Source organism: Staurois parvus, unplaced genomic scaffold, assembly GCF_062004578.1.
Source record: "Staurois parvus isolate SC_StPar_1 unplaced genomic scaffold, SC_StPar_1.0 ptg000168l, whole genome shotgun sequence".
NCBI classification, from domain to species: Eukaryota; Metazoa; Chordata; class Amphibia; order Anura; family Ranidae; genus Staurois; species Staurois parvus.
In genome coordinates, this window is record NW_028317964.1 from 1 (window position 1) to 72,089 (window position 72,089).

The 72,089-nt window shown below is 43.0% G+C and overlaps 3 protein-coding genes across 3 annotated transcripts; 2 read left to right on the forward strand and 1 right to left on the reverse strand.

Annotated features, from left to right (window-relative positions):
* Positions 1-4,373: 4,373 nt before the first annotated feature.
* LOC149462764 (protein kinase C delta type-like) lies at positions 4,374-25,289 on the forward strand (the record flags this gene model as incomplete). Its single annotated transcript, XM_089676420.1, has 3 exons — positions 4,374-4,589; positions 23,756-23,926; positions 25,099-25,289. Coding segments are annotated over 3 exons (549 nt in total), but the record flags the coding sequence as incomplete, so codon positions are not given.
* A 508-nt stretch (positions 25,290-25,797) lies between these two features.
* On the forward strand, positions 25,798-31,389 carry LOC149462765 (protein kinase C delta type-like). Its single transcript, XM_089676360.1, has 4 exons — positions 25,798-25,887; positions 27,173-27,364; positions 27,758-27,892; positions 28,486-31,389. The coding sequence occupies exons 1-4, from the start codon at positions 25,828-25,830 to the stop codon at positions 28,615-28,617; spliced, it is 519 nt and encodes a 172-aa protein (XP_089532486.1). The 5' UTR covers positions 25,798-25,827; the 3' UTR covers positions 28,618-31,389.
* A 31,004-nt stretch (positions 31,390-62,393) lies between these two features.
* LOC149462766 (uncharacterized) lies at positions 62,394-64,275 on the reverse strand. Its single transcript, XM_089676423.1, has 2 exons — positions 63,492-64,275; positions 62,394-62,521 (listed from the first exon to the last, which is right to left on the reverse strand). Exons 1-2 carry the CDS (start codon positions 64,273-64,275, stop codon positions 62,394-62,396), a joined length of 912 nt encoding a protein of 303 aa, XP_089532549.1.
* Positions 64,276-72,089: the final 7,814 nt, after the last annotated feature.

Here is a 72,089-nt window from a genome sequence, read left to right on the forward strand (position 1 = left end):
CATTTTTCCTGCTTTTTGTGCATAATAAATCATCTCTGTTCATCTTTTTGACTTGTTCTTTTGTATCAATTAAGTTCTCCATCTTGTAACCTTTTTCTTCAAACCTCTGTAGCAACATATCAGACTGTATTTCAAAATCCCTATTATCATCACAATTACGTTTAATTCTAATTAGTTGGCTTTTTGGAATTGCACTCAACCACCTCCTATGATAACAGCTGTGATTGGGGATGTACCCATTTCTATCTACCTCTTTAAAGCGAGTACGGGTACAGAATCTATCCTCATATTTAAAGATGATTAAATCCAAAAAATGTATAGCCGTAGAACTAATATTATCGGTGAAAGAGATATTAAATGAATTCCTCCCCACATCCTGAATATATTCCTCCAATGCTCCCTGAGTTCCATCCCATATTATTACAAGATCAACTATAAATCTCTTATACAATAAAAATTCTGCTCTTATGTTCTTAAAAATATAGTCCTGCTCCTATAGGAGAAGTCCAGCTTCGGGGTTATCAGGTGTTAACATGGAAAGCAAAATAAAAAGTCCTGCTGCTCTTAAAGAAGTCCAGCTCCAGGGATTTAAAGGGTTAACATGGAAAGCTCCAATGATCCTTGTAGAAAGCAATATTCAACTATTCCGCTGCACCTTAAAGCGGAGCTCCACCCAAAAGGGGAATGTCCGCTTGTCTGCATCCCCCCTCCACTGCCATATTTGACACTTTTTAATGGGTGAGGGTTAACTGGTTTTGACAGGTACTTGCTCCCACTGAGGCCTGATGCTACATCCACTTAGGCAAGTAGGATTTAAAAAAAAAAAATATACAAAAATTCCATACTTCTCTTTTAAGTGGATCCAGGTAAATCCAGATTGCACACATCACTCTCTCTGCGCCCTTCTGCTTTCTGTTTCTGGTTTTAGATTGTGTGTCCTGGGACTGTAACCAAAAACCAGGTAAAAAAAATTAAGTTATTGACTTCCCATTGACTTCAATGCAAAACCGGCTCCCACTTCAATGCAAAAACTCCTGTCAATAGCAATCCTAAGTGAACACTTGTTTCTACTCTTATGAGTCTGGAACGTACCGCTACAAACTCGCACAAGACCCTTTTTTTCGTAATAGTACTCAAAATCAAATGCGTGTGGATCTCATCTGTGTGAACCACCTCAACAAAAACACATATCTGGCCTGTCATGCGAATGTGAGTTTGAAAACGCATCCAGAATCACATATGTGTGAAACAGAGTGGTTCCATCCACCTGGGCGTTTTGGGATCACAGCAGAATGGCTGCAATTTTGCTCGCAATCGCAAAATGCAGGTTCAGGTGCCATTATTTTCAATGGCACCTAAAACGTGGTACGGTTTTGTCGTGATTTTCACGCAGCAAATCACACCCCTTCCTAACGAGCACTGAACTGTTGCTCGTCACACTGCAAGGTCTCTCTCCTTCCTGCTAGTTCCCTGGTGCGGTGCTGGTGACAGGCAGGGAGGAGTAGGAGGTAAACAGCGCAATGTGAAAAATAAACGTTTAAAGAGTAACTCCACTTTTGTTGGGAAAAAACTACCCCTCGGAGTGATCTATGTACATTGCAAGGATAACAAACTTTGTTGCAGATTCCTATTTATTTCAGGTACTTGTATAGCGCTGTCAATTTACGTTTTATTACTATCAATCAGCTGCTGCACCTGCAGGGCTCTAATGAGGAAATTGCAGGGTCTGCATCCCTTAAGACATCATTTCCTATTGGGAGTATCTCACCAAAAGACATTTTTGTTGCAAGAGATGGCTGAATTCTGACTCGTATCTTAGTGCAGACTTCTGGGAAAGTCAGTGAGCCAATCACACAAGCAGGAAATGAGGTTGCTGGTGGTTGTTCTGTGTACAGAACACCATCAGATATCCATATTGCATTTTACAGAAAATTACAGCGGTGTAGAAGGAAAGGTAATTTTTAATAACATTCAGTCACAAAATGACTGCTGTCGCAATATATACACTATACAGTTAGGTCCATATGTCTTTGGACACAGGCAATTTTAATTATTTCAGGTATTTACCAAAACATATTCAAGCTATATTTATATAATGGATATGGGCTGACTGTGCACACTCTCAGGTTTAATTTGAGGGTATGTACATCCACATCGGAGGAAAGGTTTAGGAATTACAGCTCTTAAGAGTAGCCACCCCCCTTTTTCAAGTGACCAAAAGTAATTGGACAATTGAATCAAAAGCTGTTTTATGGCCAGGTGTGGGCTACTCCATTATTTCGTCATCAATTAAGCAGGTAAAAGGTCTGGAGGTGATTCTAAGTGTGGTATTTGCATTTGGAATCTATTGCTGTGAACCTGCATCATGCGTTCAAAGGGGCTGTCCATGCAAGTGAAACAGGCCATTGTAAGGCTTCAAAAATGAAACAAATCCATCAGAGAGATGGCAGCAACATTAAGAGTGGACAAATCAACAGTTTGGTACATTTTGAGGAAAGAAAAATGCACTGGTGAGCGCAGCAACATAAAAGGGCATGGACGTCCACGGAAGACAACAGTGGTGGATGATCGCAGGATCCTCTTTATGGTAAACAACAACCCATTCACAACATCCAGACAAGTGAAGGACACTCTCCAGGAGGTCGGCGTATCATTGTCAAAGTCTACAATCAAGAGAAGACTTCACGAGAGCAAATACAGAGGGTTCACCACAAGGTACAAACTGTTCATAAGCCTGAACAATAGAAAAGCCAGATTAGACCTTGCCAAAAAACATCAAAAAAAGCCAGACAAGTTCTGGAAAAGCATTCTTTGGACGGATGAAACGAACACTAAACTGTACCAGAATGACAGGAAGAAAAATGTGTGGGGAAGGCTTGCAACAGCTCATGATCTAAAGCACACAATGTCATCTGTAAAAAATGGTGGAGGCAGTGTGATGGCATGGGCATGCGTGGCTTCCAGTGGCACTGGGCCATTGGTGTTTATTGATGACGTGACAGAAGACAGAAGCAGCCGGATGAATTCTGCAGTGTTTACAGATATACTGTCAGCCCAGATTCAGCAAAGCTGGACGGCGCTTCACAGTACAGATGGATAATGATCTAAAACACATTGCCAATGCAGCCCAAGAGCTTTTTAAGGAAAAAAAGTGGAATATTCTGCAATGGCCGAGTCAATCACCTGATTTCGGCCAAATTGAGCATGCATTTTACTTGATGAATGCAAAACTAAAAGGCAGAAAGACCCACAAGGAACAACTGAAGGCCGCTGCAGTTAGAGCCTGGCAAAACATCAGAAAGGAGGAAACCCAGTCTTTGGTAATGTCCATAGCTTCAAGACTTCAGTGTAGCCAATAAAAAAGGACAGTTATCTACTGTCTTTAAACAGCAGAAAAGTGCCCATTAAAACGACACTTGTCCCCGGGCCTCCTCTACCACCACGCCCCCCCCTGTGCACTTGATTAACGGACCAATCGCCTGCCCAAGCTGAGCTCAACCACTACTAATCGGCCGGCTGCGGAAAGGAAGTTTCAGAGCCCGCTGATTAGTAATGGATTGAGCTCTGTTCGGACTCGGCTTGAGTGGGGGGAAGAGGGGCGGGTCGCTGGTCACGTGTGCAGTGATGTGGTGACATATTTGAAAGTGATTGCAAGGAAGGGGCGCGGGGGAGGAGGACCAAAGGCTGCAGGAGGTCAGTGTGTGACAGCTCTGTGTGGCAGTCAGTCACCCCCCCCCCCCCCAGACACCGGGCAGCGCGCAGCTCCCCCCCAGACACCGGGCCGCGCGCAGCTCCCCCCCAGACACCGGGCCGCGCGCAGCTCCCCCCCAGACACCGGGCCGCGCGCAGCTCCCCCCCAGACACCGGGCCGCGCGCAGCACCCCCCCAGACACCGGGCCGCGCACAGCTCCCCTGTAATAAAGGCCCCGCATAGTGTTGATACCTCATCCTTTTAAACCCAAAAGCATATTATTTACACTGGTTCTGTGGCGGATTAAGGAGGTAATTAAACTCACCTAGTCCTTATCTGTATTAAATTATCCTCAGATCCTGGGTATATTAATATGTGTTCGATTGATGAGGTGACAACTCTAGCACCGCAACTGGAGTAGAGGGCCCTGGGCTCGGGTCTGAGAGGTTCTTCGTGGATTTTTGTACTGGGGCCTGAAGGTTCGTTTCTTCTCTTCCTCATATCACAGACCCCCTCATATTACCGCCCGCCATACCACACAGTGCCCGTGCGGAGAATGCCCGGAGACGTCCTTCACCAGCGTTTCGATCCCATAAAGTTGACGCTTCAAAGGGGCGGCAACGGTGGTCTGCGGGAGTTGTAGTCCGCCTGTGATTGGCTGACGGTCCTTGACCACCGGAAGGGGCGTTTCCGGCTGTGGTGCGATCCTGGAGCGGAGAGATTGAGCAGCGCGGAGCGGAGTGAGTGTTGCGGTACACACCTACACTCCGCGATACTCACTCTGATCCGCGCCAGGATCGCACCACATCCGGAAACACCCCTTCCGGTGGTCAAAGATCGACAGCCAATCGCAGGCGGACTACAACTCCGCACGGGCACTGTGTGGTATGGCGTGAAGGTGGGCGGTAATATGAGGGTCTCTGTGATATGGGGGGGAGTCTGTGATGAGGGAGATATGAGACGTTCTGTGATAGGAGGCAGAGGAGAAACTGGAACCTTCAGGGCCCCAGTACAAAAACCATGAAGGACCTCCCTGACCCGATCTAGGGCCCTTTACTCCTGTTGTGTGGCCCTTTATTACAGGGGAGCTCTGCCTTCCCTGATGTAAGGGGGGCTCTGGTGACCAAAGAACCTCCTACACCAGAGTTCCCCTTTACCCAGAATCTGCAGAGTGAATACACTAAGGTAAAGGGGTTCACTGATGTAAGAGGGGAGTGAGGACACTGATATAAGGAGGGAACTTTGATATCAGTGCCCCCCCCCCCTCCTTAGGATCTCCACTCACCCCTTACATCAGTGATCCCCCCATAGACAGACTGACTGACTGCTAGACAGACTGACTGACTGCTAGACAGACTGACTGACTGCTCCACAGACTGTGGCCTGGAGCTGTCACACACTGATCTGTAATTTCCTGCAGCTTGTGGTCCTCCTCTCCCCAGTGCCCCCTCATTGCAGTCGCTTTCAAATTTGCTGGAAAGGCACCAAGTGTCATAACGTCATCACGCTCATGACCAGTGCCCCCCCCCCCTTCCATCCCGCTGAAGGCAAGCTAGAGCCAAGCTCAGCCAAGTAGTAATTGGTCGGCTCCGAAACTTTGCATTTCTACAGCCGGCCAATTAGTAACTGGGTGAGCTTGGCTCGGACGGGTGAACGGTCCGCTGGTCAGGGCCCCCTCTACAGTGGCAGAACACCAGGGTCCGGTCACAAGTGGATCCTTTGGTAATGATATGTGATATGCAGGGATTCTGTGATATGGAGGGGATGATATGAGGGGATTCTGTGATATGGAGGGGATGATATGAGGGGATTCTGTGATATGGAGGGGATGATATGAGGGGATTCTGTGATATGGAGGGGATGATATGAGGGGATTCTGTGATATGGAGGGGATGATATGCGGGGATTCTGTGATATGGAGGGGATGATATGCGGGGATTCTGTGATATGGAGGGGATGATATGCAGGGATTCTGTGATATGGAGGGGATGATATGAGGGGATTCTGTGATATGGAGGGGATGATATGAGGGGATTCTGTGATATGGAGGGGATGATATGAGGGGATTCTGTGATATGGATATGGACATCAGAGTCTGCAGGATTCCCGTTACATTGCGGAGGGGGGGGACTGAGTGGACCCTGATGTAAAGGGCAATGCTGCAGACCCTGATGTAAGTGGGAACTCTGATGTAAAGGGGAATGCTGTGGACTGTAATGTAAGGGGGTTTGATGACCAGAGACCACCTCATTTCAGAGTTGCCCTTTACATCAAAGTCTGCAGTATTCCCCCTTACAACATGATCCGCAGCATTCCACTTTACATCAGAGTTCTTCTTTAAAGTACATCAAACTCCGCAAGATTTGCTTTACAGTGCAGGGGGGATCTCCGTGGACCCTGATATGAAGAGGAACTCTGTTCCCTTATGTGAAGGGAAACTCTGCAGACTCTGATGTAAGCGGGAATGTTGTGGACTCTGGTGTAAAGGGGATCTCTGGTGTAAGAACTGTTACATTAGAGTTTGCTGAGTTTCTCCTTACCTCAGAGTCTGCAAAGTTTCCCTTTGCACTGTAAGGGTGAACACTTCTGACTCTGATGTAAGGGGTAATGCTGGGAACTCTGATGTAAGGGGGGTTCTAATGATCAGAGAACCTCTTACATCAGAGTTCCCCTTTACCCCGGAGTCTGCAGAGTGAATACACTAAGGTAAAGGGGTTCACTGACATAAGAGGGGAGTGAGGACACAGATATAAGGGAGACCGTTATATCAGTGTCCCCCCTTACTTTACGGTCTGCACTCGCCCCTTACATCAGTGATCCCCCCATAGAGTGACTTACTGCCACACAGAGCTGTCACACACTGACCTCCTGTAATTGCCTGCAGCCTTTGGTCCTCCTCCCCCGCGCCCCTTCCTTGCAATCACTTTCAAATATGTCACCACATCACTGCACACGTGACCAGCGACCCGCCCCTCTTCCCCCCACTCAAGCCGAGTCCGAACAGAGCTCAATCCATTACTAATCAGCGGGCTCTGAAACTTCCTTTCCGCAGCCGGCCGATTAGTAGTGGTTGAGCTCGGCTGGGGTGGGCGATTGGTCCGTTAATCAAGTGCACGGGGGGGGGAGTGGTGGTAGAGGAGGCCCGGGGACAGGTGTAGTTTTAATGGGCACTTTTCTGCTGTTTAAAGACAGCAGATAACTTTCCTTGTTTTATTGGCTGCACTGCTTGCCCCCCCCCCCCCCCCCCCCCCATAGTGGCGGAACACCAGGGTTGGGTCGCAAGTACGATCTTTGCATCCCTGGTGGTTCAGCCACAGATATGAGGGGACTCTGTGATATGGAGAGGATGAGAGACTTTGTTAGGATTGTGGAAAGTTTATAAAAAACTACTTGTCCAAGGGACTAAATCGAGGTCCCAATCTTTTTGTCCCTCATGACAATCTACTTGTCTTGATTAAAAAAAAAAAACATTTGAATCTGAGCTGCTTTTGGAATGTCTGGGGCTTTTAAAAATGAAAGGGGCTTTATGGTGACTTAGAAGGCAACTCTACTTTCATGGGAGGAAAAAAGCAAATAATAAAAGAATATACAGTATATAAACAGTTAGGTCCGTATATATTTAGACACAGGCACAATTTTCATATTTTTGGCTCTGTATGCCACCAGAATAAATTAAAGAGAAACAATCCAAATGAATCTGAAGTGCAGACTTTCAGCTTTAATTCAAGGGGTTGAACATAAATATCAAGTAAACATTTTAGGAACTGCAGCCATTTGTATACACAGTCCTTCCATCTTCAAGGGCTCAAATGTAATTGAACAAATGAATATAATCATAAATAAAATATTCATTTTTAATATTTTGTTGGGAATCCTTTACTGGCAATGACTGCCTGAAGTCTGGAACCCATGGACATTACCAAAGACTGGGTTTCCTCCTTTCTTATGCTTTGCCAGGCTCTAACTGCAGCAGCCTTCAGTTATTCTTTGTGGGTCTTCTGCCTTTAGTTTTGCCTTCAGTAAGTGAAATGCATGCTCAATTGGGTTGAGATCAGGTGATTGACTCGGCCATTGCAGAATATTCCACTTCTTTTCCTTAGAAAGCTCTTGGGTTGCTTTTGCAGTGTGTTTTGGATCATTGTCCATCTGTACTGTGCACCACCGTCCAAACAACTTTGCTGCATTTGGCTGGATGTTATGAATGGGTTTTTCTTTACCATAGAGAGGATCCTGCAATCATCCACCACTGTTTTCTACCGTGGACGTCTTTTTATGTTGCTGAGGTCACCAGTGCATTTTTCTTTCCTCAGAATGTACCGAACTGTTGATTTGGCCACTCCTAATGTTGCTGCTATCTCTCGTATGTTTAATTTTTGAAGCCTTACAATAGCCTGTTTCACTTGCATGGACAGCCCCTTTGAACGCATGATGTAGGTTCACAGCAATAGATTCCAAATGCAAATACCACACTTAGAATCAACTCCAGACCTTTCACCTGCCTAATTGATGAAGAAATAATGAACAAGTAGCCCACACCTGGCCATAAAACAGCTTTTGATTGAATTGTCCAATTACTTTTGGTCCTTTGAAAAAGGGTGTGTGGTTACTCTTAAGAGCTGTAATTCCTAAACCTTTCCTCCAATGTGGATGTACATACCCTCAAATTAAACCAGAGAGTGTGCACAGTCAGCCCATATCCATTATATATCTATAGCTTGAATATGTTTTGGTAAAAACCTGAAATAATTAAAATTGCCTGTGTCCAAAGACATATGGACCTAACTGTATAGTGTATATATTGCGACAGTCATTTTGTGACTGAATGTTATTAAAAATTACCTTTCCTTTTCAATCTACACCGCAGTAATTTTCTGTAAAATGCAATATGGATATCTGATGGTGTTCTGTACACAGAACAACCACCAGCAACTTCATTTCCTGCTTGTGTGATTGGCTCACTGACTTTCCCAGAAGTCTGCACTAAGATACGAGTCAGAATTCAGCCATCTCTTGCAACAAAAATGTCTTTTGGTGAGATACTCCCAATAGGAAATGATGTCTTAAGGGATGCAGACCCTGCAATTTTCCTCATTAGAGCCCTGCAGGTGCAGCAGCTGATTGATAGTACTAAAAAAACTCCCATACAGATCCTCTCTGCAAATGGACACAGACAGACAGCTCTTTCTTCAGAATAACAAAAGATACCTTAGATTGTACGCCCCTTGAGGGTTAGGGATTGATGTGAATGTACAATATTTATATGTAAAAGCGCTGCGTAAATTGACAGCGCTATAAAAGTACCTGAAATAAATAGGAATCTGCAACAAAGTTTGTTATAATCCTTGCAAATGTACATAGATCACTCAGAGGGGTAGTTTTTTCCCAACAAAATTGGAGTTACTCTTTATACGTTTATTTTTCACATTGCGCTGTTTACCTCCTACTCCTCCCTGCCTGTCACCAGCACCGCACCAGGGAACTAGCAGGAAGGAGAGAGACCTTGCAGTGTGACGAACAACGGTTCAGTGCTCGTTAGGAAAGGGGAGTGTGGGGTTCTTTTAATGGTCAGCAGAATCGCATCTGCTGAGTGAGTAAATAAGGCACCGACCCCAATGAATAAAACTGTCCACACTTGGGTGTTTTGGTATTGTGGCACAATCTGCAGTTCTGCCCGCAATCTCAAAATGCACTACAATTGCAAAACACAGGTTCAGGTGTCATGATTTTCAATGGCACCTAAAACGCGATGTGGTTTTACCACGGCGTTCCTGCGATTTACTGTGTGGCAGTCTCGGCAAATCTTGTAAAACTTGTCGCCCAAAAAGAAGCAGGAGCTTCTTTTGGGAGAAAAGCTTCATGCGATGCGATTTGCCACGTGAAATTCACGGCAAAACCGTACCACGTTTTAGGTGCCATAGAAAATAATGGCACCTGAACCTGCATTTTGCGATTGTAGTGCATTTTGCGATTGTAGTGCATTTTGAGATTGTAGTGCATTTTGAGATTGCGGGCAGAATTGCATAGCAAAAAAAAAATTATAATCCCATACCCACAGTTGATCCAGACAGAAAGGCAAATCCAGCCAGGAAGGCAAAAAAAAGTTATGGATTTTGGGGGTTAACCCCACACCATTTTTTTTTTTTCATTTTGGTTTGGGGCTTCCCCTCATAATCCATACCAGACCCAAAGTTGGATGGGAGGGGGGACCCCACGCCGTTTTTTAAAATTGTTTTTTAATTGCTGGCAATTTTTTCTTTTACATTCAGCTGTCAGTGGGAACCCCACTGACAGCTGAAACATGATGCATGCTTTTCACTACTAAAATACAGCATGACTTGATCAAATAACTCATGCAGTATTTTAGTAGCCTTTTTTTAAGTGAATTTACTATTTTTTAGTGCATTCTGGGTATTTCGGAGGGTCTCCTGAGGTTATCTTTTAAAAACGCTTCTAAACGCAAATGTGCATAAATGCGGCTAAACACGGTATGCAAACGCGGCTAAACTGATGTTTTTTTAACCTACGTTTTTCAGCAGTCAGTTTCCATCGTTCAGAAGAGTTTTCCAAACGCCCCGTGTACACGAACCCTTATTCTTCAATAACAAACTGTGCCAGATCTTGTATAATGTGTGTGTGAGATCAGGAGCAGACATCACAGGCACAACTGGGGGTAGAACAGACCATAGAGATGCACGTAGTAGTAGTTTTTACAACGTCTAGTTATTTTTAGGGCTGCAACTAACGATTATTTTTATAATCGAATAGTTGGCTGATCATGGTTTCGATTAAACAGACAAAAACCTCAAAGTTTGGTGTAATAATTAGTTAATATGCAAAGTTGAAAAAAAGACAATTTATTTGTGAATATCTGTATGCAGTGTTAAATATAAATAGCCAGCTATATGGTTAGGGAACACAATATCTAATCCACTCTGAGAATAAGACAGAAGAGACATATACACTATTAGAGGTTGAATCTGGTACATATCATTTTGACTCCGAGATCAAAAAGTTTATTTAAAGAAACAAAAAAATGTAAAAAAAACCCTAAAACGCTATTTTGCAGATTTTCAGACAAGACGGTAATATATTATTATAAATGACAGACTCCCTTGTCCTAGGCAGGCACCTTGATACAAGCTCCCTGCACCTGCTATCACTTAGGCTGGCCGTACATGAACACATTTTTACTTTATTAAAATAAAGATTAGAAAATATCTCAATTGAACACAGTTTTGGACAGTGTATGTGGTTTTTATTCAGAAATGACATTCATTTAAAAATAAGTTGATTGCTAAAAGCAAGTAAAATTTTTGAATGGCATTTGTCCACACATCGAATGTACAAAGAATGTTTGTACGAATATTCTCGTCCAAAAATAGATATACGTGTATGGCCAGCATAAGGCGTCTAGTAGCAGCAGCATGCGTTTTTTATCACCTGTCATAATGGAGTTAAAAAACCCAAATTAGCTCTTTATAGTACAAAAACAGCAGATAATCACTAATCATATATAAAAATATATCTCTATACCCAAAAGTAGGATATACTGAGAATTTTAACTGGGAGTCAGACATGAAGCTATATTAAGGGTGGAGGGAGGGAAAAAAATATTTTATATTAGCCCCTTGGAGCTAAGCGTACACAAATTAGCGACCCCACTGGACTGAGCTTTTTTCTGTGGGGCCCCTAATTTGCATACCCGTCTTGTCTCAAAGACTGTGATGTCAGTGAGAGCCCCGGGCCACGTTCTAACGATCAGGACCTGGAACTCCCAAATCCGGGTCACATGATCGATGTCAAAGCCTGTAATTGGAAAATAAAATAATTAATAAAAATACCTAGATTGAGGTTTAGTCTACGTCAGTGCCAGGGTTAGTGTTTGGGTCAAGGTCAGGGTCAAATGTCAAGGGTCAGTAATTTTTTTATTTTGTCAGGATTTTTTTAAAATAATTTTCTGGACCGTACTATGGGTACAAACAAAAACTAACACACACATATGTAGTATCATTTTAAATATAATGCATAATACTGGTAAACTTTTACTTGAAATTTAATTGTAAGGCCTTATATTACCTCCAGTCTATCAGCCTCCAGCTTCTCTGGGTTCAGATGCTGATCTTCCCCGCACAGAGTCCTTAAAGTGATTGGATTTTTTGTTAAACAACAAACATGTCATACCTACTCTGTGTAATGGATTTGCACAGAGCAGCCCTGATTCTGCTCTTCTGGGGTCCCCCACTGGCCCTTCTGACTCCTCCTGCCTTCAGAGTGCCCTTATAGCAAGCTGAAGAGTATAGGATAGAGCAGTGGTCTCCAAACTGCAGCCTGCGGGCCGGATGTGGTCCTTTGCCTGCTTTTATCTGGCCCCCGGGGAACCATTCCATCCAATGACACCAATAATGTGGGACCATTGCTCCCACAGACACCTATGACGGGGCACCATTGCTCTCACAAACACAGATGATGGGCACCATTGCTCCCACAGACACCAATGATGGGGCACCATCCCCCAAGAGACACCAGTGATGGGGCACTATTCCTTCCTTGAATACCAACAATGGGGCATTATTTCTCACACTAAAACCAAGGATGGGGGAATTCTGTACTCCCACTGACACTGGGGCATTTTTTACTCCCAGTGGGCACAGTCCGGCTTCCCTAAAGCCTGAAGGAAAGAAAACTGGTGTTTTGTTTAGAAAGTTTAAAGACCCCTGGTATAGAGTGTCCTTATAGCAAGATGAAAAAAAACTTCTACCTTTAGATTCATTCACTTCCTTCTTCTGCCCCGGACTACATGTCCCATGGCATAGCTCCTCACACATTCACAAGTTCTCAGGCACTTACTGACATGTATGGATGGTGTACTGAGCTGTATGTGTGCTGCACTGTATTTCCCACCACGTAAACAAATAATGCATAACGTATTCAGGCCAACTAATCGGCCTGTCAACTATTTTCATAATTGATTATGTCAATGATTGCTCACCTTTGCAAGCACGACGATGCCACTACACCGGCTGGTATGAGTAGGCAGGATAATCATGGAAGGAGCGAAGATTCAGCAGCGTTTGCCAGGTGGGGAGGATGTTGTGAGTTATTTCATGTTTTCATTTTTCTGTGAAAAGTTGAGCTAAAACTGGCAATACACTAGTAGAATTTTGTTCATCATTTTAAGTTTTATTAACATTCGTTCAATTCTTTTAATCATTATTGGAAAGAAATCGACATTCGTTTTCAATAGCAGTGAAAAGAAAATTTAAAGGAGAAGGATGAATTTCTAACAGTGAATGTGGTTTTCAATCAGAAAGTTGATTTTGTTCCAAAATTGAATTTTAAAATCAAGTGAAATTTTGATCTACTTTTCGGGTGGTCAGTCTGGGGAAGATGGGGGTAGGGTGGGTCAGTCTAGAGTGGATGGGGGTGGGGGGGTCATTCTGGAGCAGATGTTGTGGGGAGGGTCAGTCTGGGGTACACGGCAGTGGGTGGTCAGTCTGGGGTACACGGCAGTGGAGTAGTCAGTCTAAGGGTAGATTGGGTGGACAATCTAGGGTACATCGGGGTGGGGGGGATCTGTCTGGGGTAGATGAGAGTGGAGGGGTCAGTCTAGGGTGGGTGGCGGTAAGTCCGGGGTAGATTGGAGTTGGGTGGGGCTGCCTTGAGTAGATGGGGTGGGGGGAGGTGGGTTCCCCACTCCTTAGTGTTCCTAATATATTTCAATAAAAGTATTTTACAATCTCTGTGTTTATTTATCTCAGAGTTAGGCTACGTTCACACTAGCGTTGTGTGCAGGCGGCAGAGAGGCGTTTGGGAAGCGTTTTTACCGGTTCCCAAACGCCTCTGGCAATTCTGCACATTGCAGCACATGGTGCTGTTCTAACGGGAGCGGTAGCGGCGCGGCAAAACGGACGCCTCTGGACGAGTCAGGAGGCATTGAAGCCTCCTATTCTTGTCTATGGTGCCGCTCCGCAAATGCCCAGCCGGCGTTTGCGGAGCGGTAACACCATTCAAACTTCATTCTAGGCATTTGTGGGGCATTTTTAACGCTCAGCAACCGCCGCTAAACCGCACATGCGGTGTTTGCAGAGAGTCAAAAAACGCTCCGCAAACGCCGGACCAACGCTTGCCAAACGCTATAGGGGCGTTTGGCAAGCGTTGGTAAAACAGTCAAGTGTGAACGAGCCCTTAGTGGTGATTTGTGTTGATTATCAGGTGGATCCTCCTGAAAGGGCCCATTCACTCTATATTGATGCATTAACATTCATCTTACAGCGATGTTTACACAATGCACTATAAGGCCCCGTTCACACTTGGGCGCATTGCCGGATCTAGCCAGTATGATATGGGGGTGCAGTAATAAATGTCAGGGGGGCACAGGGTATAAGATCTGCAGGGCAGTGTATAAAAACAGGAATCAGTAGCGGAGTGTACTGGGGGTCAACAGATCAGAGGATGGGGTTTAGCAGAGCAGAGGGCAGGAATCAGCAGTTTGTAGGGCAGTGTACCGATTGACTTCTGTACAACCAGCCTCTAGGAAAATGTCCATACGACCAGCACAGCCAGTTATAGCTGGCAGCACTTATCAGTGATAAGTGATACGTCTCTCCGCTGTCAGAACACAATACCTCAGGGGAGTGATTTCCGCATCCACGTGGGAACCCCCATGTTGAACAAAAATGACTAATGTATAGACTGCCTTACTGAGCCTACCATAAGGAAGAATTTCATTAAAACCAGCAAACTGTTGACACAATGAACACCTTGGGCAGGTTTATTTACTGTATATCAATGCATAATGTACAGAGTACAGGGGTTAGGTGTAAGTAATATACAAAACAACATATGGAGTGCAACAGTCAGGATGAGTGCCACATTCACATCAGTGTCCCCAAAGTGCCACCACCTTACTCCAGAGTCGGTCAGAGTCTGGCAGAGTGTCCCCTTACATCAGATTCTGGTAGAGTCCCCTTCTTACATCAGTCTGGCAGAGTCCCTTTTTTACATCAGAGTCTGGCAGAGTGTTCCCTTACATCAGATTCTGGTAGAGTCCCTTTCTTACATCAGATTCTGGTAGCGTCCCCTTCTTACATCAGATTCTGGAAGAGTGTCCCCTTACATCAGATTCTGGTAGAGTCCCTTTCTTACATCACATTCTGGTAGAGTCCCTTTCTTACATCACATTCTGGTAGAGTCTCCTTCTTACATCAGAGTCTGGCAGAGTGTCCCCTTACATCAGATTCTGGTAGAGTCCCCTTCTTACATCTGAGTCTGGTAGTGTCCCCTTCTTACATCAGAGTCTGGTAGAGTCTCCTTCTTACATCAGAGTCTGGCAGAGTGTCCCCTTACATCAGAGTCTGGTAGAGTCCCCTTCTTACATCAGAGTTTGGCAGATTGACCCCATTAAACATACTTTAACTACTGGTAGGCAGCTGGCAAGAAAAGGCTTACAAAAAAATGTTGTCGGCTCTGTACTGTGCATGCAGAGTGCCAAAGCGAGCCAATCAATGAACTGCTGGGTTCAGCCTCAACTTGTGTGGTGGGGTGTGTGAATATAAGCCATGCCTAAAAAGTGCCATGATGTCACTGCACAGGTGCACACCCAGTTCTCTAATTGGCTGGCTGCGGTACCGAGCATGCACAGTTCAGAGCCCATGGCAAGGGGGGTTTTATGGGCACTTTTCTCCTGTCTGTGAACATTTATGGACAAGAGAAAAGCGCCTGTTTTATACAAAGTGTCTGTAAATGTATGGATGGTTGGCAACACAGGGCTGGGGGTGTACACATGCTGCCACTATGATGTTTTGCTTGGTGGCTGTGGCAGGAATGATATACTCTGTTGCATTTTGTGGGCTCAGTGCCTGCTGAACATGACCCATTCGAGTGAATGGAGCACCTCTGCAAGCACCCCACAACTGTGTGCAATGTATGTGGTTCCAGTGCACTAGTGTGGGGTTCTAGGGGTTAACCACTTGCCCTCCAGAGGATTTACCCCCCTTTCCTGGCCAGGCCATTTTTCACGTTACGGCGCTGCGTTACTTTGACTGACAATTGCGCGGTCATGAATTGCGCACCCAAATTAAGTTTATGTCCTTTTTTTCCACAAATTGAGCTTTCTTTCAGTTGTATTTGATCGCCTCTGCAGTTTTAATTTTTTGCACTATAAAAAAAAAGTCCGACAATTTGGAGAAAAAAAACAATATTTTTTTACTTTTTGCTATAAAACATGTCCAATAAAAAAATTTAAATTGCGTCATACATTTACGCCAAAATGTATTCTGCTACATGCCTTTGCTGAAAAAAAATCCCAATACGTGTAAATTAATTGATTTATGTGAAAGTTATAGCGTCTACAAATGGTGGTATATGTACTGGGATTTTTTTTTTCCATTTTAACTAGTAATGGCGGCGATCAGCGACTTATAGCAGGACTGCGACGGACATTCTGACACTGGGGGGACCTGGCTTGGTGTCACTGACATGTCAGCGACACCAATACAGTGATCAGTGCTAAATTAAAAAAAAAAAAAATATTGACACTGTACTAATGGCACTGGGCAGGAAGGAGTTAACATGAGGTGCGATCAAAGGGTTAACTGTGTGCTGGGAGTGTTTTAGTAGTTGGCGGTGTCTGTGTGCTTCACTGTAATCGCACTGCTCTGGTGATCCTCGGAAATCACCGGTGCAGGCGAGTAATTATCGGCTGGAGCTCGGTGATCAACAGCCACGGCCGTGAATGGCGGCACGGGTACGGCGCGCGCCTCCTACCCAGAAATGCAAAATCACGTATATTTACGTGATTTTGCAGAGCAGTGCCGCCCTGTAGCAGTATTTCTGCTACAGGGCGGATGAGAAGAGGCTAAAGCAGATGGTGAGGAGGTGAAACAACACCTACTCACTGCCTGCCAAATGCTCTCTGAATGCAGATCACTCTTCAGAGACCAATGCTCATGTAAACAGGCCCCTAAAGCCATGCTGGGGATGGACAGAAAGGTATTAAAACAGAAGCATCATAAAGGTGTGAGTGAAAACCCCAGAAGTTTAGCCAACTAGCAGATTGCCAGCTATATCCAATAGTACAAAGGTGTCCCGAAGTGTTAACTGGACATGAAGGGGGGAGGGGCAGAGAAGGGAAGGAGATGGGGAAGTTAGAGGGGAAGGAGATGGGGAGAGAAGGGAAGGAGATGGGGGGGGGGAAGGGAAGGAGATGAGGGGGAGAGAAGGAACGAGATGGGGGAGGTTAGAGGGGAAGGAGATGGGGGAGAGAAGGGAAGGAGATGGGGGGGGGGGGGGGGAAGGAGATGGGGGAGGGGGGAGAAGGGAAGGAGATGGAGAGAGTTCAACATTGGGCAGAGCTCAGCTCACTCAGCCCACGCTGGTCATGTGGCTCAGGCAGTCTTCAATCTTGCAGCCACCATGTAGTTGCCAGCTGTAGAGCTTCAAGTTTGAGCTTCTTTTTGTGCATCTTTAGAGCGAAGGGAGGCCCATTCGGATAAATGGTGCAGCTCCAAGAACATGCAAAAAACATGGCGTAGTAGTGTACTCAGGTGTGAATGGGGCCTAACCTGGTCGAAGTGACGTGGTGGCATTCTTATTGGCCCCCAATGTACCTTCCAGCAGACATACATTGAAGTGTAATGTGTGACAATGCAGTAAAGTGTACTGGGGTGCGCTGCCAAGCAATAGAACATGGACCGTTCTTCCACACACAGCAACGCACCTCACTGTATTGTTGCGCTGTGCTGGAATTGTGCGTTGGGGTGCCGTGTACATAAATGGGGGGAGACTGTACTGAACAATTCATATGAAGGAGGAAAGAACACATTTAACAGCCCTGTACTACTGAGCAGATAGGAGATTTCAGAGGCCATTTTGTTACAGAGATTTAATATGTCCTGTGATCTCCGGTATCTGGTGAAATCTCGTATCCCCTCACTCACGCGCCCTTTGATCTCTGGTATCCTGTGTATCCAGTGAACGGGGTGGTGTGTGATCTGGGGCAGTGATATCAGATTTATCTATAATAAAGAGTCGGTTCACCTTTACTTAGTTCTCCCAAACACCTCCCTATCCACAAAGGGCATTCAGATCCTCTCTTCTCCCCCTTCCCTCTTAAGGTGACCATACACTACGCAATCTGATTGTACAATCTTCCGTAGATCTACCATCAACTAGGTACCATCAACAAGGGCCTGCCTGATGTGGCCATCTTTACACATTTAAAAAAATTACAAATTTAAAAAAATATTTGATTACTTTCTAAATCTTGGCCTAGGCAAGGGTGACACCCAGGCCTCGCTCATGCACACACATGCCAAAGGTCTCTAGCAGACACCCCTGCAGCCTTCATGCACGAGATCTTGCCAACTGCCTTCTGGGATGTGTGATGTAGACACCCCAGGATGCAGTTGATCTCACACAGGAGCACACAGGCTGCGTGAGTCAGAGACATAGACCCGTGGGGTGTGTGCATGTGCCACAGATCTGATGTATACACAGACAAGCCATGGAGATCTCTGTCCCCTAGACCTGGCAGAGAATTGCAGTGTGTCTGAGCATGTAACGGGTCTCCAGTGAGGATGGCGGATCTGGAGAAGAGCAGCTAATGGGGAAGTTCTGCTTCAACCAAGACAAAGCTGAACTGCTGAAAGTGCAGCCGATAACCGGCAATTGCATTTCCCAGTGATCAGTGTGTCATTGGACACGGCTGATCAGCTGATAAAAGGCAGCTATGATTGGCCTTTTACCACATCAAGTTATCAGCTGTGTCTGTAGGACACAGTGACCATGGAGATCGCCGGATGCACGCCCCTGGGGGCACGCAGGAGAGCGCGTTCTGGGAGAACGTCATATGACGCCCTCCCAGAACTGACCGGCCACAGTGAAGCTGTCATTCTGCTATCTGCGGTCGGCAAGTGGTTTTTAAAGAGTAACTTCATTCTGCCTAACCCCTTCCCCCAAAAAATCCCTAAAAATCATCTCAGAATACACATCCTACAACCATGGAGTCCAGCCTTGTCTTGGTTGAAAAAGAAATTCTCTCTTAGCCACTCTTCTCCAGAGCCGCCATCTTCACTGGAGATTTGACATGTGCCGACACGCCGGTGATCTCTGCCAGTACTCTGCCAAAGACCCCCTCGGTGTGATGCTACATCACACATCCCAGAAGGCAGTTTGTGAGATGTCATGCATGCTCAGACATGCCACGGGGGTCTTTGTCCGAGTACTGATAGAGACATGTAGCATGTCTGTACTGTACATGTGGGGGGAACATGACATCATCCTGGCCTAGGCCAAGATTTAGGAAGTAAAAAAAAAATAAGGAAAAATGTATTTACTTATTTTTGCTAATGTGTTAGAAGGAGGGAGGAGACCTAAAGAAAAAAATCAGCAAGGTTCCGCTTTAACATGAACTCCCTTCCCCTAAGGTGAACAGACTTCTCAACCCACTTAAGAAATGTGATTGCCTGTTGCAGTGGTCACATGATTGCAAGTCCATCCTGCCAACTCCCAATCATAGCAAGAGACGAGGAACTGTCTGTGACACACAGCACGGAAATGTATGCCGCCATGGATGTATTTGTGCGGTGTGTGGTCGTTAAGGCCCGCCCTTATTACTGCCGTACATATGAGTTATGTGGTCAGTAAGAGGTTAATATGGCTGTGCTCTGGTTTGCAAAAATGGCGCTCGCGTATGCCAGGTACAACGTTGAGCTTAGGCTATGCATTTCCTTGCCGCGGACCAATGAAAAATGGCGCCCGCGGTTTCGTGCATGCGCACTTGCCCCGGTCTCCGGCAAGATGGCGCCCGGTAATCTAGGCACGATTTTTTAGATCTTGAAACCTATAAATAGCAATGTACAGACATCAGGCTGCAAATGGCATACCCCTTTTGACAATGTACTTGTAATACGAAACGCATCAAGGAGGAGCCCTGCACGCCGTGACGTCAAGCCGCCGGATCACGGAGGTCCAGCGGCCACCTTATTTTACCAGCTGGTCAGTGTTATATTCATGAAATTGTCATTTTATTGCTTCACCTCTAGTACAAGTGTACGTGTTTGGATTATATACTATTTAATACCATTAAAGCATCATTTAAATACACTATGGGAATACCCTTTTTTTTTGCTCCGCACTGAGCATTTTAACTTCCCAGCAATCCCCGGTAAACATCCCAGAGCCTGGGCGAGGTTGATCCATTTACCCTGGCGTGCCAATATCCTGTAACCTAAGGAAGGCCATCCACTCTCAGGCTGCATTCCGGACCACCCTAAGAAGGGATCCCTGACTGTTCCAACAGTATACGATACAACGCGCTATATTTATGTGCTTTTGGTGAGTGCGCATTTCATATATCTATTCACACACCCAACTGAGGATCCATATACTGCGATCTAACTTAATCACCTGGCGATTATCCTGACAGTTATCTGGAAGATTATACTAAGATCGTTATGACATTTTATGTTTGAAAAACACATCAGAGGTGCCTGTGCATTTTTATGTAGGGGACTATATTTCCAAGTGGTTTTAGGCATTTTATGATTATAAGGCATCTAGTATTTATGTTCATCTGCCTGATAAGATTTATTTTATTATTTTTAGCGCTGCACTTTTATGTGAGACTGTTTTGTAAATAAATGATCACTTTTCAGATGCTCATATGATTGTCCTCCCCTCTCTGTGCTGCTAATGACAGGAGGTACCCAGCATTGGATGTGCTACTCCAGAAACTTCCAAACACATACTTAGCTACATCCCCTACCCATGCATGCGCAGTCTGCTCTATTTTACTCTCACAGAATGCTGAACTGCAAGAGCAAGCGGAATGTGCATGCGTGGGTAGAGTGTATTCCTGAGTTTCTGGGGCCATGCATCCAACACTGGATACATCCTGCCATCTAAAGGATAGAGCGGAGAGGACAGTGATATGTCCACCTCCAGCCCAGGGGCCCCTGTCACCTACCAGGCCCAGCTCTAAGTTACTGTACCCCCATCTGGCCACACACTGCCACTGCAGAGCACAGAGTTCTCTTCATGCTGCCAGACATAGGAAGTTAGGCCTCTTCAACTGAGTACCTATCTGAGGCTTAGCCTTTTCACAATGAACAGGTAGGTACGTGATGGAGGTGACCTACTACACTTCACTGTGAATAAACATTTCTAGAATTATTATTAGCACTAAAATATTACACTTGTACCACAAACGGATGTCCCGGTTGGGGCCCCGGATCCCATTATCTATGTCCCACATAATATTGTGTGATTGTACAATGCTATGGCATATGTTAGAGCTTTATTCATGTATAGAAATAATGTGTGATGGAACAACACACATTACACAAGACACATTTTGTCACAGAGCTGTAATAATGCAGAATAGTGTTTGAATGTACAACCCCACAGTATATGTCAGAGAAGGTTGGCAGGAATGGCACTTGGAAGGGCTTCGTTATGAAGTCAGGATCTGATTACAAAGTAAAGCTAATATTCATGATGAGTCATATATATTACAAATATTTATTACAAGGTCACATCTTGACCTATAAATGAAGGTAATCTGATTCTGGCCACTTTGTAATTCTGTGTCTGCTTAGAGTGGAAATCTGATTTTCTGTTAAAAAAAAAAAAAAAAAAAAATCTGAATTTGAGTTTTCCTAATTTGCATAATAATTGTCACCAGGAAGAATTCTATATGCTGCAAATCCTACTTGAGGAAAGGCAGCTGTTTGGGGCAAACAAGGTTGCCATGCAACATAGGTGGAATGGGCGGGGCCAAAGTCACGGTGGAGTGGGCGGGGCCCAGAGTACCAGTGGAGTGGGCGGGGCCAGAGTAACAGTGGGGTGGGCGGGGCTAGCTTTTACATTCCAGAGCGCAACTGGAAGGTAGTCATTTCTCACTAGCAGCAGCAGGGTGAGGACACGTTTTTCATTGTTCTCATTCCAGTGCTAGAGATTACTTGAACGTATTATATAGAAATCATATAATATATTCTATAAAAAGGAGACAACGTAGGAGGTTTACATCTCTCTGAATTTCTAATTTTTTCTGCAATTTAGCAAAAAAAATGACAATGTCAGAGTGCAGAGGAAGAGAGGCAGGGACTCTCTGTGTAGAGAGCTTCACATTTCATACTAAACTTGGACAAGGAAACTATGGGAAGGTAAGTAATCAAAGGCTAGTCCTGAGGACCTATAGACACAGCTAGGGCACAACATGACATTCTCAAGGATGACGGTTTGACAAATACAGATAAACATGTATGCTGAGCTCAGACTATGGGAGTGGGGGGGGCACTGAAATACTGAGCAAGGGGGCTGTATACTCTGTATACAATTTACAGTTTAAAGCTGAACTCCAGGGAAGAAGAAACCCTTCTCCTTGTTGTGGGTCTCCCTCTACACTGCAAAGGTTAAATACTTGTTTTGCCTAGGGGGTGATGTAATTATGGCCGAAATTCAAATGGACATACATGATACAGCCTGTCAGTAGTGTTAACACAGCAGTGTTTGTTTTTCTGAGTCCCCCTGTAACATAGTGTATTACCTGCTGGTCCTGGCAGTAAGTCTGTGGTTTTTCAGCTTCTTTTAACAGACCAAGCTGTCCAGCAAAAGTGACAGTTGGGAGGTTGGAACAAACTATTTAATACTGACAGGGGTGCTGACAATGGTCAGTTTTTATTTATTTGTGTAAAACCTCTATCCCAAACAGATAAAAACTGTGTCTGCAGTTGCTTAATAAGTGTTGGCCGAGTTTGGCTTTAATTTGTTAGTCACTTATGTAAAGTCCATCTTAATCTACTACTCTATCTAGCACAACCCTCTCCACCAATTAGGAATGCTACTATCCAAGGGTGACTATGTTGCTCCTTGGTATGCTACAATATAATAAATCATGTTTGTGGGTTTAGTTAAGCTTTAACCCTTGCAGTGCAGATGGGTAAAGCTTTTCCCCAGAGTTCAGCTTTAATCGCTTGGCCTCCGCCCTATAGCAGATTTACTGCTACAGGGCGGATGTTCTATGCAAAAATCACGTATATAAATGATTTTGCACTACCACCGTAGGGGGCATGCACACAGCCAGATCACCGCTTCTGCTGTGATTGGACACAGCAGAAGCCGATCAACAAGTGCCACCAATGGATAAGCGCTGTCACCCGTTGATTGCCGAGGAGATTGACAGAACACAGCTTTGCCTATGTAACAAGGCAGAGCTTTGTTCTTCCTGAGGCACTCTGCTAGATTTTCTTTACCCGCTAAGCAGGGAATTAAATATAGCAGATTGCCTAGTAAAAACACCCAACACTGTACACAAAAACACAGGTTAGGCACACAGTTAACACTCTGATCACCCTATATGTTTAACCCCTTCCCAGCCAGTGTCAGTAATACAGTAATAGTGTATATGTTTAGCATTGATCACTGTATTAGTGCCAGTTCACATATATGTGGATTGGATGCGGTCTGAACCACATCCAATCTGCATGACATGTGAAATAACATTTCTTCCTATGGGGCACTGGTGGTACGGCTTCAGTGCGGTTTGAAAAAGAGTCATGTAGGATTTCTGAGCAGTGTGGTCTGGTTCAGGTGCGGATTACAGGCTAATGACTTCTATGGGAACAGTTTCTAAACCACATATGTGTGAACAGGATAATCTTGAGAGCTAATTCTGTCCTTACCAGTGGTTAGTCAGAATAAGTAGGAGGAGGGGAGAGGGAGCATTTGTGGAATAGTTGGGGTTTACCTAGTTTTGGACTAGGTAGGGTGTGCAGCAAGCAGTCAGAATCAACCATGTACAAGTCTGATTTCTGCAGAGTGAATTATGATTGGTCGTTTTGGGGTATGACACCTACGAATCAGCCTGCTGTAATGAAAAAGACCGATGGAGGCTCTTTGTTATGTCTACAGGACACTAATGCAGGTTGATAATATGTCAACAAATGACAGAAAAAGAGGAGGAAAAGAAATGTAATTAGAGACACAAATTGAGGAATGTTTAGTAATGATGTTACAGCTAGAGTATGTGGAAAAGATGATATACTAACTGTCCCTTTCTTACAGGTCGTGGCAGCCACCCATCGTGACAGTAAGCTCCTGGTGGCCGTGAAGTTGGTCAGCAAGAAGCTTCTAATTGATGAAGACCCAGATTCCGTCCTTATTGAGCGCCAAGTACTGGAAATGGTTGAGAGCAGCCCTTTCTGTACTCACCTCTATGGCGCATTTCAAACAAAAGTAAGTATTTTAGAAAAATATATACAGTAACAAAAAAATTCCTTTATGACATCTGTCTGTCCGCTTTTGAAGCTGAACTCCAGACAGGCAGGAAATATGCAGATGTGACACATGTATGTATTCACACAATCGTGGTTGGTGGTCTCCCCTGCCCCCTACACTGACAACCGTCATACTGCATTGTGCAATACTATGTAATGCAATCTGGCCTGACTGGCTCACACTGGTACCTGTTCCTCTTCTATTTTGAATCCTGCTGTGAGGAAGGGAAGCCAATATAAAAATGACTTTGGCTAATTTTACTGATTTACTTAATACAAGGGATGCACCGATACTGGTTTTTTTATCAGCAAGTACGAGTACCGATACTTTCGGTCAAGTACTCGCCGATACTGAGTGCCGATTCTTTGCGCTGCAATTTGCGCTAATGGATGCAAATTGCACCGCACAGAACAGCATGCAGTTTTAGAAGGAATACAATTCCCGTCCAAACCGCATACGGTTTCCCCACTGCTCTTGTGTGAACCCAGGCTTGTCATAGCCCGAGTTCACATAAGAGTGGTGCAGGTATACCTCCCTGCAGGCATCCCGTGCTGAGTATCAGTGGTAGAAGAGGAGAGAAAGTGGCAGGGATTTCCTCTCATTGCCGCAATGCTTGGGCTAGACGGCATCTGACTGGTCAGCTGCTCTCTCCTCTCCTACCACTGACACTCAGCATGGAATGCCTGTAGGAAGGTTTCCTGCACTGCTCCTGTGTGTTTGCACAGGAGCAGTGGGGAAACCGCATGCCATTTGGACAGGAATCGCATTCCTGTTCAAATCGCATGCTAAACTTTGCGGTGCAATTTGCATCCATTAAACGCAAATCGTGCCGCAAAGTATCAGTTAAGGTAACGGGAGTAGTTTCACGAGTACTCATGAAAATACTCGGTATCCCTACTTAACACATCACTGGAATCAAGGGATGGTTTATATCTGACTGAAGTTCAAATATAATTGGATGAGAGAAGTCAGATGTAGGGAAAGACACCAGAAACATGTTACCAAAGGTTGTGCAGCGATAGACAGACATAGATGTCATGCAGTGTATTTTGGTAGAAAATATTCTGCTGCTTTTATTTTGACCTTTTTATTGAATTCATTCACTGACCTGTCTGTATTTGCTTCTCCAGAATTACTTATTTTTTGCTATGGAATTCCTGGGTGGAGGAGACCTGCGGAAGAAGATGATCACCACCAAGCAACCATTTGACGTCACCACCATCAGATGTCTGGCAGTGGAGCTGCTTTGCGGTTTGCAATTCATACATTTGAAAGGTGTAGTGCACAGGTAAGTACCTTGAATAAACTAATCATTTTTACAATCTGCCCCTCCTGCTGCCTCAGCACCTATACTGTTACTAAATCCTATTTGTGAAAAGATCGATGGCGAGCTCACACTTACCCATTCATCCTTCTCCATCCAATGTCTGTGGCTGCCCTTCTGCTGGCAGTTCACATAAGAGAATGGTTGAGCGCAAGTTGGATCACTTTTAATGTTTCACTTACAAAGTAAAGAAGAGGGCCCATTAGGTCAGGTTTGATTGAATTTTCCACCAGGACTGATTGATTAATTCAGATGAAAATGGTTGTTTAATGGTCATACAGTAGCAGTGTAATCAGTCCCGGGAAGACACCATTGTTTCCTGGATCAAATCATTCTGTCTACGGGCAGCTAGGAAAGGCAGATTTGTGAATGTTGATCCCTCTATTGATCAGTAACACTGGGACATATGGGAGATAATTGTCTGAACTGCAGAGCTAACGCTCTTTTTCTCCATAGGGACCTGAAGCCTGAAAACATCCTTCTAGATGATGTTGGTTATGTGAAAATTGCAGATTTTGGTCTAGCCGTGACCAATATGTTCAGAAACAAGAAAGTGAAGGAAAGAGCCGGAACAGACACTTATATGGCACCAGAAGTAAGTAAAAGACCAGTCATCTGCTGGTTCAATGTGCCCATACACAGGGCAATTATCAACTAGATTAGGCCTTCAGTAGAACCTGTATATAAGGAGCAATTATCAACCAGATTAGAGGTGAATTAAAGAGAACCTGTACACATAGGTCAATTATTGACTAGATTAAAGGGAAATTTTCAGTCTGGCATTTTCCAGTCTCAGCTGAGGGTCCCATCTGACACTGGAGGCAGCCAATGACTTCCCGAAGCAGTGCTTGTTCCACGGCTGGCAAATCTCTTTGTGACCCTAAGGAGGTCTGGTGTGCCCTGGAGGTGTTGAACACTGGCAGCCTTCAGAACAGAAAGAAGGTTGGAACTGAGACAAGTTTAATAATCTATGCTGACAGGTTCTCTTTAAGGTTCCCCTAACTGGGTGACATGTAAGGAAATCAGTTATCTGCCCTGATCAGACTTCGGAAATCTCACATTCAGTTATTTTGTGAGATTGGAAGTTTAGCTCAGGAGCCACCCACTTCTGGGGGGTCCCATTGATCAGGAATGTTTGGAACTCAAGTAATCTTTATCTAGGACATCAGTCATCTTAAAGCAAAGTTCCACCTGGAAAAAAAAATAAAAGTCAGCAGCTACAAAAACTGTCCCTTGGTCCAGCGGTGTACTCAACCGCTGGTTTCACCAGCCGTCTTCTCTCCCTGGTGCCGGCATCTTCAGTGTGGGCACCCGGCTATCACAGTTTGCAGCTTCACATCCGGGTGCCCACTGCGCATGCGCGAAAAGCGCTGTGCTTTGTGAGCGGCCCCGTAGATTTCTGGGACCTATCACGTGTCCCAGAAGACTACTGGGAAGGAGGGTAGGACGACAACTTCTGCTTCCCATCGCCTAGGCGATCGCAGCAGAAGTGGGGGCGGGTACCTGTCAAATCCCCCCCCCCCCCTGCTCCACAAAGGTGCCAATCCTTAATGGGGAGCGGGGAACAAAGGCTTAAAGCGGAACTTCCCCTTTTTGGTGGAGCTCCTCTTTAAGGTGAATGTGTTAGGATAAAATTGCTTTGCCAATTTGTTTTTCTTCTTTGTTGTTGTGTCTAACAGGGGTAGAGGGTTGCACTTACATTTCTGAGTGCACAGGCAGTAAAACTGGACAGCGTGTAATATCTAGCTTGTGTCCGCTGCTTCTACATTAATTCAATATTACAAATTGAACATTTCTGGGCGAAGCTTTCTTCTAAGAGATGCTTCTGCTTTCCAGTCTGATTTGTCACTCTGATCCTAATCTCTCTGATTTTCTTACAGGTGCATGATGGAAAGGCATATAACCAAATCGCAGATTATTTCTCACTGGGAATAATTCTGTTTGAGACAGCCTTTAAATATCACCCATTCTACGACGGCGACGACTCGAAGAAGGTGAAACATTCCATATGCCATGAGGAGCCAAGTTATCCAGAAGAGGCTGACCCCGAACTCCTGGACTTACTGAAAAAGGTAAGTAGTGACATAGTCCCAGTGGGATAAGAAAAGTTTAGGCTCATCTAATGAGTCAGTGTGCTCTGCAAATGCAGTTTACTCTTTGCTTGCTATAGGGATCTGAACAAACTGGAGCCCCATTCATCCTAATGATTGTAAAAAAAAAGTGAGCTAGGAGGTGGAGGAAATTTGTCACATGACATTTCAAGGTATTCTTTGCAGCATGATGCAGAGAACACACCGCAGACTCCACATTGCGCTGTGCATTTCATTGATAGGATATAAATTGCCAACGCCATGTGGACTGCGACCTGTGGGGAGAAGAAGCTACAGGTCTTTATAAATAAATCTCTTAGCATTTTATGCCATTGCGACCATCTTATGTTTTTCTATTTTCTTTTTCCTCTACAGCTCCTGTGCAAAGACCAGAGTCGTCGCAAAGTGGACGTTGACAACATCAACCAGCACCCATTTTTCAATGGCGTAAATTGGGAAGAGCTGGATGTGAACGGGACAAGTCCCCCATTTTCTACACAAAAAAAGAAGGTAAGTAGAAATTTCAGCAGTAAGTGTGCAGTCCACCCAGCCTGGCACTGTACACACACAATAAAGGGTGTTAGTAAGACAGCGAATCATTGTGCTTAAAGGGAAACAATCAAGCCCAGATTAATGAAAAAATCTGAAAATTTCATCTTTATTATAATTGTGCAGCATTTTTACTTCATATCTTAGCTTTACTTGGAGTCTGACTCATCAGATTGAGAGTCTGGGGGAAGGAGTTGCAGATCGCTTTGCTACTGTTATGCACTCAGGAGCTGGGAGACAGTGTGTGAAAATGTGACCTTGAGAGGATAGCAACTGGTACACCTCAGGTGAGCTCTCAGTCTGACTCTCAAACTGAAGACTCAGGAAAAGTGAGTAAAGTGAAATAAGGGGACAAATATAAACCCTTTCAGAATTGAGTCTGCACAAATCTAATAGTGAAAATCCATATCCATGCTTATACACAGTGGTGGCTGATATCTGATATCTCGCAATAATGGATTTGGATGACCCATACAGGTGGAAATGGCCCTCATAGGTCATAGAGGCATTTCTTTTATTAGTGGATCTAATTACTCTCTCTTTTGCTTTTTCAGACCACTACAAAATTGAAGAAAAAGGAAATAGAGCTGGAAGAAATCACAGACGACGATGAGGCTATTACAGCTAAGGATCAGCAGAGATTCAAGGGCTTTTCTTTTGTCAGCAAACAATGGAGAGCCTTGTAGACGAGACTATTTCACCTAAGGAGTATAGGCTGTTCATTGGATTTTTGGTTTCAATGGTATTTTTGGATCAATGGTAAAAGCCAATAGACGCCAGATGAAGAATAACAAGTAGCTCTTGGAAAGGACTTCTGGATATTACAACATTTTAGGGCATTTTAACACATAGCAGCTCTGCTGTGTTCAGTAGAGGATCCATGAACAGATCCCCTGATGAATCAGAGCTAACCGGGACGGACATCAGTTTTCTATAGCAATGGCCATTCAGTTTGTGTCTGCATTTACACAGCGGATACGGGTTGACCTGTGATAGTTCTATGGGTGGTCGGATGTAAATGGACTATAGCCTATAGAGCAGCCTTCGTTAAATGGTGGACTGTGGGCCGTATGCGGACCGAGTCACTGTCCCATCCAGACCACCATATTTCCGCCATTTAGGAGCCAGTTCTTCACCTCAGCCGCCGCCACCGCTGTCATTATCACAGAGGGCAGAGGTAGGACATTGGTTACTAGGATACACAGCAGTCTTAGCAACCAATCACCTGCTGGGACACCTGAAAAGTTAATTCCGGCAGCTCCCACTCCCGCCCTCTATCCGAAGCTGCTGTGTCCCCAGCTCTCTGTCTAGAGCTGTCCTGTCTCCTGCTCTCTGCTCCAAATACCCTGTAGTGTTGTGGGACACGTGACAGGTCCCAGAAGACTACAGGGCCATTCACAAAGCGCAGCACTTCTCACGCATGCGCAGTGGGCACCCGCTGGACCGAAGGACAGGTAGGTGTCTGTATTTTAAAAGTCAGCAGCTACAAGTTTTGTAGCTGCTGACTTTTATTTCATTTTTTTCCAGGTGGAGCAGGTTCCTAGAGAGGATACTGATGGGATTGTTAGGCCAACTTTGCTTAATGGGTGGAAGCAAGTGTCTGGTAATGTTAAGTTCAGTCCGGTCATATCAAATGGTTAACAGGTCAGTGTTTCCAGGACAGCATAGTGAGAAACACAGATTTATTATTTCCACTGGAGATATAAATATTTGCCTGAGAGTATTACAAGACAGTAGTGGGCACCCTACAATGATTTTGCAGCCAGAATGGGCAGATTGATAACTGTGAGCAGTGCGCTGTGTATATTGCCATAGTTGAAAGGAACATATAATCTGCTGTGTTTTATACTCTTTTAAGGTGATGAACATCAAGAGGTGAAGAAAGCAGACCAGAGGTCAACGTGAAAGAAGATGAGGCAGACCAGAGGACAATGCGGGAACACAAAGAAGGCACTTGCAATTATCCCTTAGATACAAACCTGTAGAAAGAAGCGGAAACCTGACAGGGAGCTCACACAAAGAGGAAGAGGTCCCTGCTAAGATCAGGCTTACCTGACCCCAGGTAGCTGATAAAGCACTGCTGTGTCACATGGCGAAATGGTGAGTGCCATAAGTGCAGTACAAGCTGGTGAGGTGGGTAGCACTTGTAGTGTCCCACAGCCACCAAGATTTCAGGAACAAGCCTGTAAAGCCCATAGAAGCCTTCCAGAAGTGCTTGCAAATCCTGGTTGGCAGCCCCCAGATTCAGCAGTACCTGGTATCCCCCATTCACAGCCAAAGTCAGAGTTCAGGTGGAAAAGGCCAACTTGACAATGCCCCTTGATTTATTTTTTGCCCATTTTCACCGAAGATTGCTACAATTTGATTGTGGACCAAACTAATTTAATGTAAATTGCCCCCACCCAAATTAACACCTTGCCAGGCTATTTGAATGAAAACTAGTCATAGTTTCCGAATTTAGAACTTTTTTGGGGCTGACCCTTAAAAATGGCATTACAAAAAAAACATTCAAAACACCAAGATTGGAGGAAGGAGCCTGACCATGTCTTGGAGTGGGAGCTCGATGTGAAAGCTCCCGGCTCCCAAGCACCTCCAGTGTCCTGCCGAGAAGGGGAGAGATGTGCGGGAAGCCCTGGAGAAACTAGCCGGGGAGAGGGGGGCTTTCCTGGTGGGGTGCGTGGACCGAGGACCTCCGGGAGTGGCAGCCATCGCGGTGGGTCTTCCTGTGCTCTCGGCCCAGCACTGTGTGTTCCCCACAGCTCAGTGGACACCGGGCGATCAGGTGATCTGCCGCAAGGGAGTTCTGGGAGGCAGAGGAGCCAGCCAGCGTTTCTTGGAGCAAGGGAGACGCCGGCTCTCTTCCTCCTGTACACAGGACTGTGGCAGCTGGAGACACGTGAAAACGGGCTGAGTGAACCCCCCCCTTCAATCCACTCATTGTGTGAGGGAAATGTCGAGTGCAATGTTCCCCAGAAGAGTACCTGGAGCCGCCTCGTCCCTCACTTGGACCCCTGACAGCATGAAAAACAAAGTATCAAAGGGAGGAGAGCCTAAGGCTTCCCAAACAGGGTCAATTAAAAAATATATACCCTCACAGGAGAAACAGACTCTAGAGAGACAACAGGGAATAAGTGTAAGAGGTGAGAGGGAAAACGTCGGGAAATGTTCCAGACTATCCCTAGAAATAGCTAACAGTAGTCAACATATGGAAGAAGAAGTGGATATGGATAAAGTAGAAGAACAAGAGGAGAGCTCACAGATGCCTACTAAAGCAGAAATGTTTAAAGGACTTGAAAGATCCCTAAAACAGAAACTGGCGAAATTACATAAAGACCTGGGGCAAATATTATCAAGGGTGGAGGAGACGGAAAAAAAAACTAGATAAACATGCCCAAATTATACAGATATTAGAAAAACGGGCGATGGAAATTAGAAAGAAATTAAAGAAATTCAACATAGATTTTCTTCAGTGGTTTTGTTTACAGGAGACACATTTGGTGCAAGAATCAAATGTGAAATTAAATTCCAGATATTATCCAATGTGGTTTTATGCAGATTCCCCAATTAAAAGTGCCAAGGGAGTGGCAATAGGTTTTGCAAAAAATATAAGGTTTAAGCTGGAAGACAGATTGGTAGTTCCAGAAGGGAGTTTTCTGTTTCTTAAGGGAAAATTACAGGAAATTGACTGTACATTAGCAAATATTTATTGCCCGAATAAGAAACCGGAGGTATTCCTAAAAATTACTCTGAGGAAGTTAATGGATTTCAAAAAAGGCAATTTAATTGTGGCAGGTGGTTTCAATCTCTGCATGGATCCCAAGATGGATATGACGTCCCCTGTGCAGAGAGATGGTAGTAGGTCTCTGAAATCCTTGAAAAAAATGATATACCAATGTCAACTTGTAGATATATGGAAAATTAAGCACATGAATGGCAGAGACTATACGTTTTATTCTCTTGCACTTGAGATGTATTCAAGATTGGATTATATATTGCTGGTCCATCGACTTATCGAGTCTCTGGTCACAATGCAATTATTATGGGGAAATGAGCAGATCGGAGGGAACTTATGGAGGTTAAATGAGACACTTCTCCAGGATTCAGAGGTGGATCAAAGAATTAAAAAAATAAATTTTTTGAGGAAAATGATTATGGGGAAGTGTCCGTAGCAACAGTGTGGGAGGCTCATAAGGCTTATATTAGAGGAATCCTGATAGCAATTGGAGCAAAAAAGAAGAGGGAAAGAAGAGAAAAAATAAACACGCTTCTTAGTGAACTCTGTGAGTTAGAGCAGATACATAAACATAAAGTAACAAAAGAGATTATGCAGAGGGTAATAAATAAAAGAGAAGAAAAGAATTAAATACATTTCTGGAAGAAGATAAGAGAAGAGTGTTCAATAAAATGATATGTGAGAGATACAGATGGGGAGATAGGCCAGGAAAGTATTTAATGAGGGCTCAAGAGAAAAAAAATCTAGGAACTATATAAAGAAAATAAGAGACCACAAAGAAGAATTAATGTATTCAACTAAAGATATAGCTAAGGTGATTAAAGAATATTATAATACGCTATATAATATTATCCCCCACAGCTCCATAAGTAAAGATGAAGTAGGAAAAATAGAAAAAAGACAGACATACTTAAAAAAGCCAGGATTACCAAAATTAAGTGAGGAGCAATTAAAATCCTTACCATTAGCAATAACGCAGGAGGAAATACACTTAGCATTAAAGAGTACTATAGCTGGGAAAGGTCCAGGACCTGATGGATACACAGTGAGATATTATAAAAAATATAAAGAATTATTAGTACCTAAACTGAGGATATATATGAATGCATTGGGGGATGGAAATGAGGAGGGAATCCCTACAAGCCCATGTAGTTCTCATACATAAGGAAGGTAAAGATGATATTCACTGTTCAAGTTACAGACCGATTTCCTTATTAAACACAGATACCAAACTATATGCAAAAGTTCTGGCAAACAGATTGAAAGACCTAATGTTGGAATGGATACACATAGACCAAGTAGGCTTTGTCCCAGGGAGAGAGGGTAGATATAACGGACTCCGATCTCAGTTTCTCATACAAAAAAGTAGGAAAGAGAAAATCCCTGCGGTGGCACTCTCTTATCGATGTTGAAAAGGCATTTGATAGAGTAGATTGGGGATATATGTTGAATTCATTGGAAGTATTGGGGATGGGACCTAGAATTATAGAGTGGATAAGGAACTTATATAGTCAACCCTCTGCAGCAATCATGGTTAATGGGGAATTGTCAGAGTATTTTGGGATGCAGAACGGAACTAGACAGGGACGCCTTTTGTCTCCATTGCTATGTTTTATCATTGGGATCTCTTTTGGCTACAATAAGGAATAATAAAGATACAAAAGGAATTTGGATAGGTGATACGGAGCACAAGGTAGCAGCTTATGTAGATGACATGCTGTTCTATGTGGGAAACCCAAGGATAACATTGCCAAATTTAATGAAATCACTTAAAGAATATGGGGAGATGTCAAATTTAAAAATGAACCCAACAAAAACAGAAATTTTAAACATAAATCTTCCAAATAGAAAGAAAAATAGTTTACAGGAGGAATTTCCCTTTGTTTGGAGTGAAAAAGAATTGAAATATCTAGGAATAAAATTAACTGTATCCTCCAAGAACTTGTATAAATTGAATTATATCCCATTATTAAATGAGATCAGGGATGAACTAAGGAAATTAGGAGGGGGAACCCCGTCATGGATAGGTCGTATAAATTTGATTAAAAATGGTGATTCTTCTAAAAATATTATATAAACTTCAAATGATACCAATTAAACTACCAGAAGTATACTTTAGATCAATTAAACAAATATTAAGATTTATTTAGAGGAATAAAAAACCGAGAATACGCCAGGAAATTTTATGTAGAAATAAAGAGGAGGAATGGGAGTCCCAGATATAAAAAGATATTATAACTCAGTAATAATGGCGGAGATTTTTGACTGAACATATAATGCAGAGGGGAAAAGCTGGGTTAAAATAGAAAATATACTAAGTAATACTAAATTAAGTGGAATTGTATGGTTAACGCCACAATACAGAGGATGAGCATGTTTTAAGAGTTTGGGATATTTTACACAAAAAGATGGGATGGGATGGGAATATTATTCACTGTTAATGCCCTTAGGGTCCACAGAGTTTTTCCCCCCAGGTAAGGAAGGTATCACAGGGAAGTGGATTAAGAAGGAAGATACACAATTAAGGGATATAATGGTGGGAGAGGAAATAGGATCACTTAAGGAATTGGAAAAAAAGGAGAAGTTTTTACGAGAATGGATGAGTGGCGTTATTTTCAATTGAAACACTTTATAGGAAAACATTCAAAGCCTTTAACTGCTTGCCGTCCAGCCACTGTAGAAAAATGGCCACATGGTGGCACCGCTGCGCAATATCATGTTTTAAAACGTGATATTGCAAAACAGGTAGGGGGCGCGCGACCGCCCTACCCGTGCCGCCGATCGCAGCCGCTGGTGTCAATCACCGGGTCCCGGCCGGTCATTACCCGCCGGGTCCCGGCAATTGCAAGCAGTGACACAGAGCACAGCTGCATTGTTTACAAAGCAGCTCTGCTCCCTGTCAGTTCCTAACACACTGTTCCTGAGAGAGGAGTTTAGCTCTTGGGATCAGTGTGTTCCTGTGAAGTACACCCCCCCCCCGCCCACTAGTAAAACACTCCCTTCACACAGTTAACCCTTTGAGTGCCTAAAAAAAGTTAACCCCTTCCTCCCCAGTGCCATTAGTACAGTGTCAGTTTGTTTCACTGTCATAAATTGCTGATCACCACCATAAATCGCTGATCGCCGCCATTAGTATAAAAAAAAAATCCCAGTATCTTTCCCTCCATTTGTAGATGCTATAACTTTCACGTAAACAAATTAATTTACACGTATTGGGATTTTTTTCTTAGCAAAGACATGTCGCAGAATACATTTTGAGCGAAATTTATGATGAAATTTGATTTTAAAATTTTTTTACTGGACATGTTTTATAGCAAAAAGTCCAAAATATTGTTTTTTTTTTTCTAAATTGTCAGCCTTTTTTTTATAGCGCAAAAACATAAAAAAAATGCAAAGGCGATCAAATACCACCGAATGAAAGCCCAATTCGTGGGGAAAAAAAAGGATGTAAATTTAATTTGGGTGCAGTGTTGCACGACCGCGCATTTGTCAGTTAAAGTAATGCAGCGACGTAACACAAACCGCTTCTGTAACCGCTTCCTGACCGCCCTATAGCAGAAATACTGCTACAGGGCGGCATGGGTGTGCAAAATCACACACACACATATATAAAAATATATACACACACATGATTTGTGCTCCTGTGGTTTTCACGCCCCTCCCAGATAGCTTCAGATTGCCCATCAGTACACCAGTCATAACATTTAACCCCTTGATTGCCGGGAGCACGCTCATGCACAATAAACCTCCATTGCTAGTATAGTGTCTGAACGGGTCAATATCTTTGATCAGATCAGAACTATACCAGCGTTCACATTAGTATAGCGCCCCCAAAAATGCAGCGTTAGCGGGATCAGCCCCGGCACCTGCCAGCACCTGCATTTAGTTTCGACGCTTATCCCCCTTCAGCAAGTGCAGTGTCAGTAGGTCACTGTCACTTGATACATTGCACACAAAACCGCAGTGTTCACAGAATCAGGCCTGATCTCTGTTAGCACTTGCCCGTAAATTTTGATGACTCTCTGGCAGAGTGCCAGAACAAGTGCCGCGCTACCTTTTGGTGAACTGGCGAGTACCAGCGGTCTAGTACCCTTGGTCTTTCACATACCTCCTTGATTTTTGGAGCTGTTTTTCACGGAATATCTGTATGCGTTATGCATCAAAGCAATTTATATGCACAACAATTTATCGCTGCCAACCCAAATTCAAACCTTGCCAGACCAGTCGCATGGAAACGCATTACGGTTTCCAAATTTAAATTTTTTTGGGGCCTAACCCTCACCATGGGCATTACTAAAAGAAATGAATTGCGGTTGCATTGGTCCACAGACCCGATTCATCATATGCCGTGTTCTCTGCTGCCATGGCCAGGCATATAGATATGAGAGTATAATGTGTTTTATGCATTTCAACGACGATACACTCTGTCATCCTCGGGGAGACCCTGAATTTGACCGGCTCCACAAAATTCAGCCCCTTGCAAATCACTATAACAAAAAATTTGCAGATGTCTATACTCCCCGGCAAAACATCTGCGTTGATGAGTCCCTGATTCTTTTTTCTGGCCGCCTTGCATTCAAACAATTTCTCCCCAGCAATCGTGCCAGATATGGGGTCAAGATGTAGAAGACCTGTGAGAGGGCAACAGGCTATACTTATGTTTTGGATTTACGAGGGAATAGATAGTCACGTGGACCCCACGGATGCCCAGACTACATGGGGAGCAGTGGCAAGATAGTTTGGGACTTGGTGTCATCCTTTTTCCATATGGGGTACCACTTATACGTGGATAATTTTTATTCAAGCGTGCCACTATTTAGACGTGTACAATCTTGGAACTGGTGCATGTGGCAAAGTGTGACCTAATGTGTGCCCACCATTAAAAGTGGGTGGATGCAGGGCGGTATATTCTAATGGTGGGCATACCACACACTTTTTCTGGCAGAGATTTCTTCTCTTTTTTTCATTCAGTCCACAGGATGCATACAAAAAAAAAAGAACATAGCATATACACCCAACAAGGACCAGCGACGTACTGGTACATCACGGGACTTTGAATGGTTATACCAGGATGATGCCTACAGCTGCAGGCATCATCCTGGTATCGTTTTTTTCAGCTGGCGATCGGCTTTCATGTAAAAGCAATCCTAGTGGCTAATTAGCTGCAGGATTGCTTTTACAAGCAGCGCTGCCTTCCACGGCCTTCTCGGGCAGTCCCGTGCCATCGGGGGAACCTGAGAATGCAGCCAGTGTTTCTGCCAGCTTACCATAGAGCTGATTAGAGACCAGAGTGGTGTCAATCATCTCTATAGTCTAAGAATTCGGAAACTATGAGAATTTCATCACTTCACTTTTGCAGGATATAAACAGCGTCATTTGTAAATTGGGAAAGCATCTGATCACACCGATTTTGATTAGATAATGTAAGGGTAGAGGAGATATCTAGAGCCTAATAGACCCCAGATTTCTCAAAAAAGAATATATGACAATGCCCATTGAAGTTATAGGGGATATTTGCATTCCCTGTAATAGCATTAAAAGTGATCAAAAAAAAAATGAAAGGTACAGGGTAAAAATAATTTAAAAAAATCAAAATAACTTTAAAAAAAAAAAAACTTGCCCCTCCCATGCACGCACACCTGTGTGCACAAGCGTTGACCCTGTGCCCGTATGTAAACAGCAGTTGCACCATACATGTGAGGTATCACCATGAACGTCAGATCAAGGACAGCAATTCTAACACTAGACCTCCTCTGTAAATCTAAAATGGTAGCTTTTAAAGTGTTGCCCATGGATATTAAAAATGTATGCAGTTTGTCGCCATTGCACGGGGCATGCACAGTTTTAAAGCATGTCATGTTTGATATCTATTTACTCGGCATACCATCATCTTGTATATCTTACCAAATAATTGGCCAATATATTGTGTTTTTGTGCATTAAAAGTAAAAAAAGTGTATTTTTATACAAAATTGCTTTTGAAAAATCGCTGCGTGAGTACTATGTGCCATAAAAGATTGTAGTACCCACCATTTTATTTACTAGGGTGTCTGCTTTAAAAAAATATATAATGTTTGGGCGTTTAAAGATTTTTTCATGTGAACAAAAAGTGTCAGAAAAGGCTTGATCTTCAGGTGGTTAGAAGAGTGAATGATGTGTGGCAGAAACTTCTAATGCTGAGAATAAAACGCCCCCCACCCCCCAAAACGACCCCTTTTTGGAAAGTAGACACCCCAAATTATTTGCTGAGAGGTATGTTGAATCAATAGAAGAATTTATTTTTTTACCAAAAAAATTTTTGGAAAATGACATTTTTTTTTTTTTTACACACAATTGTCACTTAAATGATTTACTGCTCACACATGCCATGGTTATATGTGGAATTATTCCCCAAAATACATTCTGCTACTTCTCCCGAGTATGGGGGTACCACATGTGAGAGACGTTTTGGCAGTCTAGCCAAGTCCAGGACCCCAAAATCCAATAAGCACCTTCAGGCTTTTAAAGGACTTTATTTCCTCATTACACTTCCAGACTACTTATCACAGTTTGAGGCCCTGAAATGCCAGGATAGCACCTAACCCCCCCCAAATGACCCCTTTTTGGAAAATAGTCACCCCAAGGAATTTGATAAGAAGCATGGTAAGTATTTTGCAGATCTCATTTGTTGCCACAAGTTTTTGGAAAATGAAGAAAAAAAACAAAAACATATTTTTTCTATTCTTTTTTTTATATTTCAAAACCTTGTGAGAAAAAATTAGATCTGCAAAATACTAACCATGCCTCTTTTTAAATTTCTTGGGGTGTCTACTTTCCAGAAAGGGGTCATTTGGGGGGAAGGGGGGTTGGTGCTATCCTGGCATGTCAGGGCTTTCGAAACTGTGATAGGTATTGAGGAAGTGAAATGAGGAAGTTACGCACCTTCAGGCTTTCAAAGTGGTCATTGGCTTTCAGGCTCCTGTATGTGGCTAGGCTCCCAAAAAGTCTCACACATGTGGTATCCCCATACTCGGTAGAAGTAGCAAAATGTATTTTGGGGTGTAATTCCACATATACGCATGGCTTGTGCGAGAAATAAATCATTTAAATGACAACTTTGTGTAAAAAAAAAAAAATGATTTTGTCATTTTCCAGAAACTTGTGGAAAAAAAAATAAATCTTACATAGACTCAATATGCATCTCAGCAGATAGCTTAGGGTGTCTACTTTCCAAAAAGGGGTCATTTGAGGGTGTTTGTACTATCCTGGTATTTTAGCACCTCAAGAAATCTAATAAGCAGTCAGAAAGTAAAAGCTGTGTAAATTCCATTATCTATACCATAGTTTGTAGGCGCTGTAACTTTCACACAAAGCAATAAATATACACTTACTGGGATTTTTTTAACCTAAAACATGTAGCAGAATACATTTTGGCCTAAATTTATGACAAAATTTTAGTTTTTTTGGATATTTTTTATGACCGAAATGAGAAAATGTTTTTTTAAAACATTTTTCTTCAAAAATGTTTTTGTTTATAGCGCCAAAAATAAAAAGTGCACAGGTGATCAAATACCACATAAAGCAAGCTCTATTTGTGTGAAAAAAGGACATAAATTTCATTTATGTACCCTACTGCATGACCGCGCAATTGTCTGTTAAACTAGCGCAGCACTGTATAGCAAAAAAAGGCGTAACTTGCAGTATCTATACCATAGTTTGTAGACGCTATAACTTTCACACAAGCAATCAATAAACACTTATTGGGATTTTGTTTTGGCCTAAATTTATAACTCAGTAAATATAAATCACTGATTCGCCCCAATTCTTTATAAGCACACTTCACCTCTACCCTTAGAGGTGTACAAATATAAACATAAATATGCTCAGTGAGAAATTAATAAAAGAAACCCTTCATTAGATAATAATTTCAAATTAAAATACAAAATATATAAAAAATTATAAAAATTAAAAACCAAAATGTCCAAAAGTATATATATCCAATACCCCAATAAAATAAATAAGTACGTGTTGTCCAAAATTGATTCAAGTGTAAAAGCTCTCCGCTGTTTGCAAAAACTTGATTACCTCAAAAAAACAAAAATATACATAGTGCATTATCCTTTATAAATCAAAAAATGACATGTGAAATCACTCCAATAATGATCACCCAAGTGAAAAACAAGTGTGTATATCAAACCACATACACATGCAGTATACAGTGCCAAACCGTGTATGTGAAACACTCTACTGTTCTCAAAAACTCACAACACAGTGTACACTTCTATCAGGGTAAGGAGTCCTTTATGATTATGTCCAATGACGAAACGCGTCAAAGGGAAGTGACGTCAGACGCATACGGGAAACCGGAAGTGGAGTGTCGGCCATCTTGGAGAGGGCAAAAATCGGCTGTGACTTGCGATTAGGACTCTCCTGGATCCTGGATGGCAAAAAGGTTTCTATATGCTTTATGCGATTGAAAGATGGTTTTAATGTAAGCAGTACTATTAAAAATTTGGATCTGATTATGTGGCAGTATTACACTATGATTTGTTCCTTATATATGGGTATCTGAATGGCGTATATGGTGGAAACATATCTGAGTTGCTAGGGTGGAAGGATCCATACAGTGCTATGGGATCAAAGTAAACCCTGAGGACACCTGCAGGAGGTTTTATCTCATCGTGCAATTTTTGTGGATCGAGATCAAAGCAAAAATTATTTTGAATATTGGTAAGGGTATTCACTCCTTACCCTGATAGAAGTGTACACTGTGTTGTGCGTTTTTGAGCACAGTAGAGTGTTTCACATACACGGTTTGGCACTGTATACTGCATGTGTATGTGGTTTGATATACACACTTGTTTTTCACTTGGGTGATCATTATTGGAGTGATTTCACATGTCATTTTTTGATTTATAAAGGATAATGCACTATGTATATTTTTGTTTTTTTGAGGTAATCAAGTTTTTGCAAGCAGCGGAGAGCTTTTACACTTGAATCAATTTTGGACAACACGTACTTATTTATTTTATTGGGGTATTGGATATATATATTTTTGGACATTTTGGTTTTTAATTTTTATAATTTTTTATATATTTTGGATTTTAATTTGAAATTACAATCTAAATGTATAACTAACTTTGAGTTTACTATATATTTGTATGAAAAAAAGGACGTAAATTTCGTTTGGGTGCAGCATTGCATGACCGCGCAATTATCAGTTGAAATTCTGCAGCGCCGAGTAGCAAAAAGAGGCCTGGTCATTAATGGGGGTAAATCCTCAGGAGTGCAAGTGGTTAAGAATAAGAGAGGATTGGAATCCTTTTTCGCACTTATTAGGTACACGGGGAGATGGGAAACACGGAACCTCTAAAATATATAAGATTCTCACTGAAATAAACGCAGATATAAGTTCTCCATATATAGAAAAATGGGAAAGAGAAATAGGAGTAACAATAGGTGCGGAAAAACAGAGGAAAATGTATAGAATAATCCACTGAAATATAAATATGCAGGAGGTAGAAATGAATTATAAGTGTTTGGGAAGATGGTATATCACACCGAGTGTGGCACACAGATTGAGTAGAGATAATTGACCTTTATGTTGGCGCGGATGTGGAGGTAGAGGCACAATGTATCACGTATGGTGGGAGTGTTCTAAAATACAAGAGTATTGGGGGAAAATAGTAAGCTTGATTCAGAAAATTACAGAGGTTGATATTCTAGTAGACCCAGAGATTTGCCTTTTTCATAGTACTAAGCTTTCAGTTAAAAAATACAAAGAATATGGTTTATTGTACTATTTGAATGCAGCAAAGGGACTTATACCAAAGTATTGGAGGAGACAGGAGGTGCCAAAAATAAAAGATTGGGTGGATAGGGTGGATCAAATATGTAAATTGGAGGAACTTTATCGTTTGCATGAAGATAAGATGGAGAGTCACCATACAAGATGGAACAAATGGGAGGAATTCAAAAAGTCAAGGGTAGCCTTAGAGGTTATGGGGGATTAACAAAGAATAATATGGAATTATATTTTGTTCTTCTTTTATAGGGTTTACGATCCAGAAATGAACAGGAAAATGCAGAGCAGAAGGGGTCAGGGATTGGATGGGGGGGATGGGTGGTATATAAGTAGGGGGGGGAGGGGAAGGGAAGGGATGAAACAATAAATGTTTTGATAATATGCTAAGGTTTTAATGAGCATGTTTGTATAACTTGTTTATCTGAAAAATAAATAAATATTTAAATTTAAAAAATGGCATTACAAAAAAATGAAATTGTGGTCATATTGGTCCCAGGGATGCACAATTCCTGATGCCCGACGCCCGGACATGCAGTTCCAGGCACCTGGCAGCACAGTGGTTAAATGCTTAGCACTTCCGCCTGGCAGTACTAGAGTCATTCGTTCAAATCCTAACCACGGCACCACCTGCCTGGAGTTTGCATGTTCTCCCTGTGCTTGCGTGGGTTTCCTCCAGTTACTCTGGTTTCCTCCCACACTCCAAAGACATGCTGGTAGGTTAATTGGCTCCTGTCTAAATTGTCCCTAGTATGTGTATGTATGAATGTGAGTTAGGGATCTTAGATTGTACACCCCTTGACAGTTAGGGACTGATGTGAATGTACTATATATATATATATATATATATATATATATGTGTGTAAAGTGCTGCGTAAATTGACATCACTATATAAGTAGCTGTAATTAATAAATAAAATAATAATTTTGCTCTACATTTAGCCCAACTGTAGGCAGACAGCAGGGCTTGTCAGGTGGAAGCAATTTGGTGGCTCTGAAAAAAGATTCAGTTATTATTCTACCGCTCTGATTAAATAAGTTAAGATCCAGAAAGTTAACGCTGTGTTTACTATAGTTGTAAGTGAGTTTAATATTTAATGAATTATTGTTCAAAGTGCCCAAAAAATTCAATAAAGATTGTTCGTCACCATCCCATATGAGGAGGACATCATCTATGTATCTTTTGTAGAAAGAGAGTTCGGGCCATTCTCTTCCATAGATGATGTCCTCCTCCCACCTGGCCATGAAGAGATTGGCCAGGCTGGGGGCAAATTTAGCCCCCATTGCAACGCCCTTTGTTTGCAAATAAAACTTCTGGTCGAACCAGAAATAGTTCCTAGTCATTGCAAAGTCCAATAAAATTAATATAAAATCTTTTTGTGAACTGAGCATCTCATTAAAATCATTTAAATAAAATTTCACAGCCTCCATGTCGTCAGCATGATTAATGCTAGTGTACAGCGAGGTTACATCTGCTGTGACTAAAAAAGTATCAGTATTCAAAGTCACTTGTTTAATTTCTTGGAGCACTTGTTTTGTGTCTTTCAAGTAAGCGGGGGTCCTAGTTACCAGCGGTTGTAAAAAATGATCGATATATTGCCCTGCTCTTGAGCAGAGTGACCCAATGCCGCTAATAAATGGTCTCCCGGGGGGATTCATGGGATCTTTATGTATTTTCGGTAGTATATACATTATTGGTAGTTTTGGGGCTGTGGGGCAAAGAAAGAGTTTCTCTTTTTTAGTGAAAATGTTATCATCATAGGCCTGTTGTATAATTACTTTCAGTTGTTTTTTGAATTGGCCCACAGGATTTCTTTGTAAGGGAAGATATGTGTTATTATCATTCAAGATATTGTAGACCTCTTTCATGTAGTTAGTTTTGCTCAGGATTACTACCCCTCCCCCCTTATCCGCTTGATGAACCACAAGGTCTTTCCTTTTCAACAGAGCATCAATAGCCTGTTGGGATGAGTCATGGTGTTTAATAGGTTTTATTTTTATAGTCTCGAGATCTTTAAAAACCATATCTCTAAAGGTATTAATGTAGGCGTTTGACTGTGGGGGTGGGTTAAATAAAGAAGCGTTCCAGAGATTTGAATTGATATGTCCATTTGCTTCTGCATTACGAATAATAGGATTGTTAGAAAAATATTTCTTGAGTGATAGTTGTCTGATGAATTTTCTAACGTCTATGTAAGTCTGGAATTTGTTTAAAGACTTCTTTGGGGCAATATAAAATAACAGCAGCTTGAACACTTAAAGGTACCACAGAACCCTTGAAGATATTAATGGGACGATAGAATGGTATCAATACTTCAATAGAGCGGGTGTAGACCTGTTGAAATTCCTTATATTGAGGATATATTACTTCTCTTGATGTAGAAATTAATAAAGTAAGAGATAAATTAACCCCATATAAAGACCACAGTGAATACATGGTAGAGTCCAATAAACTGAAAATACATATGGAAAATCTGGAGAAGGAATAAAAGAATAAAAAACGGAAAAAATATGCCCGTGATCATAGAGACTACCAAGAGCAACAAGTCTTCACGTGGCAGGATAAAAAAGAAGAAAACACTACATCAGATCTTTCTTTTAAACCAATACCTTATCTACTCCCGAAATCTTTAAAAACACCTCGCAATGGTCCACCTAGACATAGATTGAGATCCCATAGCCAATACATGTCACCAAGAAGGGGTAATACGAGTTATAATTACAACATACCAGTCAATAATAAATATGATCCGCTACATCCAAACTATGATGAAAATGTTGGCTCACGCAGTTTAAGGTGGCATCCCAGACAACAGAATAATAAGGTATATAATAGAGATTATTCTGGATACAGACCTGGGACTAACAAACAAAATATTAACTCTAGACCTAACTATTCCTCACCTAGAGTAAACAGAGGTAGAGCTCCACAACAATATTGGGGTAATTCAAACCAGAGATCTATTCCCCAGCAGAACAGGCCTGACAATAGGGCTACCAACTTTCCAAGAAATCATAACCATCCTCAGAATGGGCCACCAAATAGGGACTATACTCCGGTCCATTTTTTAGGAGCCAATCAGGCACGCAAAAGAAGTGCCACGGAAGAGGTAAGAGAGGAGGAAAAAGGGTCAATAAACCCAAAAAAAGAAAGATGTGAAAAAGACAGGAATATTCAATCTGAGTGATGTAGAATTATCCACGCAAGAACTAGACTTGCTAAACAAAGGACTTAATTTTGCCCCTAAGAAGTCTTTAAACAAATTCCAGACTTATATAGACGTTAGAAAATTCATCAGACAACTATCACTCAAGAAATATTTTTCTAACAATCCCATTATTCATAATGCAGAAGCAAACGGAAATATCAATTCAAATCTCCGGAACGCTTCTTTATTTAACCCACCCTCACAGTCAACGCCTACATTAATACTTTTAGAGATATGGTTTTTAAAGATCTCGAGACTATAAAAATAAAACCTATTAAACACCATGACTCATCCCAACAGGCTATTGATGCTCTGTTGAAAAGGAAAGACCTTGTGGTTCATCAAGCGGATAAGGGGGGAGGGGTAGTAATCCTGAGCAAAACTAACTACATGAAAGAGGTTTACAATATCTTGAATGATAATAACACATATCTTCCCTTACAAAGAAATCCTGTGGGCCAATTCAAAAAACAACTGAAAGTAATTATACAACAGGCCTATGATGATAACATTTTCACTAAAAAAGAGAAACTCTTTCTTTGCCCCACAGCCCCAAAACTACCAATAATGTATATACTACCGAAAATACATAAAGATCCCATGAATCCCCCCCGGGAGACCATTTATTAGCGGCATTGGGTCACTCTGCTCAAGAGCAGGGCAATATATCGATCATTTTTTACAACCGCTGGTAACTAGGACCCCCGCTTACTTGAAAGACACAAAACAAGTGCTCCAAAAAATTAAACAAGTGACTTTGAATACTGATACTTTTTTAGTCACAGCAGATGTAACCTCACTGTACACTAGCATTAATCATGCTGACGACATGGAGGCTGTGAAATTTTATTTAAATGATTTTAATGGGATGCTCAGTTCACAAAAAGATTTTATATTAATTTTATTGGACTTTGCAATGACTAAGAACTATTTCTGGTTCGACCAGAAGTTTTATTTGCAAACAAAGGGCGTTGCAATGGGGGCTAAATTTGCCCCCAGCATGGCCAATCTCTTCATGGCCAGGTGGGAGGAGGACATCATCTATGGAAGAGAATGGCCCGAACTCTCTTTCTACAAAAGATACATAGATGATGTCCTCCTCATTTGGGAAGGTGACGAACAATCTTTATTGAATTTTTTGGGCACTTTGAACAATAATTCATTAAATATTAAACTCACTTACAACTATAGTAAACACACCGTTAACTTTCTGGATCTTTCCTTATTTAATCAGAGCGGTAGAATAATAACTGAATCTTTTTTTAAACAAACTGATCGTAACAGTTACATACCGCTGGATAGTTGTCATCACCCTGTTTGGTTACAAAACATACCCAAGGGGCAATTTACACAAATTAGGAGAAATTGTACCAATATTGACGTTTATTATGCCCAAGCCTCCATTATAAGGGACAAGTTCATTGAAAAAGGATATAATGAATGGAAATGAAATCAAATATTGGATGAAATTGGCAACGCCAACAGGGAAGAGATTGTTAGTGATACGGTGAGACAAAGACAACAAAAAATTTGCCCGTTCGTCACTGATTTTTCCATTCAATATAAAGCCATTATTAAAATTATTAACACCAATTGGAAAATCTTAAAATCAGACCCTATTTTAAATCGCATTTTACCTGAAAAGCCAGAGATTCGTTTCAGAAAAGCCATGCCCTTGAGAAACCGAATAGCCCCAAATATAATTAATCCCCCTTCCAATACTAGCTTCTTTTCAGAAATGAAAGGCTTTTTCCCTTGCCGTAAATGTATTATTTGTAGATGCAGTAATCATACCAAAAAAGCAGATTGTTTCAACTCCACCACTAAAGTAAACACATATAAGATTAACAATTTCATTACGTGTAATAGTAAACACGTAGTCTACTTGCTGCAATGTCCCTGTAAGTTGCAATACGTTGGTCCAACTACGAGAAGACTCAGGGACAGACTAAGGGAACATGTAAACAATATTAAAAAAGGGTTCAAAGAACATTCCCTATCCTTACACTACAGAACTTGTCATAATAGGGACCCTACCTCGCTCATCTTCATGGGCATTGGGATTATAAAAACACATTGCAGGGGATTTAACAAGAAACGAGCGGTTTCGCAACTAGAATCCAAATAGATCTTTGAACTGGATTCTTTACATCCTAAGGGGCTGAATATAGATTATGACATGAATTGCTTCATTGATAATAGCTACTGAATTTCTGAATACTACAATACATATTTTGTAACCATGATGCATCTCCTGATGATCTTTTTAACATATATATTTTAATATATTTATAAAACATTTTTTTGGGAAATTGTCGATTACTATTATCTTATTAGTTTTTATGATTCATATTTAAGATGTTTTAGTGTTATTATACAAATTTTCTGATGGCTTTTTTTATGGTTCTTAGCCCTTTATATTGCTTATTTACGAGCAAATACCTGTTTTATTATATATATTTTCTCTTACTGGATTTGATATATATACAAATATACACAATTTTTATTTGTGTTATCTAAAGATGGCTTATGCTTTTTATTACATTCCATGATTTTAACATGATGCTTATGTATGTTTTAGCTTTTATCGCTATTTTTGACTGCCCATGTGATTTTAGTCTTTTTATATTGTTTTATACACACATTTGCTCACCAGTGCATATACTTGCCGAATATTCATAATTGATGTCTTTAATTGGGAACATAAACTTCATTTTTTATATTCTGGAAGTATATTATTTATAAACATTGACGAATTGACTTATAATTAGTTTAACATAAATTTACATATATGATGGGTCGGAACATTTCACCCATTATTTATATCCTCTGTTATAAATATCCTCTCTTGTCCACCAACAGATGACTATAGATACATCTGTTGTAATCTTTTATAAGAGTCCCACAGACCCCCTGAATATAGATATGGCATTAATTGTTCCATTGCAGCACATCGCAGCCTGTTTTCATAGTTTTTACACTATGTCCTGGTGAACATGTGGTGTTTGTGTCTTTTACTACCAATAAAATGGCGACGCTGTGCATGCAGACAATTTTTGGGACCGACTGTGAAATCATGGTCCACAACAATATGGCGCCCGCGATCTGCGCATGTGCCGGATGCAGACAAGATGGCGGCAACGAGTGATCGTGTGTGCCATTCTTCTGCCAGCTTTAGCGCTAAGAGGGGCACTCGTTTCTGCCCACTCTCACATCCCCTAAGTCTGGGCAACATCCATACACCGATGCATATGGAAAGGTGTATGGTAATTTTATTATGGGCAGTATAGATGCATTGGACTACAACAAAAGGGTGCCGACGCACTGTGCATGCGCCGGCAAAATGGCGGCTGCTAAATGCAGTTTATGCCATTTTTTGCCTATAAATAGAGCTGTACTGACGTCTGGTGCTGTAAGCCTGCACCCTATGATTATGTGCTTCGCACGAAACGCATCAAGGTAAGGGCCTACAGCATCCTGATGTCCCCGCCGCCGTTTGGCGGCCATATTTATTCACATGGTCAGTTTCTTGATTTATTCTTTGTATGAATTTTATCTTTGTTGGAATAAAATTACCCCATTGAATGCAGTATCACGCTATGTGGCATTATTCTTTGGTTGCCTGCCAGTTTCACCACTTGCAGAGACCAGTTTAGAGGTGTCCTGAGACCGTGATACCATTAGAGGGGTTCTCAAAGACACAAGCGTGGGAACCTGACTACGCCTGGAAGTGATTATCCTGACTGACCTGATGAGAGGAGTATGATCTCAAATGCGTTTTGATAACGCACTTCTGGTGAGTGCGCAATTCATTCATATATTTTTACGATCTTTCCATACCACCAAATGGAAGGAACTACAATCCTTGAATTGTGACTTATTAGAACTCAGAGTTTACAATCTGTAATTCAGTGACTTTAATCACTCACATGTGGTAACATACTATTGTCTGTACTCATATTTTTTATTTATATTATTTTTATTCAGAACATTTTGGTATTCACATTATTACTTTTTTATACACAGCGCTGCACTATTCTCTATATACAATTCAGATGTATGTTGGTTCTATGTATCCCAATACAAAGGATTGCAATACTAATACAGGCATACCTCGGTTTACCAACACCTCAGTTAATGTAATTTTCGGTTTACGAATGAAAATCCATTAAAAATAATGCCTCGGTTTACACAATTGTTAATAATTTTTTTCGCAATGCAAAGTGTACGTCGGCGCTGATTTTTTAAATGCAAATGCCAGCCTTTTTTTTTCTTCACTATAGTTCACAAGCTTATCTATCACTTTCCCCGAATTTACAGAAAACGTTGTATCTTTTAATATTCCTTTAGGGATATAAACGCAAAGAAAACTTTCTCTTTTAGCTGGGGGAAGTGACAGCTGAATTTCTGAGCTATAGTGAAAAAAAAAAACGTGACACTTACATTTAAAATAAAAACCGGCACCACAATAACTAAAAAAAGGCGTGGGGTCCCCCCTCCTATCTACACCAAGCCCTTCGGGTCTGGTATGGATTTAGAGGGGAACTTCCATGCCAAAATTAAAAAAAATGGCCCGGCAGGTCAGGAAAGGGGGGGATGAGCGAGCGCCCCCCCCTCCTGAACCATACCAGGCCCCATGCCCTCAACATGGGGGGGGTGCTTTGGGGCAGGGGGGCTCCCCCCAAAGCACCTTGTCCCCATGTTGATGGGGACAAGGGCCTCTTCCCCACAACCCTGGCTGGTGGTTGTGGGGGTCTGTGGGCAGGGGGCTTATCGGAATATGGAAGCCCCCTTTAACAAGAGGGCCCCCAGATCCCGCCCCCCCTACGTGAATGAGTATGGGGTACATGGTACCGCTACTCATTCACAAAAAAACAAAAACTGTAGTGTAAAAAAAGACAGGACATGGTCTTTGACAAGTCCTTTAATAAAAGCAAAATCTAAAAGAATGTCCCCCGAAGTAGATCCAACATGAATCACGGTGTAAAGCGCCGCCGACCCGATAAAAGAAAAAAAAAAAAGGTTCTGTTCCCGACGATGGCTGCCCAGCCCTCTGATGTTGGTAGGGTGACAGCTCTTAAATATGTAAGGGGCGGGGCCACCCAGGGACATCACACATGTGACCTCACCCCATGTGACATCATTGATGTCACATGGGGCGGGGTCACTCAGATGATGTTCCCGGGTGGCCCCACCCCTTACATATTTAAGAGCTGTCAACCAAGCTCACAGCAGAGGGCTGGGCAGCCATCGTTGGGAACGGAATATTTTTTTTTCCTTTTTCGGGTCGCGGGCAGCGGTCTTCGTTATTGACGTTTGATCTACTTGGGGGTGCTGTCAGGGATCCCAGATCTTTCCGTTGCGCACGGGTCTGCGCATGTGCGGTATGCCAGGCCACACTAGCATGCGAGCATTAGGACCTGGGCACCCGCAATGGCAGCAGCGCTCGCGCATGCGCACTCGCGATCTGGACATGTACCTGGCACCAATGAGGGCGCAGGGCGCCCTATTTAAACAGGTCAGGTCTGTGCACTAGTTGCCGTATGGTCTTACCTGTATCCTGTGTTTCCTGAAGTAGATTGCCTTGTTGCCGACCCTGCCTGACCTTGATTCGCTGACTGTCTCCTGCTCTGATCCTTGGCTTGTCTGACCATTCTCCTGTCTAATCCTGCACGTTTTGATCTCCTGTTACCGAACCCGGCTTGTGACCAGTTTATTCTTCTGTCTACTGTGTTGTACCTTTCTGCCTCCACCGCTACCGACCCGGCCTGCCCGACTCTGCTCTCTCTACCTCCTTACATCAGGCTCTCGCCTGCTATACACCTATGGCAAGTGCTTCTACCACAGCTGAGTGCACCCAGGGGCCTGCTCCAAGTCCATCCCCACCATCAGAGGCCCTGGTGAACAAGCAGGTCGGGGCTTAGATTCCGCGACTTGGGGAATTCCGGTCTGTGGAACGCTAGAGGCTACCGCCGGCAGGTCCATAACGGGCATTCTTTTAGATTTTTCTTTTATTAAAGGACTTGTCCGTGTCCTGTCTTTTTTTACACTACACTTTTTGTTTTTTGTTTTTTTGAATGTGTAGCGGTATCATGTACCCCATACTCATTCACGTGGGGGGGTGCCAGGATCTGGGGGCCCTCTTGTTAAAGGGGGCTTCCAGATTCTAAGTCCCCTGCCCGCAGACCCCCACAACCACCGGTCAGGGTTGTGAGGAAGATGTTCTTCTCCCCATCAACATGGCGACAAGGTGCTTTGGGGGGGAGCCCCCCTTGCCCCAAATCACCCCCCCATGTTGAGAGCATGTGGCCTGGTATGGTTTAGGAGGGGGGGGGGGCACTCGCTCGCCCCCCCTTTCCTGACCTGCCGGGCTGCATGCTCGGATCAGGATCTGGTATGGATTTTGGGGGGGACCCCAAGCCATTTTTTCTTTTTTTATTCTGGCGTGGGGTTACCCCTTAAGATCCATACCAGACCTGAAGGGCTTGGTATGGATGGGAGGGGTATCCCACACCGTTTTTTATATTTTTTTTAATTGCAGACCTTTATTTTTAGAGTCAGCTGTCAAAATATATATTACCTAGACCTTCGAAATATGTAAAACCATTACAGAAATAATTATAAAGGATAAGAAACAAAAACAGAATCAATAGAACTAAGGAAATCAAATTAGAATACATAAAGATATGCCTAGCTACAAATAGTGCTGTTTGTTAAACACAGTAGACGCGATCGAGTGCCGTCTGTCAGAGGACTCCACACAGAGATTTACTATTAAACAATCTAACGTCTAAAAAGAAAGCGCCCACGGCAGACGGCTAAAATGTGTTCTGCAAATGAAGGAGGACCGAGGGCTGGGCCCACAGATTCAGAGGGTACACAATGCCACACACACACAGACATCGGTTCTTTTACAACAATTACGTTTACTGAACAGTTATAGTGAACAAGTAGTTGAGCATACATAAACAGAATGATAACAGCGTATATCCATACAGTAAGAATTATACTGTCTAACACTAACCCCGTACTTGCGGACTTTTCCCCAATGTCCAGAAAGCAGCCTGGCTGCGCCTGAATGTTCCTGAGCAAGATATAACGTTGGGGTGCACCCTATGTATTGCGCAATACTATTTGTAATCCAAAGGAAAGTGGAGAATGTCTCTTGTAGCTTTCTGGTATATCCAAAATGTCACTGAACACGTGTGGTGCAATGTGCTGCGGCCAAGCCACACTTACAGTTCCTTGGCAGGCTCCTGGTGCTTTCTCCTGATCCACTGGTCCACTCCAGAAGCGGACAATACAGTCACTTGTTTCCCGGTCTCGTCGCGGTGAATCTTCCCTAGGTGCCGTCGCCAGACTCCACTGTGAGCCATAAATCCTCTTCCAGGCGCCACACAGATTCTCCAGACATCCTCAGCATACACCAGCCAGACACAGACTCCCTGTCACTTCCTGCTCTTCCTGCATTTACAGTTCACTATGATCCTTCTAAGGGTTCTACTCAGCCCCTAAATTAGCATTAATTAAACTTTCTAAGGTAAAAAAGCATTAGTCTTGTCTTAGTAAACTTCAATGCAAAATCGATTCTTGTACTTTGCTGCCATCTACTGACCAAAGAGCATATTGCAGGCATATTACAGTTTAACATTGCACATCAGTATTTATCCATGCCTCACACCCTTACACAGATGCGCATTTATATCCATGCACAGACGCTGGAAAAGCGTCTAGTTCTTGACTGTCATAAATTCCTTTGAAAAACTATTTTTTACACATTTAAAATTTTTTTTAAAATGTAAGATATTGTGAAGTCCCGATATTTGTGAAAGCAAATTTCAATGTGAACATGCTCTACAGGCTCCAGAAACACAAAAATACTTAAAGCATATTTTTTAAACTCAAAGTTAGTTATAAATTTAGGCCAAAATGTATTCTGCTACATGTTTTTGGTAAAAAAAATCCCAATAAGTGTATATTGATTGCTTTTTGTGAAAGTTATAGCGTCTACAAACTATGGTATAGATACTGCAATTTATGACATTTTTTGCTATACAGCGCTGCGCTAGTTTAACGGACAATTGCGCGATCACGCAATACGGTACATAAATGAAATTTATGTCCTTTTTTTAACACAAATAGAGCATTCTTTTGGTAGTATTTGATCACATGTGCACTTTTTATTTTTGGCGCTATAACCAAAAAAGTATTGAAGAAAAAAATGTATTTTTGAAAAAAAATATTTTCTCATTTTGGTCATAAAAAATATCTAAAAAAACTAAAATTTCGTCATAAATTTAGGCCAAAATGTATTCTGCTACATGTTTTTGGTTAAAAAAATCCCAATAAGTGTATATTAATTGCTTTTTGTGAAAGTTACAGCGTCTACAAACTATGGTATAGATAATGGAATTTACACAGCTTTCACTTTCTGACTGCTTATCAGATTTCTTGAGGTGCTAAAATACCAGGATAGTACAAACACCCTCAAATGACCCCTTTTCGGAAATTAGACACCCTAAGCTATCTGCTGAGAGGCATATTGAGTCCATGGAAGATTTATTTTTTTCCACAAGTTTCTGGAAAATGACAAAAACTTTTTTTTTTTTTTACACAAAGTTGTCATTTAAATGATTTATTTCTCGCACAAGCCATGGGTATATGTGGAATTACACCCCAAAATACATTCTGCTACTTCTACTGAGTATGGGGATACCACATGTGTGAGACTTTTTGGGAGCCTAACCACATACAGGAGCCTGAAATCCAATGACCACTTTGAAAGCCTGAAAGGTGCGTAACTTCCTCATTTCACTTCCTCAATACCTATCACAGTTTCAAAGGCCCTGACATGCCAGGATAGCCCCAAACCCCCCCAAATGACCCCTTTCTGGAAAGTAGACACCCCAAGGAATTTAAAAAGAGGCATAGTGAGTATTTTGCAGATCTCATTTTTTCTCACAAGGTTTTGAAATATAAAAAAAATAGAAAAAATAAGTTTTTGTTTTTTTTCTTCATCTTCCAAAACCTTGTGGCAACAAATGAGATCTGCAAAGTACTTACCGTGCTTTTTATAAAATTCCTTGGGGCGTCTACTTTTCAAAAAGGGGTAATTTGGGGGGGTTAGGTGCTATCTTGTCACTTCAGGGCCTCCGAAACTGTGATAGGTAGTCTGGAAGTGTAATGAGGAAATAAAGCCCTTTAAAAGCCTGAAGTTGCTTATTGGATTTTGGGGTCCTGTACTTGGCTAGACTGCCAAAAAGTCTCTCACATGTGGTACCCCATACTCAGAAGTAGCAAACTGTATTTTGTGGAGATAGTTTGGGGTGACTACTTTCCAAAAAGGGGTCTTTTTGGGGGGTGGGGGCATTTTTTGCCCAGCATTAGAAGTTTATGCCACACATCATTCACTCTTCTAACCACCTGAAGACCAATAATCCTAAATAAAAAGGTATGCGCTAATAACAAACTTATACAAAAGTGTATATCATAATTCAAAAAACAGTGTTTTAAATAAATAATTATAGTGTCCAAACATAAATACCGCCCCTTGATGACGTCGGTGTGACGAAACCGGTTGGGCGTAGCCTACTTGATGTGGACGTTAGAGAGCCTTGCTGTTCTGTGCTGTATGGGAGAGATCCGCGGTGAGCGGTAACTGTATCTCAACCCTTTTTTGCGATTGAAGCTGGTGTCTGTTGGACACCTTGTTTGTTAGTTTCCTTATACCGTTTTTATTAAAGAGATAAATGAAAAAAACGTATTGCACCATTATGTTCTCTTTTTTGTCCCTGAGTGTACTGCATGCTCTCATGGAGGTATGAGAAAGAGTGGAGAAGTTCATCATAAGAGCTTGGGCTGCAAAGTTGTTTGTCTGTGATTATTATTATCTGGAAGTATCTGAAACATCACCATATCTATTTGGACATCGGGTTCATTGCTCCCAGAACACAAGCGCTGTTGCTGGTTTATAATCTGACCAGCCATTAGCTCTGGTGAGTTCATTTAATCTCCTTTGGTGGTGGATTTTTCACAATTGATTCAAGTCACTGAAGATATATATATATTTTTTGGACACTAATTTATGTTTGGACACTATAATTATTTATTTAAAACACTGTTTTTTGAATTATGATATACACTTTTGTATAAGTTTGTTATTAGCGCATACCTTTTTATTTAGGATTATTGTTGCCAAAATTTATTTTGGGTGGGATATGCTGCTGACATTTTGATGTTTTTTGTAAGTGGCGCTTTTTTCTTTTTTAATTTGGCACCTGAAGACCAAGCCTTTTTGTTCACATGAAAAAAATCTGTATTTTTTGCTAGGAAATTAATTTAAACCCCCAAACATTATATATTTTTTTTTAAAGCAGACACCCTAGTGAATAAAATGGTGGGTACTAAAATTTTTTATGGCACATAGTACTCGCGCAGCGATTTTTCAAAAGCAATTTTTTTAAAAAAAAATACTTTTTTTACTTTTAATGTACAAAAACACAATATATTGGCCAATTATTTGGTAAAATATAAAGGATAATGGTATGCCGAGTAAATAGATACCAAACATGACATGCTTTAAAACTGCGCATGCCCCGTTCAATGGCGACAAACTGCAAACATTTTTAATATCCATGGGCAGCGCTTTAAAAGCCACCATTTTAGATTTACAGAGGAGGTCTAGTGTTAGAATTACTGCCCTTGATCTGACGTTCACGGCAATACCTCACATGCATGGTGCAACCGCTGTTTACATAACGGCACAGGGTCAAGGCTTGTGCACACAGGTGTGCGCGCATGGGAGGGGCAATTTTTTTTTTTTTTTTTTTTTAGTTATTTTGATTTTTTTAAAATTATTTTTACATTGTACCTTTCATTTTTTTTATCACTTTTAGTGCTATTACAGGGGATGCAAATAACCCCTATAACTTCAATGGGCATTGTCATATTCTTTTTTGAGAACTCTGGGGTCTATCAGACTCTAGATATCTCCTCTGCCCTTACATTATCTAATCAAACCAAAATCTGTGTGATCAGATGCTTTCCCAATTTACAAATGACGCTGTTTATATCCTGCGAAACTGAAGTGATGAAATGCTTGTAGCTTCCAAATTCTTAGACTAAAGAGATGATTGGCACCATTCTGGTCTCCAATCAGCTCTATGGTCAGCTGGGAGAAACACCGGCTGCATTCTCAGGTTCCCCTGATGGCACAGACTGCCCGAGAAGGCCGCGGGGGAGGGGGGACATCATCTCCCACTGCTTGTAAAAGCAATCTTGCAGCTAATTAGCCACTAAGATTGCTTTTACATGAAAGCCAATCACCGGCTGAAAAAAACGATACCAGGATGATGCCTGCAGCTGTAGGCATCATCCTGGTATAACCATTCAAATCCAGTGATGTACCAGTACATCGCTGGTCCTTGTTGGGTGTATATGCTATGTTCCTTTTTTTTTTTGTATGCAGCCAGTGGACTGAATGAAAAAATGAGAAGAAATCTCTGCCAGAAAAAGTGTGTGGTATGCCCACCATTAGAATATACCGCCCTGCATCCACCCACTTCTAATGGTGGGCACACACTAGGTCACACTTTGCCACAAGTGCCAGTTCCAAGATTGAATAAATGTCTAAATAGTGGCACGCTTGAATAAAAAGTGTCCAAGTATAAGTGGTACCCCATATGGAGAAATGATGACACCAAGTCCCAAACTATCTTGCCACTGCTCCCCATGTAGTCTGGGCATCCGGGCGGGCTCCACGTGACTATCTTTTCCCTCGTAAATCCGAAACTTATAAGTATAGCCTGTTGTCCTCTCACAGGTCTTCTACATCTTGACCCCATATCTGGCACGCTTGCTGGGGAGAAATTGTTTGAATGCAAGGCGGCCAGAAAAATTAATAAGGGACTCCTCAACGCAGATGTTTTGCTGGGGAGTATAGATATCTGCAAATTTTAGGTTAAGGTGATTTGCGAGGGGCGGAATTTTGTGGAGCCGGTCAAATTCAGGGTTACCCCGAGGATGACAGAGTGTATTGTTGCTGAAATGCATAAAACACATTATACTCTCATATCTAAGCCTGGCCATGGCAGCAGAGAACACAGGCATATGATGAATCGGGTCTGCGGACCAATAAAACCACAATTCATTTCTTTTAGTAATGCCCATGTTGAGGGTTAGGCCCCAAAAAAATGTAAATTTGAAAACCATAATGAGTTTCCATGCGAATGGTCTGGCAAGGTTTGAATTTGGGTTGGCGGCGATACTGGTACTCGCCAGTTCACCAAAAGGTAGCGCGCCACTAGTACTGGCACTCTGCTGCATATGAGAGTCATCAAAATTTACCGGCAAGTGCTAACAGAGATCAGGCCTGATTCTGCGAACACTGCGGTTTTGTGTGCAATGTATCAAGTGTCAGTGACCTACTGACACTGCACTTGCTGGGGGAGAAGGGGGGGTAAGCGTAGGGGCTAAATGCAGGTGTTGGCAGGTGCCGGGGGCTGATCCCGCTAACGCTGCGTTTTTGGGGATGCTATACTAATGTGAACGCTGGTATAGTGCTGACCTGATCAAAGATATTGACCCGTTCAGACACTATACTAGCAATGGAGGTTTATTGTGCATGAGCGTGCTCCTGGCAATCAAGGGGTTAAATGTGATGACTGGTGTACTGACGGGCAATCTGACGCTATCTGGGAGCGCAAATCACGTATATATATATATATGTGTGATTTTGCGTACCCATGCCGCCCTGTAGCAGTATTTCTGCTGTAGGGTGGTCAGGAAGCGGTTACAGAAGAGGTTTGTGTTACGGCGCTGCGTTACTTTAACTGACAATTGCGCGGTCATGCAACACTGCACCCAAATTAAATTTACATCCTTTTTTTCCCACAAATTTAGCTTTCTTTCGGTGGTATTTGATCGCCTGTGCGTTTTTAATTTTTTGCGCTATAAAAAAAAAGGCTGACAATTTTGAGAAAAAAAAAACATATTTTGGACTTTTTGCTATAAAACATGTCCAGTAAAAAAAATTAAAAAATCTAATTTTGTCACAAATTTCATCCAAAATGCATTCTGCGACATGTCTCTGCTAAAAAAAAATCCCAATACGTGTAAATTAATTGGTTTACATGAAAGTTATAGCGTTTACAAATGGCAGGAAAGATACTGGGTTTTTTAAATTTTTTTTATCCTAATAATGGCGGCAATCAGCGACATATGGCGGCGATGAGCGATTTATGGCAGGACTGCGGCGGACATTTTGATACTGGGGGGGGAACTGACTTGGGGTCACTGACATCCCTAGTGACACCAATACAGTGATCAGTGAAAAAAAAACCCACTGACACTGTACTAATGTCACTGGGGAGGAAGGGGTTAACATTTTTAGTGTTAACTGTGTGAGGGGAGTGTTTTACCAGGGGGCGGGGGGGGGAGGGGTGCTGGATGGGGACAGGCTGATCGAGAGAGAAACTCTTCTCTCCCTCTTCAGCTTGTCAGGGGCTGACAGGCAACTGTCAGCGATCACCGCTAATCGCGGGGAAACGGCCGGTAATGACCAGCGGAGACCCGCTGCTGACACCTGCGGGACAGGTAGGGCGGGCGCGCGCCCCCTACCTGTTTTGCAAAACCACGTTTTAAAACGTGGTTTTGCGCAGCTGTGCCGACCTGCAAATGTACTAATGCAGTGGCTGGGGCTGAAGAAGTTAAAGGATTTTGAAAGCAACCATATCCCACTTTACCAGATATGTTGCCTTGCCCTTTTTAAAGTGTAATAAAGTCTTCCTGATTGTTTAAGAAAAAAAAAGTGCTCCGTGTAGCTTTAAGTCATAATGTACTTGTATGCACTGCATGCTTTTACATTATTACAAACCTACCCTTAATGGAGCTCTCCAGCACTGCACTTTCATAGCTCTCCCAGGTCTCCAGGACTTTCGTCTTCTCTTGGTCTTCCGAGTTTTGTATCTTCGGCTGTTTGAACGGCCGAGCTGAAGTGACGTCACTCCCATGCATGCGAACAGGAGTCGCATCACAGATAGCGGACTGTAAACTTGGTCTGAGCCGTGCATATGTGGTTTATATCACATTACCTGCTGACAGGAGGGGGGGGGGACATTTATGACACAAGAGAATCTTCTGTTATACAATCCCTCTCTGTCAGCGGGTTTTATGATTCTGGACTTTACTACCACTTTAACCTTCCGGTCAGAGGCGGCATAGAATTGATTGAAGCCAAATGCCAACTTAGTATGATACAAAGCACAGAAAGAATCAGCCTGTACTCTTCCTGTGAGGTACACTAGAGTCACGATACTTACCCTGACATCTAGTAATAGTTGCCGGCACACACCAGGTACACAATAAAAAACAACTTCTGTTGGAAAACTGATAAAACACTGCAAGGCATTTTGTATTTTGTGCCCTTTCCTGAAACTCTACAATCAATATGACTTGCCAGATCCAGGATCAAGACACATTATATAAAATAGCTGGGCTTGGCTGAGTCTACCCTAGATTGACTTCCCCACTCCTATTTACCCCAGACTGACCCCTCCACTGCCACTATACCCCAGACTTATTCCTTGACCTCCCTCTACCCCAGACTGATCCCTCCACCCCCCCCCCCCATCTACCCCAGACTGACCCCCACCCCAAACTGTCGCAGACTGAACCCCCAACCCCATTTACCTCAGACTTACACCCTCCTTATCTACCCCTGACAGACCCCCCCACCACCCTCTATCACAGTGTGATCCCACTGAGCCCCTACCCTCATCTACCCCAGACTGACCCCCCTCCACCCCCACAGAACTATTAAGCACCCTTTACCCCTGACTGACCCTCCCCCACCCCCATCTACCGCAGACTGGACCCCTACCCCCCACCTACCCCTGACTTACCCCACCCACACAAATCTAACCCAGACTCATCCCCCTCCTAACCCAGACTGATCCCCTCCACCCCCATTTACCCAGACTGACCCTCTCTGCCCCACCTACCCCAGAATGACCCTCTCCACCCCCATCTACCCAAGACTGAAACCCTTTACCCCATCTACCCCAGACAACCCCCTCTACCCCAGACTAACTCCCTCCACCTCTGTCTAACCCAGACTGACTCCCTCCACCCAATCTACCCCAGACTGACCCCCTCAACCCCCACTTTACTCCAGACTGACCCCCCACCTATCTCAGACAGAACTCTTAACCACCCTCTACCCCAGACTGACCCTCCCCTACCCACCACAGACTGGAACCCTCCCCCCTATCTACCCCACCCACACAAATCTAACCCAGACTCATCCCCCACCTACCCCAGATTGTCCCCCTCTACCCCCATTTACCCAGACTGACCCTCTCCACCGTCACTATACCCTAGACTGATTCCTTCACCTCTCTCTACCCCAAACGGATCTCTCCACCCCTATTTACCCTAGACTTACCCCCCACCCTAATCTACCCCAGATTAACCCCCCCACCCCCATCTACCTCATACTGACCCCCCCACCCCCATCTACCTCAGACTTGTACCCCCATCCTTATCTACCCCTGACAGACCCCCCTTCCACAGTGTGATACCACTAACCCCCACCCCCATTTATCCCAGACATCTACCCCCATCCCCATTTTACCCAGAATGACTCACCTACCCTAAACTTACCCCACCCATCTCATCCCCAGACTGACCCACCCCCATTTACCCGAGGCTAACCCCCTCCCAGACCCCCATCTACCCCAGGCAGGCCTACCCCCCAGACCGCCATCTACCGCAGACTTACCACCCACAACCTTCTAGCACTGTCTCGGTCTGAAATGCCTTGCAGTGACTTATGTTTTCCATAAGCTACAACCTGGTGTGTATGGCTTTATTTCATCTTCATCATGGCTCGCCATTCGTCACTGACAAAGGAAAAGCCATTAAAAAGCTTTTGTTCCTCAGCTGTAATAGTCTGGTCTTTTATTGCCATGTGTATACAGGCTTCTACAGGATTATTATGCTAGACAATTGCCCTGGGCACATTGGAAAAGTCAATTAATGTTCTTTTACTCACCTCTGGGGATGCATGAAGCGAGTGTCCACGGTCTTCTGTCACCATGTTGGATCCAAACACGTTGGTTGCTGACACACCGTAGTCGGCAATTTTTACATGACCGGTGCCATCTACAAGAATGTTATCAATCTTCAGGTCTCTGTAGAGAAAAAATAAAAAAAAAAAGTCAGATTTGCATTTCAGACAATTTTCCCCCTTTAACCCATATATCCCAATATTACAGATCCATAGAAGGATCAACAATCACAAAGTTCCATTTTCTAGCACTGCCCATACACATTACGATCCGATCCAGGAAACCATTAGTTTGTTTGATGACCTAACTGCAGTAAATGAGCTGTACTGGAAGATGAACGGGTAAGTGTACGCTCACCATTGTCCTTTCCACAAACTGGCTTTGATAGCAGTTTTGTTGTTGAAGTGGAGGGAGGGGAGCAGCGAATTGTAAAATGATTTAAGAATGTATTAAAGTAATTACCTGTGCACTACTCCTCTGGAATGCAGGTGCTTCAGACCACACAGGAGCTCCGCGGACAGAATTCTGATCATGGAGATGTCAGCTGGCTTCAAGTTGTTTGCTATGCCCAAGGTTTCAAATGCGTCATACACATCTCCTCCTCTCAGATAGTCCATAACATAGAATAGGTAGTCCTGGGGAAAGGAATACAGACAGGTTAGTGAATTAATTTTAGTTAAAATGTCCAAATGAAAATAACATGTTATATTTTTCTACCACAACACACTGCATGACATCTATCCATCCCATGTAGGCTATCTTCACTCCATGTACAGCTGTAGGTGACACCATTATATAATTTGTTATAGCATCTCGCTTTCAGGCAGTTGCTGTAACTACTGGATGGTTCCCTGAATAAAGCATACATGTACTAAACTTATAAGCATTGTACATTTCTTGGTAGCTTGTTTCTGGTGTCTTCTACATCTGCTTAATCTCATCATTATCAGCTTAATCTATTATTATCATCAAGCAATGTTTGTGCTCCTATATGTTACATTTATATATATATACGCTATTCATACGATAATTCTGTCTTTTTAACTTTTCCAAAATTAGACTTACCTCTGTCTGAAAGGCAGCATAGGCATGGCTGCAGAAAGGACTGCCCTCTGCCATCTCCAGGGCTTGGCGTTCATTGAGGACTGTGTCTGGGTTGTCATCAATTGGATTCCTCTTGTGGACCATCTTCACGGCCACCAGTCTTCCGCTGTCACGGTGTGTTGCCAGCACCACCTGTAGGAGAGAAACAGTTAGTACATCATTTTTTCCATGTGCTCTATATATAACATCATTGCTGGACCTTCCTCACGTTCAATGCTTAATTATCTTTCTTTTCCCCCTTCTTCTGACCTGTTGGTTTTGCCATCTGCAGAAATATGACCAACTGCCATTTGTGTCCTGTATACACAGACAGCCTCCGTCCTCCTTATTCAACCCACCAGGCTGATTCTTAAGCGTTGTAACCCAGAGCAACCAATCAGAATTCACTCTGCAGAAGTCAGACAAGGTGCATTCTGACTGGTTGCTGCACTGGCAGGCATAATCTGACACTCCACATTAAAATTTTCCCTTGCAGTGGGGGTGGGGTTATTCTGCACATGGTGTACAGTCTTCAGTGAGGATGGTCATCTTGTGTCCCCCAGTGTTCAGTGTCCCCTTAGCAGTTATCTTTAATCACTTACCTTCCCATAGCCTCCCTCTCCAAGTATCTTGTGAAAGATGAAGTCCTCTGGACCCAGGAAAGTCTTTTCACGTTGTTCACTCTCTGTGCTGTGGATTGTCGTCGGTCCGGTAACTCCTAGAGAAAGAAAGACATTTAATTTATTACCCCGTCACCATACAAATCATGTTGCTGTACTTATGCCTATTGGTAATTGAAGGCTCCAAAACAGAAATAACTGCTAACAAGGAGTACAACAGACAAAAATCGCTTACTCCGGCTATAACTGATAATTCTGTTTTGCATTTAATCAGTTAAACAGATATCAAATCAATAACTAATTCTGCTGCCAACAAGGGAATCCAAAGCCTATTCAAACAGCGCCCGTCCCTGGTATACTTGGCATTTGACTGCCATCTCACCACTCTTCATGCCATGATTATAAATAAATAAAACACTCTTATTCAGAGAGTTACTGCCAGGGCGGGTAGAAATACTGTACAGAGCAGGAAGCTATTATACCTGTCAAAAGCAAGGGAGGGGTTATAACACAAACGTCCCTTTCCCAGTGACACCAACTCCCCTAATTTTTTTATCCTGGCGTCATAAGGACAGGAAGCAAGGGGAAAGCTCCTCATTGGAACACGGAGAGCAATACAATACAGATGGGTTCTAACCCCTGTCTGCTCTCTCCAAAAAAAGCATGAAAAAAAACCTTTTTTGTCCATTAACGGTGACAGGAATCCTTTCACCCGAAGGTTCCCTTTCTGTATTTATCATCATGCTCTCGATACTGCTTTACAACAGAGGCATGCTGGGAGTGGGAGGGGTTAACCTGGGCCGGCCTACAGTTTGCCGTTTGACAGTGTCCTATCCATCTTAAGGCCGCAGTATAAAACAACTGTATACAGGTGTTAATGCTACTGACAGCCTGTATCATGTATGTCAAGTTTTATTTTGGCCAGAGTTACACTTTAACATTTCTAAATCCTCCCTATAACAAAGTAAATCTCTGCTGTTTGAATTCAGTTCTACTCTAATGTTGGAGTTGATGCAGAAATACCTTCCCCTCCCCCCTATATACTATATGAAAATGCATAATATTTACCTCCTTCATCTGTTCTTCCTTTCTTGGTCACAGGACACTCACATTCAGGCTCTTCATCAGATTTCCTCTTCTTGCCTCTCTGTCCTGTTTCTGTAGCGCTGTCATATCTGCGCTGGTTCCTCGCCGTCTCGCCATCTTCCTCTGAAGAGCCGTGTAGTGTCTCTCTAGCAGTATAATATCTGCTCGGCTTATCCTGATTCTGAGCATCTTCCTCTGAAGAGCTCTGTAATGTCTCTCTAGCAGTATAATATCTGCTGTGGTCCCTCGCCGTCTCGCCATCTTCCTCTGAAGAGCTCTGTACTGCCCTTTTCTTGGTCACAGGACTGTCACCGTCAGGCTCTTCATCAGATTTCCTCTTCTTTCCTCTCTGTTCTACAGAGCTCTGTCCTGTCTCTGTAGCGCGGTCATATTTGCTCTGCTTTCTCTGATCCTTGTCATCCTCCTCTGAAGAGCTGCAAGGCATCCTTCTTTTCTTGGTCACAGGACTCTCACAGTCAGGCTCTTCATCAGATTTCCTTTTCCTGCCTTTCTGTTGTGCGGAGCTCTGTACTATCTCTGTAGCGTTGTCATTATTGCTGTGGTTCCATGGAGTCTCACCATAGTCCTCCACACAGGTCTGTACTACCTCTCTGGTCACATCAAGTACTTCCTCCTCCCTGCTCCGCTTTCTGGTGTTCACATCTGAATATATAAATGTTGAGCAACTGCTGATCTCATCTCGGTTGTCATCTTGCCTAGGTCGTGTCCGGGTGGTTGGAAAAAGAAGAGTCTTCCACCAACGCATGAATCTTGCCATTTTTTTTGTTGTATATACAACAGAATGAAATACTCTCTAGCTGTGGAATGAGACGATAAAAACGTGTCTACACTCTGCTGCGGCTAGTGAGAAATGACTGCCTACGCTCTGGAATGTATTGCTAGCCTTACTGTGTCACAAGCCCCGCCCACTCCACTGTGACTTTGGCCCCACCCACTCCACTGTGATGTTGGCCCCGCCCACTCCACTGTGACGTTGGCCCCACCCACTCCACTGTGATGTTGGTCCCGCCCACTCCAATGTGATGTTGGCCCCACCCACTCAGCTGTGACTTTGGCCCCGCCCACATCACTTGGAGCTAGACTCCGCTGTGACTTTGGCCCCGCCCACTGTGCCTGTGTTGCCACGGCAACCTTGTTTGCCACAAACAGCTGCATTTCCTCAAGTAGGATTTGCAGCACTTAGAATTCTCCCTGGTGACAGCTATTATGCAAATTAGCAAAACTCAAATTCAGATTTATTACAGAAAATCAGACCGATGTCCACTCTAAGCAGACCCAGAATTAGGAAGTGGCAGAATCAGGTTTCCTTCATTTATAGATCAGGATATAACCTTGTAATAAATATGTCTCATCGTGTGTCACCAAATATTAGATTTACTTTGTTATCAGATCCTGAATTCATAACTAAACCCTTCCATGTGCCATTCCTGCCAACCTTCTCTGACATATACTGTGGGGTTGTACATTCAAACACTATTCTGCATTATTACAGCTGTGACCTGTTCTGTGGCAGAATGTGTTTTGTAATGTGTGTCCTCCCTCTTAGATTGTAAGCTCTCAGGATCAGGGCCCTCTGATTCCTCTTGTACCAGATTGTATTGTAAGTGTAATGTCTGCCTTCCTTTTGTATAATAATAATGCGTGTTTTTCAGTCAATACATGTATATGGCTCTGACACATTCCATAGCATTGTACAGTCACATATTATAACTAATATAAATGCATATAGCTCTGATATATGCCATAGCATTGTACAACCACACACTATAATCTGGGGCATAGTTAACGGGACCCAAGGCCCCAACCACAGCATTCATCTCTGGTGCAGGTGCAGCATTTCAGTGCTAATAGGCATTCTAGAAATGTTTATTCACAGTGAAGTGTAGTAGGTCACCTCCATCACGTACCTACCTGTTCATTGTGAAAAGGCTAAGACTCGGATAGGTACTCAGTTAGGGAAGCCTACTTCCTATGTCTGGCAGCATGAAGAGAACTCTGTGCTCTGCAGTGGCAGTGTGTGGCCAGACTGGGGTACAGTGCCTGGTAGGTGACGGGCCCCTGGGCTGGAGGGGGACATATTACTGTCCTGTCTATCCTGCAGATGGTAAGATGTACCCAGTGTTGGATGCATGGCCCCAGAAACTCATGGACACACACTCAGCTTTGTTCTCTACCCACGCATGCACATTCAGCTCTCTCTTACAGCCTAGCATTCTGTGAAAGTGATAGATGGCAGACTGCGCATTCATGGGTAGGGGACGTAGCTAAGTGTGTGTTTGGAAGTTTCTGGGGCTGCACATCCAATGCTGGGTACCTCCTGTCATTAGCAGCACAGAGAAGGGTTGACAATCATATGAGCATCTGAAAAGTGATCATTAATATACAAAACAGAGCACAGCAATGTTAGCCTCTTACTGACCACATAACTCATATATAGAATTCAGTAATAAGGGCGGGCCTTCGTGACCACACACAATGCTCATACACATCCACGACGGCTGACATTTCTGTGCTCTGTGTCAGACAGCCCCTGGTCTCTAGTTATGATTGGGAGTTGGCAGGATGGACTCATCAGTACTCTGGGGAAAAGCCCTTTGGTATGTCTGCATGTGTGGCATCTCACAAAGTGCCTCCTGGGGTGTGTGATGTAGCATGGCAGGAGCCGTTTGTTACACGTTGTGACACATGTGCATTCACATCGGAAAGGGGGGGCTAGGGGGGTCATTTGGTAGACTACTGACAGAGATTGGCAGTTTGTCGGCACATGTCCAATCTCCAGTGAAGATGGCGGATCTGGAGAAGAGCGGCTAAGGGAGAACTTCTGGTTTAACCAAGACAAGGCTGGACTCCATGGGGTAGGATGTTTTCTGAAATGGATTTTTGGGGGAGGGGTTAGGCAGAATGAAGTTCCTGTTTAAAGAAAAACATCACCGTAGCCCCCCCCACAAGACCCTCTGTATGCGCAGACACACCAATTCTCTGCCAGGTTTCAGGGACCCCCAGAGAGCTCCATGGCAGGTGTGTGTATAAGTCAGATCTCCGGCACATGCACACATCCTGCAGGTCTCTGCCAATCCTCTTTCAGAGACCCCCCCCCAGCCTGTATGTGAATGTGTGAGATCAGCTGCATCCCGGGGTGTCTACATCACATATCCAAGGAGTCTGTTGGTGATGTCCTGTGCATGTGCATGCAGGCTGCTGGGGCTTCTGCCAGAGACCTTTGCCGTATGTGCATGTGTGTTGGCCTGCGATATCATCCAGGCCAAGATTTAGCAAGTAATACAAACATTTTTAAAGTTTTTTTTTTTTTAAATGTTTAAATCTTGCCCATACACTATACAATTTGATTGTACAATCTCCTATAGATTTACCAAAACAATGTAATAGAGGGACACATCTAAATAAGCAATTCATTTGTATCACATCAGGCTGGCCCTTGAACTACAGTTGATGGTAGATCTAAGGAAGATTGTACAATCAGATTGTGTAGTGTATGGTCACCTTAAGAGGAAGGGGGGAGAAGAGAGGATCTGAGTGCACTTTGTGGATAGGGAGGTGTGGCAGGCGCAGCACCCTTTGGTGCCTAGTGCGCTGTGGCATTAGAAAAATTATGCAATTGCTGTTTCTTTGTTTGATTAGACTGACTTTACTCTGTAATTCCTCCAATGCCGCTCTATGGATGCAGTAGGTTTAAAGAGCACACCGAATACTTTAGTTAACTTCTTTAATAACTTCAATCTTCTTCATATAACACTGCTTACAATGGCTTATTTCTTTCATATTACAATGGTTTGATTCGATAGCTTGATAAATTCGTTAGATTCGGTACATTCGATTGATTATGATTACTCTACAGTGACGATTCGTAAATTCGAATATTCGTAAAATTCGTTCGGTGGAACTACAAGTAAAACACACACAACAGTTTCAACACACAGATCCACCTGCACTGCCAAACAATAGAGGAACACACAAGTGCATTAAATACCTATTTTGCCTTCTCTGCCTCCATAAAGCTCTTCTGATTGGAACTGTCTGTTTCCTCCTCTGTCTGGTGAGCATGTGTCTCTAGAAAATCCTAGCAGGGAGTTTTACACAGGCATAGATGTGAAACTGGCTGGGATTGGTTAAGGCTCTGTACAGTGTGAGGCTGTCTGTGATTGGCTCAGCTCTATACTAACTCTTAAAGGCATATTTTCCTTTTCTGCTTCTGCTAACACAATGAATATATAAATGTCATATAACAATCAAAGACATAAATTACAGCAATGATTTTGCTTTTGGCTTTAACATATGCACATATATACTGTACTGAGGTTATTGGCAGGTTTGGTATACACATATATGTGAACCATATTAACAACCTAGGACTGGTCTTAGCTGGCCAGCTACAGGAGGTGATTGGGAGAACTGAGCAATGGTGAACCGACTCTTTATTATAGGGAAATCTGTTATCACTGTCACAGATCACACACCACCCCATTCACTGAATTGTATGGGATAGCAGAGATTACAGGACGTGTTAATGAGGGAATACGAGATTTCACCGGATACCGGAGATCACAGGACATGTTAAATCTCTATAATAAAATGGCCTCTGAAATCTCGTATCTCCTCAGTAGTACGGGCTGGTAAAGGTGCTCTCTCCTCCCTCACACATGTTGTTGAATACGGTATCGCCCGTTTATGTACACGGCCCCCCAATGCAGAATTCCAACCAGCAGAACAATACAGTGAGGTGTGTTGCTGTGTGTGGAAGAACGGTCCACGTACGATTTCTTGGCAGCACACCACAACACACTTTACTGCATTGTCATACATTATACTGCAGTGTATGTCTGCTGGAAGGTACATTGAGGGCCACTAAGAACTCCCAACACTTCACATCAAACACCTTAGACCTCATTCACAGCTGAGTACACTACTGCGTCATGTTTGTTGTTCTTTTTTTGGAGCAGCACCATTTATTTGAATAGGCCTCCCTTCAGTTCAAAGAAGCTCATGGACCAGATTTTGGACATGAGCCAAGAGCGTTTTGCATTGCACATTTATCACACAGAAAAATGATGGCAGCTACCTGTGTTTGGGATCTCTTTATGAAATAATAGCACCGCAAGTGTGTTACACATTATTAGAAACCTGGGCAGAAAGGCGTGTCTGTCCGCATTTCTTCTACACCAAAGTGTGAACGGGGCCCTGTGCTACATTGATGTGCATTGTGCTAAACATCGCTGTACGATGAATGGTCATTCATCAATATAGAGCGAATGGGCCCTTACAGGAGGATCCACCTGATAGTCAACAGAAATCACCACTAACTCTGAGATAAAGAAATAAACACACAGAGATTGTAAAATCATTTTATTGAAATACAAAACACACTGAGGAGTGAGGAAACCAACCCCCACCATTGATACCCCTCCCCCATCACTAACACCCTCCCCCGCCCCTTCAAATACCTGGGATTGACCACCCACCCCGTCAACTACCCCAGATGGATCCCCCTGCCCCTATTTACCCCAGAGTGACCCCCCCACCCCCTCAACTACCACAGACTATCCCCCATACCCCAATATGTCCTCCCTGCCCTCATTTACCCCAAAATATCCTCTCTGCCCCCATTTACCCCAAAATGTCCTGCCTGACCCCTTTGCCCCAAAATGTCCTCCCTGCCCCCATTTACCCCAAAATGTCATCCCTGCCCCCATTTACCTCAAAATGTCCTCCCAGCCCCCATTTACCTCAAAATGTCCTCCCTGCCCTCATTTACCCCAAAATGTCATCCCTGACCCCATTTACCTCAAAATATCCTCCCTGACCCCATTTACCCCAAAATGTCCTCTCTGCCCCATTTACCCAAAAATGTGCTCCCTGCCCCATTTACCCCAAAATGTCCTCCCTGCCCCCATTTACCCCAGCCTTCCTTACCCCCGCCCCCATATACCCAAAATTGACCCCCCTTTACCCCAGACTGACCCCCCACCCCCATTTATCAGTGGACTGCCCCCCACCCCCAAGACACTGACACCTCCAGCAATCAACTTCTGATACTCCACACTGAAGACTAATTAATTTGAGAGACTTGTTTTGCTCCTGCCCATCACATATCCCCATTGCCTGTAATGCTGCCCATACATAAGGGGTTAACCGGTTCAAGCTCCTCCTTGGGATCCAGCTTGGCGCTATACCCCTCCAACCAATCACTGCTTGTGTGATTAGACACAGGGGGCGGAGCTTTTGACTTAGCCAGTCGCACACAGGGGGCGGGGCTCGTGCCTCTCCAGAAGTCTGCAGCTTCTCAGTGTTCTGCCAGCGGCGGACCGTCAGACACCAGACACAGCGCTGGTAGGTGAATGGGATGGGGCCACGGTGGGGTATAATGTAGGTGGTTGTGGTTGGGGCTTCTCAGGGCTCTGGCAGGTGACAGGCGGCTGGGAGGAATATGTCACCTCATCATCACCATCCGCCTCCTCACCGCCTGTTGTCACCCTGAGACCCCCGCACTACCACAGCGTACATTACAGGTGATTGCGGTACGCTCCCATTATCCCCATGTTGTGTTTACCAGACAATATTACCTCCAAATGTGACATTGATGTGAATGGGATCATTCCTCCACTCCGCACATGGAGTGCGCACAGTCGCAGCGCAGGCTTCATAGGGCTTATTCACACATGCAGCAACCCTTGTGGTTGATGGGGGGAGGGGAGGTAATGTGGCAGGCGCAGCACCCTTTGGTGCCTAGTGCGCTGTCGCATTAAAAAAATTATGCAATTGCTGTTTCTTTGTTTGATTAGACTGACTTTACTCTGTAATTCCTCCAATGCCGCTCTATGGATGCAGTAGGTTTAAAGAGCACACCGAATACTTTAGTTAACTTCTTTAATAACTTCAATCTTCTTCATATAACACTGCTTACAATGGCTTATTTCTTTCATATTACAATGGTTTAATTCGTATTACATTGGGTTGATTCAATAGCTTATGTCGATAGATTCATTAGATTCGTTAGCTTATGTTGTTAGATTAATTCGTTAAATTCGATTATGATTACTCTACAGTGACTTGATTCGTAAATTCGATTCGATAAGTTCGAAAATTCGAAAAATTCGGTGGAACTACAAGTAAACACGTACAACAGTTTTTACATACAGATCTACCTGCATTACTAAACAATAGAGGAACACACAAGTGCATTAAATACCTATTTGGCCTTCTCTGCTCCATAAAGCTTTTCTGATTGGAACTGTCTGTTTCCTCCTCTGTCTGGTGAGCATGTGTCTCTAGAAAATCCTAGCAGGGAGTTTTACACAGGCATAAATGTGAAACTGGCTGGGATTGGTTAAGGCTCTGTACAGTGTGAGGCTGTCTGTGATTGGCTCAGCTCTATACTAACTCTTAAAGGCATATTTTCCTTTTCTGCTTCTGCTAACACAATGAATATATAAATGTCATATAACATTCAAAGACATAAATCACAGCAATGATTCTGCTTTTGGCTTTAACATATGTACATATACACTGTACTAAGGTTATTGGCAGGTTTGATATACACATATATGTGAACCATATTAACAACCTAGGACTGGTCTTAGCTGGCCAGCTACACTCCCACCAAAATTACCTATAATTCTATGTTCTCAGTAATAGGATTCGAACATGAATTCGAGGAATTTTCCATCAGTTTCTCAACTCTCAAGTGTCTTTGTTACTCTCAAGCAGAACAACTAACTTTTGTATTGGACGTTCCAACTTGAGTGGAGTTGTGAGACGTTTTCCCTTTTTGTCCAGTTTTGAGTCTCCCATTTGTAACAAAACTCTTCTTACTAGTCCTTCTTTGTCCTTTCGAGCTTCTAGGACTTTGGCCAATTTCCATTGACTTCTAGGTAAGTCGTCTTCCTTTACTAACACTATGTCATCAACATGAACATTTCTTCTAGGCGTTTGCCATTTACTTCTTAGTATGAGATGAGCTAAGTACTCCTTGCTCCATCTATTCCAAAACTGCTCTGATAGATATTGAACTCTTCGCCATCTTTTCCTTGCGTATAAATCCTCTTTGGTGAAGTTGCCAGGTGGTGGCTGTATGTAATCAGACTTAAGGTGAAGTAGATGGTTGGGAGTTAGAGGTTCCAAACTTGTTGGGTCGTTGATGTTGTTGACTGTAAGTGGACGACTGTTAACAATAGACATTACTTCATAGAATAGTGTCCTAAGTGAAGCATCATCTAATCTTCCGGCGTTCTTCTTCAACACTGAACTTAGTACGTTTTTTACAGTTCTGATTTGCCTCTCCCAGACTCCGCCTGTATGGCTTGCATGTGGAGCATTCATGTTTCATCACACTGTTTCTCTAACAAGTACTCAGTTACTTTTTCTTTATCCTTGTTCAATTCGTTCTTTGCTCCAACAAAATTAGATCCTTGGTCAGATCTAAGTTCTCTGACAGTACCTCTAATGGCTATGAAACATCTTAAGGCGTTGATAAAGGCGTCGGTTGACATATCTTCCAACATTTCCAGGTGAATTGCTCTGGAGCTTAGACACGTAAATATCAGT

Bases quoted from the DNA above. Each gene is read 5' to 3' on its own strand.
- LOC149462765 (XM_089676360.1), top strand. From the start codon at position 25,828: ATGTTCAGAAACAAGAAAGTGAAGGAAAGAGCCGGAACAGACACTTAT. The intron at 25,888-27,172 runs GTAAGTAAAAGA...ATTTTCTTACAG, and splicing joins ACACTTATATGGCACCAGAA to GTGCATGATGGAAAGGCATA. The intron at 27,893-28,485 runs GTAAGTAGAAAT...TTGCTTTTTCAG, and splicing joins TTTCTACACAAAAAAAGAAG to ACCACTACAAAATTGAAGAA.
- LOC149462766 (XM_089676423.1), bottom strand. From the start codon at position 64,275: ATGCGTTGGTGGAAGACTCTTCTTTTTCCAACCACCCGGACACGACCT. The intron at 62,522-63,491 runs GTAAATATTATG...TTCTTTCTCTAG, and splicing joins AGGAAGAACAGATGAAGGAG to GAGTTACCGGACCGACGACA.